This window comes from Tachysurus vachellii, chromosome 10, assembly GCF_030014155.1.
Source record: "Tachysurus vachellii isolate PV-2020 chromosome 10, HZAU_Pvac_v1, whole genome shotgun sequence".
Lineage (NCBI taxonomy): Eukaryota > Metazoa > Chordata > Actinopteri > Siluriformes > Bagridae > Tachysurus > Tachysurus vachellii.
Window position 1 is genome coordinate 14,988,259 of NC_083469.1, and position 72,089 is coordinate 15,060,347.

Consider the following 72,089-nt stretch of genomic DNA (forward strand, 5'->3'; position numbering starts at 1 on the left):
TTTGGCAAGCTTGCACATCTGTACAGTACGTTTCAGTCCATTATATGACAATCACACGAATAGCTCTTATTTTCATCTAGCTGATGTTTCTAATATCGACTATTGTGTTTATTTCAGGTTTGTAACACAGGTTTTATACAGTCACAGTGTTGCAAGCGCTGAATGTATTTCGAATTTTCTATGACACTTTGCAAATAACTTTATCCGACAAGGTTGTCTGGTATTTAGATATTTTTAAATTTAAAAATCTTTTTTTTTAACCGGCTTGTCCTAAGAGAATAATTCATATAAGGCAGTGCTCACGTATTATTTGTGACCCATTTTGGGCCAAAGCCTGCAGGTGCTTGTCGCAGCTCCTTAAGCGATACATACCCACTGTGAAGAAGGTTAAAGGTCCTCCCAAGAGCTCTAAGTATCTGACAGGCCTCTCCAAAACCGTATTCTTCAGTCCAAGTTTTCATTCACATGCAATTAATGGAGCTCGATAGACGAAATGATGCTAATAGGTAGCAAAAAACACAGTGATCTAGAGGAAGAAGCATCTAAAGCAGCGTATAGTTTTAATCTGTTTTTGTAAATCTTAAATGCATAAAAGCTTTACGTGTAATGCGAAGCAAACGAAATCCGAGAATTGATTTTGTGTTTGTTTTCTTATAGCGATGAGGAAAGCGTATTTACCATAATGGCGAATTTAAGAAGAATTTTTATGATCTTTTACTTGTTTGCTGTGCATGTATGTGAGTATTTACAACTTACTGATTTCCAATCTATAACAACAAAACAAACCAAAACAAACAAAAACATACAAACTGGCTAAAAACAAGGAGATAAAAGATACAGCAGTGATAACTATATGCCATGCTACAATCTGATAAGATATCTGATAATATTATCATCATAGCAAAGCTTTATGTTAGTGTGTATGGTTTATTTAACTTATGTCTCTGTTATTTGTGAGAGCAATACACTATTCAGTTGTATCTAAAACATGTATTACTTACTTTTTGGGGTAACTGACTATTTTCTAAAGTATAACATTTTCCTATTGCATTATAATAATAATAATAATAATAATAATAACAATAACAATAACAATAATAATAATAATAATAATAATAATAATAATAATAATAATAAAATGTCCACCATGTTTTTTAAAGGTAAGAAAATCAACCTAGAATTAGACAAAATAAAATCTTGTAGAAGTCTCCAAGGCATTAAGGAAACACTCAGAGAGGTCTCAAAATAAAGCAGCGTATTATTATTTAGTCTCATTCTCTGAACGGGAGACTGTGTTTAAGAATAGAGAAGATCGGGTGGAATTTTGAGAATGAGAATTTTCTTCTTTATCATTAAACAGTTACAAATTCCAGATATTGTTAAAGTTACCAATATTGATTCACAAAGTTATATAGTTTCTCTTACAGAATATTTGCTGTAGTTTTATATTTGACAATTATGTGCAAAAGTGCACAAAGCAATTTATGAAGTCAGACTGACATGATATTAGAATTCCAAGATATGCGCTTGAGGCTTGTGTGTTTGAACTGTTGAGTTATTTGGACAAAAATAGTTTTGGTGCTTAATGTCAAATGATTCACTCATTAGTATCAGGAAATTGAACATTTTCTGTAACTAAGTAAGAAAATCCTCAGCTGTTCTGACTAGCCTGCTGCCTCTGCTGGACATTTTGCCCAACAGGATAATTAGCTTTCCTCTTTGTTATAGTCCTAATCCCAATACTTCAGGAACCATAGAAAATGCCAGGGTCAGGATTCAATTTAAATTTGCATTAAGATTAGGGCCAAAAAGCAATCAGATGTAATGCTCAGTGCATACGATTTTGTGTTTATTTGTTTATAATAGATATAGGTATTTTAACCTTATAATAACCAAACATAAGTAAAGTTAAGTGATAAGTAAAATGTAAATATACTATATATGCCGTAAATTAAATGTGTATTCTGATATTATGCATCATGCAATACACAACGGATAACATCCTGAAGGCATGCGATACCTTACAAAATTTCCAAATGAATATTACAAATTTATTTAACAACAATTTCTTAATTATCTCAGTGTTAAAATGTATAAAACTGTACACACTATTTTCCAAACACTGACTCTACATAATTCTTTGATAAAGATTTTTGTATAACTATTGAAGTATTGAAGTATTGAAAATTTAGGAAGAATATGATTATGTGCACTTGCATTGTCCTGTTAAAGACAGTACATGGGAAGGAAGGAACAATATAACCAAAGCAATTTGACAAAATGGTAATATTCTAGTCATATTTTTTGCAAACACTTTCACTTCAATGCATTAATAGAGAAATTCATTCCCTTTGGCTCCTTTTACTTTTAACGTTGGTCATTCTTACAACTTGACAACCCTGTAATTTTTCCCCCATTTCTGCAAATTCTTATAGCTCTTTTGTTTTAGTTAAATATGAGTGTGATATAAACATATAAGCATGGAAAACAAAAGGAATGCTTATTGTTTCACAAGACACAATAACTTGTGAGTAACTGCTGCAGAATGAGCATATTCGCCCCAGCATTAGAGCTAAATGGTACAGCAACCTATTGGCTTAGTGAAATTTTAGCGCTGTTGTTTAAACTGCTGTTTGTTTTCTGAAAACTAATGCATAACTGAATGCATCTAAATATTGTAAATAATAGTTATAAGTAAACATGGTGGCACAGAAAGATAAATAGATAGAATAATAGAATAAACAAATAAATATGTGTTATTAAAGGAGGCTAGAGGTATTAGCCATATATATATATATATATATATATATATATATATATATATATATATATATATATATATATGTGTATGTGTATATATATATATATATATATGTGTGTGTGTGTGTGTGTGTGTGTGTGTGTGTGTGTGTGTGTGTGTGTGTGTTTGTGTGTGTGTGTGTGTCTGTTGTTGTGTGTATATTCCTATATATTTATATTCAGCAGTAAAATTAATAGTTGTGGTTTATGTAGCTAGTTGTGGTATTTATCATATTAATAACAACCAATATTAAATGCACCACAAATACTTAGTAATACAAGAAAGTCATGAATAATGCTGTCAACTCTTTAACCTCCCTCAGTGTCGGAACTACATCTTTAACATCTGTAACTGAATAAACTTCAATTTAAATTTAATAAAGGTTTATTCTATTTTGTCTCATGGATATTCTGTTATCACAAATACAAACACAGTACATCAAATGAGATGCAAAAGAACTAAAATGTTTAAAATGGCTGTTAGATTTATTTTTATTTTTTTGACTTTCATCAATTGAATGATGGAAAATATTTTCACATTATTTACTGAAAACTCAAAAGTCAAAAGTTATTGACATCATCAACTATCACAGTGCTGTTTAATTATTACCAAATCCTTTCTGTACACAGGCTGAAGGATTAAATTCCTCTGAAGAAGAGTGTGTAAGTTTTTTAAGCGTTTCTTTTGCCACTGTTACTGTAGTTATGTTTGATATTCTCCATTGTTTTAATGCAAAACCCAGAGTGCTGATTGCAGTGGGTTTGTAGTTGGGATTAATTATTGTCAGTTTCAGTGAAATTGCACAGGCTGAACTACTAACAAGCAAAAAATCTTTGACAAAAAACTATGATGAACAATTTAAAATCAAATCACTATCAAAACTTTCACCCTGTGATACTGTACAGTAATTGGTAGGTATTTAAAATCAAATTACTTCTCTGAAATAAAAGTTAAGTATCAAAATTAAGTATATATATATATATATATATATATATATATATATATATATATATATATATATATATATATATATATATATATATATATATATACACACACACATATATGTATATATGTGTGTATATATATATATATATATATATATATATATATATATATATATATATATATATATATATATATATATATATATATATATATATATATATGCAATTAATTTTATAACTGTGGCACATTACAAAGATAAGATTGACAGTGGGAAGTTATTTATTTGCTCTTATTGTGTTACTATGATTTGTGGTTTGTTTACTTCATCTCTACAGATATCAGTTACATGCAGTTTCACAACAGCATATCAAGACCAGCATATCAATGCTTTCTCTCTTCTTCCTGTAAACACAAGTTCTGTCTTCATTGTGTCTTGTAAGTACTAAGAAACTTTAAAATTCATGTATTTAACTGTTATAATAAATAATTGTATTAATAAGAAAATGTATTTTATGCTCCTTTTATTTTCTCAATAGATGTTATTTTGGTAGTTGTGTTACTCACCTGTGAAAGAGCAAAGGTTTTCTTTACTGTATACTTGGAAGAAATTCATTTTAATGTTTGTGTTTAATGTGTGTGTGTGTGTGTGTGTGTGTGTGAGAGAGAGAGAGAGAGAGAGAGAGAGAGAGAGAGAGAGAGAGAGAGAGAGAGAGAGAGAGAGAGAATGATTTTTGTATTTTGAAGTGTATTATATGTTAGAAATAATGACTCCTTTAAATCGATTTTGTCAGGGGGGGTGTAAGAGATAAACATTTCAGTGTTCAGTTAAGTGTTTAGTCTGTGTTATGTAAGATCACAGTTATGCACTTAAAAGACTGGAATTATGAAGAACAACAAAGTTAAAAAATTAGCAATCTGGTTACATAAAATAAACATTACATGTAATAATAAAAAAAGACTTCTTGTTCTTGTTAGTGCTTACACTTACGTTTAGCGAACCAGGGGATCATAGAGGATCTGAAGCCTATCACAGAACAAAACACTGCGAAAATTTTATAAATGCAAAGTTTCTATTTATAAATTTCTGTAAAGCTGCGTTGTGACAAAGTCCATTGTTGGTAGTGCTATACAAATAATGTTGAATTGAATTGGGCATGAGGCAATAACTCACCCTGGATCTCAGTGTGCCTTGCACACACATGTCTTAACCAATCCAAATACCAACATGATGTTCAAATGTGGGAGGAAACCAGAGAACCTGGAGGAATAAACACAGGCTTGGACCCCGAAGAAACACCACACGGACAGTAACCTATGCTCAGCTGTGAGGTGGCAATGTGGTACATGCAGAACAAATGTGCCGTACATGTACGCTGCTTTTAGTCTGTTTTTAACAAATAGTAGTGCTTTCTCTCAAAACTGCTCAAAACTGCATGTGACAAATTAGGCATGTCTCTAAAAATATTTTAAATAAATGCAAACAAATAGTCATTCTTGAAAAACATATACAAACATAGAATTTTCTCTCACTTACCAGGAATGTCATCATGTCTTTCTTCATAGAAATATAAATATAAGGGTACACACAAGCATATTTTTACCATTTTTGTCACACAAAAGAGAGTGATATAGCTTACATAGCCAAGTAAATGTATAAAAGAATTCACACAGAATCAATCATGTCTGAAACTGTTGGAAATTTGTCAAGTAATGGATCCTTAATCACACGATCTGGCCACACATCACATAAAGTGATGGACAGAAACAGTGAGTACAGATTTAAAATATCATTGTTTACCTTTTTGTTGTAGCATTTGAGTTAAAAATTCAACTATCAAAAGCATTTTCATGACAAAAAGCTGTGTGGAAGTCTAACATAAAAGACAGCCTTACTAAGAACATCTCAGAGAGCACCTATTCTTTACCAACTGGCATTGTTTGTGGAGGTCAGATGAGACCAGAATTTGTGATCATACATCAGCATCAGAGGGAGAGACCTCCAGGGTCGGGGTTCGATTCCCGCCTCCACCTTGTGTGTGTGTGTGGAGTTTGCATGTTCTCCCTGTGCCTCAGGGGTTTCCTCCGGGTACTCCGGTTTCCTCCCCCGGTCCAAAGACATGCATGGTAGGTTGATTGGCATCTCTGGAAAATTTTCCCTAGTGTGTGATTGCGTGAGTGAATGAGAGTGTGAGTGTGTGCCCTGCGATGGTTTGGCACTCCGTCCAGGGTGTATCCTGCCTTGATGCCCGATGACGCCTGAGATAGGCACAGGCTCCCCGTGACCCGAGGTATAAGCAGTAGAAGATGAATGAATGAATGAATGAATGAATGAATGAACATCAGCATCAGCATGTTGTCAACAAAAAAGGATTGTATACAATATATGCACCTGTTACTCAATATAATATATGGCTTTTGTGATTTAAAATTTTTCTTTTTTATATTTATAGCATCATAAATTACAGCCAAACCCTGGCTACTTCTGCCAGAAGGTTAAGATATGGACAAAGATTAAGCTTTTAACTACATTAAACAAATAATCTCTCAAATGAACCAACAAATGATTTACACACATATACAATGTGCATGTGTTACAGGAAGAGACTTGGTACTATTATCTCTCTAGAATGAACTGTACAGGTGCCTTTGCATGCTTAATGTGAAACTATATAGTGTCTCTGTATATGTGATCCCAAAGATCTCTCACTCATGTGTTATTCATTCTGCATATTAACTTTCTGTATGTTTGCTTATACGAATGCATTAATACATCAAACATATTCTGACAGCATCAACCCCATTGTCAGAAATCCTCTTACTGGTCACTTTATTAGAAACACCTGCTCAATTGTGCAATTATCCAATCAGCCAATCATGTTGCAGCTGCACAATACATAAAAAACATGCAGATACAGGTCAAGAGCCTCAGTTAATGTTCACATCAAACATCAGAATGGAGGGAAAAAAGTAATTTGCTGTCATACACGCTGGCTTGAGTATTTCAGAAACTACTCATCACAGTTTACTCAGTTCACCCCAGTGAGCAGCATCTCTGTGTGTGGAAATGCTTTGTTTATGAGAGAGGTCAAAGGAGAATGTCCAGACTTGACAGCTGACATTTCTATCATACACAATATATATCAAGATATATACAAGATTGCTTAAAAACATCCAACAATACAGCAGATTGAAGCATTTAAAACTGTTCTGCTAGCACTTTATTTAATCTCTACAAAAATATAAACATCTTAACTTTTATTTTTGTGTTAAATCATCCTGGGTATGAGACCCTGTGCTAAAAAGTCAACTTTGATTGGTTCTCACAGACACTTGTAATGTCCTGTGGAGCGATACATTTTATTTAAGCAGGAAAGGAAATGCTACTCAAACCCTTCATAGGATATTTTAACACAGCAAAGTTTGGTTAAGGTGTTCTGGATCATATATGTATATAAGTATATATACCTTAAATCAGTAATGAATGACAAATGTACTACTTGTTTTCAGTGCTATGATTTTTCCTTTTTTTTTTTTTTTACCAGTGCAGCTCATGCGTGTCTATTTCTGGCAGCATTGCTTACATTCTTCAGGACAGTGAGACAGCAGCTTGGCCTCCAGATTCCTCTAACTGATATTCCCTCACAAACAAGTTAATTGAATAACTTATATATAAAAGAAGCACTTTCTTAACTTTATTCTTATGATGAAGTATGTGTGTACAGTACAGTGTTAAGCCTTTCTCCTTTAGAATCATTTGTACTGACTGTAAAATACAGCTACTGGCTGAGTACTGAAACATATGAGCTATTATACCTTATAGATAAATTCTGGTGAATCCTCTCTGAAACAGATTCTTCCTGTTCTGTCAAAGATGCAGCAAAATACCCCATCCTATGTATAAGCCTAAATAGCAGCCTAACAGCAAATACCTCAATGTGCACCATATATTTAATTAAATACTGTAAGTCTTTAAACTAATCTGAATTTTTGAAAAATCTTAAAAATACTCATTTGACTTATTTATTAAAAGAAGAAAGTCCAGATTTTCCCATCAAATTACAATAGCTAGTGAGCTACTTGTAAACTGGTTAACACTGACTATCTAACCAAATAAATGACATGCAAAAATAATAATTGCCTGCATAATGTCTGTTCATAAATGAAATATGATTCTGAAAGCTTTATCAGAAATAAATGATAAATAATACATTGAGATAATTATGGACAGAAACTAATTTTTACTAATAATTTACTCATTTTTGCAACTAATTTTTTTTTACTTTTTTAACCAAATTATTATAAAATAGTTCCCAAAAACAAAGCAAAGGCAAACAAAATGTTAAAAGAAAGGAAAATCTCTTTGCTTGCTGGGTTTAATTAGGATTTACAAAACTATGTACATTTACTTTCAGCAGTAGCTCATTAACATACATTCAGGTGGGGCAGGATTAAATTAATAATAACGTAGCCTTTTATAAAATTAAGTATCTCAACCTGAATGGTTTAGACATACCTTTGCTTTAATACAGCATGTGTGATTCCTCTCAGTAGTAAGGCTAACACAACTGATGATATAAATTACAATACAATACATAACATATGCTCTTTCGACATGCTTGATGATCTTGGTCCTCGTCCCATGATAACAGACCAGTACCATACATCTTAAATAATGAAGACCTTTGAAAGATTGGTGAATGGATTTCTCAAATCCGGTCCTCAGAATCTTCTGAATGCACTGCAAGTTGAATAAAGAAGCAACAGATCTGCATTTAATATTGTGCTTCGGTTCACTTTGGTTCACTCGCACTTACACTTACATTTATAGATTTCTTCTTGGCCTTCAATACCATCATCCTTGAGCTCCTACAAGAGAAACTCTTTGCTTTGCAAGTATTTAGTATTACTTCATTTGTAACAGGTTCAACACTTTCTTTTATGACAGTATGTGAGAATTGGTCAGATTATTTCTGATCCTTGGGACTGAAGCACTAAAAGGTTACGTACTCTCACACCTCTTATATTCATTCATAACAAATGACTGAAGGGATGCATCTGTGAAGATGTTCAAAATTACAGATGACATTACTGTGATTGGTCTTAATCTCCACTGTAAGGGAAATTACAACTGAGTCTATTGTTTCTGAAAAAAGGTGTAATATTTTCATATTAATTGCAATATTTGTATATTAGGATGGCAATTATGCTGTAATGTCTAAGATATCTGATGATGTCTGTAGAATGTATAATGGTTTGACCAAACACTAAAAAATCCAAATACGTAAATATAGATATAGAACATACAATATGTACACTGGTTGGCACTGCTTTTGTGTATTGTCTTTTGTGTAATGTCTTGTATTGTTTGTTTGCGAGTTTGTCTTTTGTCTTCTTGTCTTTTTTGCACAGATGCACTTTATGTGGCTAGGACTACTTACTTATGTAGTCTTTGTTTATTACTTACTCTGTCTTTGTTTATGTAGCACCAGGGTCCTGGAGAAATGTTGTCTCATTTCACTGTGTACTGCAACAGCTATATATGGTTGAAATGACAATAAAAGCTTCTTGACTTCTTGATTTCTTGACTTGAAATGCATATGCAAATAAAATGGTTTTGATTTTTATTACAAAAAATACTATCCATGTAAACAGTAAACACTGAAAACTAAATGGCAATGCCCCTGTGCCCAAAGAGAACTAGATAAAGACAGTTTTTGGAAGATGTCAAGTGGCCTTAGCACTAACCTCAACCCCACTGTGCAGGTTTGGGATGAATTCGAAGGTCTTCTTGTCTCACCAGTGCCTCAGTAATGCTTTTATGTCTAAGTGGACAAAAAAGGGAAAGAGGGGACCAATTAATGTTAATTAATGAATAATGTTAATACCAATGATTAATTAATTAATTAATATAATTATATAAATCATAAATCATAATTAATTAATGTTAATACCAATGATTTTAGAATGTGCACAGTTTTTATGTGCCCACATACTTCTGGCCACATACTTTTATTTGCCTTGCTTGTAAATGTGAATAAATCATATCTAACTGAATTTGCTAAGACTATTATCTATTATTATATTATTATATAACTACTATGGGGAAAATATTATACTATCACAAATAGAAGTTTTAGTAATTCATCTGTACCAGCAATAATGCTGTCTGAATCTCGAATATGCAAAAGGGTTCTGTGCATGAGGGCTTTTGTTCAAAAATGAAAAGGATTTCAAAAGAGATACAACTTGGCAAAATTATATTGTCAAATTTTTATATGTATTAGTGGCCAGTTTTTAAAAAAGAAATATAACTGCATTCAGAACATTTCTATTAACTTAACCTTCAGAGCTTTAGTGATAAGCATCCTTACCATCCTATGCCATTTATGTGTGACATTCACAAAATTTGTAATCACAATGTCAGTGAAATATCAGACTTACATTTGTATTGCAGTTCAGATCTACAAATAAGCTTTTCATTCACATGGTTAGTGTGGTTTTTAGCTGTCACCCATGTGCTCATATACAGGTGGTTTATAGCTGTCACCCATGTGCTCATATACAAATTAAAGGAAAAATTGTTGGCTCTATTATGCCATCATCAGCATTTCACTGGCATAGTTTCTTTTCACATATCCTCTACAAAAGAAGGATCACCATCACCTTATGATGAAACATTCCTTTCCTGATGGGGAATTACTTTTCCAGGACCATGATCACTTAATGAGTTCCACTTAATGGTGTGATTAGAGTGAAAATCTTAGTCCCTAAGCCTAAGCCCAACACAAATAAACACCTATGGGATATTTTGGACTGACATGTAAGACTGATCTATATCACTATAGTGATATAGATGATATATGATATATCATCAAAGCTCCATTGATGGAATATCTTCTGGAAGAAGAGTCTTCATCCCTCCAGTACACATCCAGAGACTTCTCGTGAAACTAGATAGCATAGTACATCTATGCTCAGGTGCAAAATGCTGTTCTGGCAGCTGCATATTTTACTAAAACAATTTATGATGTCAATTTATGTTTTTCTGTCTACATCATTTGTCTGTATGATTGTTAATGCATTCATATGCAGTATAGCCTTTAATGTAAACTAACATAAAAATGAGGTTATGGATTTCTAAAGAGTATTTCCTGACATGTCAAATACATAAGTATAAGAAATTATAAGAAATTCCCAAAATAATGCTTCTAGAAACACACTATCCAAAATTGATGTAACTGATAAAATGATATGGCATAAACATAAACACTATAATACACTAATAAAATGATTTAACATGTCCTCAACACATGCTTATGTGAGTTATGTGATAAACACTGTATTGTAGATTCAATTTTCTGTAAGAAATGCTTTTCATTTTCTAAATATTTCAGCACTCGCAACACACACAAGTGAACAGCTGCTAGAATATTAGAAGCACACAACCTGCTATTTTAAGATAGAATTGCAGATTTTCATCCAGAGCACCTTTTCAGGGGATTACAGCTCAGCTCTAATGTTTACATCATAAGAACATCTGACATTAGCATATAATTCCTTTTCACCATTTTATGAATAAATACAAATATGATTTTTTTTTGGAAATGTATTTGTAAATATGTTATTAATTTCCACTGTTATGCTGATGACATACAGTATTAAGTTTCAGAAAAGAAAAATGATAAAAAAAAAAAAAAACAGCTTAATAAAAATTACCTTCCTCCTACTTAAATCTGATGTCAGAAGTGCTTGTCCTATGACCACATGCAGCCAGAAGAATGCTTTCTGATTACAAAGTAACTCTGGATTGCCTTTCTGTTTCATCATGTGCAGCAGTAAAAGAGATGATTATTGACTCTATTCTTTAACTTTAAGCTAAGGTAGATAACAATTCTGTGCAGATGTAAAAATGGAAAGTAAATGAAAAGAAGAGAAATCCAAATCAAATCAACATTTGGTCTGACCACCCTTTGCCTGCAAAACAGCATCAATACTTCTAGGTAAACTTGTATACAGTTTTTGAAGGAACTTGGCAGGTAGGTTGTTCCAAACATCTTGGAGAACTCACCACAGATTTTCTGTGGATGTAGGCTGTCTCAAATTTTCTGATTCTTTATGTAATTCAAGACAGACTTAATGATATTGAGATCAGGGCTCTGAGGTGGCTAAACCATCACTTCCAGGACTCCTTTTTCTTCTTATTCATTATTGTAGCACTCTCCAGCCCTTCAGCAAACAGCCTGACTCCTGCTACAGCCAAATATTTCAAATTTTGACACATCAGTCCAGAGGCACTTGCTGCCATTTTTCTACGGCATTTTTTCCCCACTTTTCCTGCATAGTTGAGTCGCATAGCCTTGTTTCCATGATGGAGGTATGGCTTTTTGACCACAATTCTTCCAAAATACCACTTTTGGCCAGGCATCTATGGACAGTAAATAGGTGTACAGTACCCGGGTCCCACTGGTTTCCACCAGTTCTTTGCTGATGGCACTGCTGGACATCTTCGATGTCAAAGGGAAGTAAGCATGATGTGTCTTTCACCTGCTGCATTAAGTTTCCTTGGCCGGCTCTGTTTCTAAAGTCCTTAACATTGCCCATTTCTTTGTGCTTCTTCAAAATAATTGAACAGCACATTTTGAAACCCAGTCTGCTTTGATATCTTTGCCTGGAAGAGACCTTGCTGACTTAGTATAACTACCTTGTGTCTTGTTGCTATGCATTGCCATGGTGTATGGCCTGTGAAACTGTCTTCCACAACCTCATCTTAATAGCAGAGTTAGGCTGTTCCTCACCGAAGTTTAAGCCTCCAAATATTTAGTTGATTTATTTAGAATTTTTTTCTCCTGCTCACTTACTTTGCAAATATATATAAATTTTTTTTTTACAGTATTGTAAAATCTCAGAAATAATCTATAGAAATATAATGTAACTCCATGATGCAATCCATAAAAAGTTAGATTATTGTTATGCCCTATTGTCTGGACCTTCCAACAGGTGCACAAGAACGCTCCAGTTAGAGTCCTAAATTAAACCAAAAGATATGAACACAACATTGGTATCTTTTACTCAACATTGGTATCTTATACTTAAGCATTGGCTCCCACTCAAATTTAAAGTTGATTATAAAATAAAATTTTGTTGACAGTGGAGTAGCTGGCCGCTTTTTGTCACAGGAAATCCTCATATCTGTGTCACATTCTGGCTCTCCTCTTTAGTTATGATGTCATAGCTAGTCTTGCTAGAGTCCCTACTTGCACTTTGCACAGAATATACATTGTCCTTAAACATAATATAATGTTGTCTACTTGTCTCTCTGTCGCTCAAGCTACACCTGCAACTCCTGAGGTCCCAGTTTTCCTAACTGCTTCTTCTCTCCAGACCTGTTTGATTCCTCTGTATACCCTACTTCTTGTTTTATTCTCACCTGGAGGTGCCCACTGCTGCTGTGGATGTGGATATGCTTGGGACTGCTGTGGATGGCACTATTTGGAGACCATGACAGTGGCTTTAAACTGCTGTTGCTGCAGTCAGTTTTGCATTAAGGTCTCCATCATTTGATGGCTTTAGCAGGGAGAAATGCTGTTGTGAGGTTTCTTCCTCATATCTTCTCAGGGTGTTTTCCTTGCCACCATTGACTGTGGCTTGCTCATTAGGGGTATAATAAATATAAATTGAAACTCTGTCATTTTTATTCAGATTTTTTATATGCCTGTAAAGTTGCTTTGATACAAGATTGTCAAAAGCTCAATACAAATAAAATTGTATTTAATTTAATTTAATGTTTTGAATAATATGGAAATCCATCATTCAGCTTTTGTTATACACTTAGATACATTTAGACTTTCGATTTAGTTTCAATAGTCTTCTTGTGTGCATAGGCCTGCATCTACACATGGACATGCATTTATTTGCCAGGTGTTTGTCCAAAGCAAGTTGCAGTTAAAATGAGCTCAAAGGCCTAAGTGTTGTTCTCTGCATGTCATGGGATTTGAACTCATAGGCTTCTTATCACTTAGATCCTTAAAATGTTAGTTTGCCTCTTAACCACTGACCCAGTAATGGCGCCTAAGAAACAAAATGTGTCATCAAAAACACCAAACAATTTTATGTTTTACTGACAATAGAGCAAATGTGTAACACTCCATTATACTCCAGTAGTTGAACTATAACTGAATATAGTTACTCATATGTTTTTGGACTGATATGACTGGATTAATATAGGATTTATAATATGAAAGACAAAAAAGGTATTTGCTAACTGCATGTAACCCTTGATATTAAGGTACTAGATTCAGAAGTGTTTTTGTATTAAAAAAACAATTCTATCACTGTATCATGATTCCAGTATCATATTGGAATTATTAATGACCAAAAGTTTTTCCTGATCCAGAGTTTTCCACTGATTTAATGATTTAACTGACTTAATGAAAGTACAAAATAAAAACCTATTAGTATTTTTGTACGATGCATGTAGCCAGTCACAAATCAATGAGGTTCAGTGTGTGTACTTTGCGTCTTTGCATGGACCACGGAAGAGATAAGGAGGCTTGAGAGATCACCGGAGCTTGAGACTGTTTTGACAGTGGAGACAAGAGCTCTCCACCAGTCTGACATCCATGACCCACCAAGTATACATACCAAATGCTTCATGAACTGTTTAAGCTCTGTTTAACTTCTGAAAAGACTATTTCCAGTTAAATGCATGGATTTTTGACTTATGCAATGTCTAAAAATCATTCATTTTGTCTGTTTCAATATTTTCCTATTAGTGTTCCTACAAACACTAATAAAATTCGTTTTAAATACTAATGAGTTCTTCAAAGCATTCAGAATTGCCCATTTTTAACTTTGATCTTGAAACCTGCCGTAATTCATTTGTTTATTAGGTTATTGGTCATTATGTTACAGGTGTATTGTTTGTACAGCTCATAAGACCAAACGGAGCAGGACTAAGTGCAACCAGAACCTGAAGAAACACATAAAAAACATATAAAATCCCAAAGAATTATGAAGTAAGGGCTTTAATTTGGCCTAATTTTCCAGAATTAAAAAAATATATACGTTATTGTAAATCATTAGTGTTACAAGAGCGCCACCTTGCTTAACACAAAACCAGAACAAGCATTAACTCTTCATATTTTAAGGACACACATTAGACAGGAATTCAGGACACGGCGTCTATATTTGGCACCATAACCAGGAGTGTGTATGTATTTAGTAGAGTTTTTGGTTTGTTTGTTGCTAAGCACGCTAAATTCTACTGGATATAACACATACTTCTACAGTCTCGCTCGAATTTCATACGGACTACAGTAGCTTATAGAAAGCGTAACTTGGAAAAAACACAGAAAATCTCAGAAAAAGAGAACTCAGACATGCATTTCCTTGTCACTGGGGTGTTACAGGAGTGTCATATTTCGAACCTTTAATAAGAATCTTTCACCCGGATATATGGATATAGTTTTATATATACATTTATTATAGTAGATAATTGGACCGCCAAGATTCCTTGGAGTAAAGCTTTAACAGTATCCTACACTATATCAAAGTGTCTACATATAAGTTAGTAAAACTACAGAAGGTTTAATGCTTGAGGGTTTAAATCCAGCCACAATGAACTATACAGTTTAATACCCTTGTTCCTAAAAGAGTATAAACCCGTATGAATCCATTGCCATTACTGATTTTTGTCTAACAAATTGCACTTGTGAGAGCACTTGTAAGAGCAAGTTAAAACCAACTGTAACTCCAAGAGAAGTGTTTGGACAAAGTGTATGCATCTGGTTTTGCGAGTCAATTGCGCCTCTCTGTGGTTCATTACCGCTTCTGCTTTACGCATTTTGCTTGCTGTTTCCTCCCACATTTAAGGTCACTGGTCAGTGGGGACACAATCACTGTGGGCTCGATTGCTTTTAACCTGTAAAGAATTATTTACTGTCCAACTGTAATAGTGCCATTTTAAAACACACTGAAAACGATTTATAGCGTTTAATCTATGTAATGCAGCGTACTGGACTGGATGATAGACTGTAATGAGGCGCTTGAATGAGAAGTTTCCTTGTTAAGGACTCTGTCGCCATCTAGTGGTTTTCTACATAGCCATCTTTATCATCCAGTGTATAAAACGGTTCAGTATCTGGATTCTGGCGGCGGGGTCAATGTAATCTGGATCTTGGGAGAGGCAATAAAATAGTAGATTACTTCCTTTAAATAAAAGTCCCTCTTATTATGGCACTGAGAACGCTCGTTATTTGGAGATGTGTGCGATAAAAATGATTTATGTTGCCGTTCAAACGCTCACGATTACCAAGATTCAATGAACTCATTTCCTGAAGAAATCCATTTCTGAGGCATGAAATGGAATTATCCATGGGTTATATAGAGCGCAGTCATATTGTCGTTTGTTTGCTTCTCTTTTTTTAGTTTATAAAGTTTCCCTGAGACTGTAACTGAAACCAATTTCAGATAAATACAGTGTTTCTAAAGCGATGACACGGAGCTGGATTATTTTTCTATCACAGAGGATGTGCGCTGCATGATGGATCCTTAGGGTTAATGCTGGTTTGACACAAATCGCACTTCCATCTTATAAGCACCGAAAATATTTTCTAGAATATTTTCAATAAATACAAAACTTTTAAAGATCATTTTTGTTCATTAAAAATAAATAAAGGTATCACAATTTTTAATATACATTTTCTTTGTAGTGACCTTTCATTGTGACAACATTTAAAAAAATACATAAAATATTATAAATATAAATAAATATTAGCGCAATCTAAACGCATAACTACCACTTGCTAAGTTATTAGCTTTTGGCAAATGAGCTTTTTTGTAGCTACATTTAATTTTTGTTCGCAAGTTTTGAGTTTGTTTCTGTGTTATCGAAAATTGTGTTTCTCCGCCATGTTCTTGGTTCTTAAGATGTAAAAATTTGGCATGATTATTAAATACATCTCGTCCACATGAACAAAAAAAAATCTTTCCATACTGGCAAAAAGTTCAGAATACATCAATGACATTACGGGTATAAAGGCGGGACATAAAAACGGATTAAGTTTGGTGTGTTAAATAGTTTTGCATGAGTATCACCCAATACTCTGCAGGACAGACAATAATCGTCCTCTTTCACCAGGCAGAAGAGATGATTCCGGAGAGGCTAAAGGGAATGAGAGAACTGTTGTTAGCAGTGCTATATCAAGGAAGAAGGACTCCCTGTTATCTGTGAAAGGCTTTGCCTCTTTCCCGAATAGATATAGCACGAATTTTTAATTCGTTTTTCTTTGAGAGACAACAATGCTGTGTTTGAAAGCCGGACACAATTTGGGTTTTGTGAAGGATCCCTTTCTCTTCTCGTGGGCCCAGCTGTCCATATGGAAGAGAACATGTACAACAAGGACCACAATGGCACCAACAGACAGGCTCACAAAAAAAGAAACAAGGATGTATCTCCCTGATTCGGGATGCACTGCCCGACATAAAGGGACTGAATAGTACCAAGAAACTCCGACACACACACACACACACACACACACACACACACTGTCATATATACTAACAAAGAATTCACTCCCCCTGTTAAAATGCACGCCTCTAACAACCACAACAACCGACCCCATGCCTTTGTGCTCTTTTTCATGTCGTGTACAGTATATTGTGCAACGATAGACTACTCTGTCACTTTGGCACTCTCTGACAACTATTAGATCAGAACGTCTAAGTCTTGCCATATCCTACGCACTAATGAGACAATTTGGGCAAGCATGCAAATGTAATAGACAATACTTACTATTTAAAAAGTTCCAAAATTGTAGCAAAGCTAGTAAAGGACATAGAGTAGTAATAAAGTATATATCAGTTAATTACATAAAGCAGAAGGCTATGAATTAGCGCATACATTTTATCCACGGATTTCTCTTTGTAAAATGAGCAAACCTAATAAATACTGTCCTAATATATTTGTCTGAAATAGTTTAAGTCGGAATAATTTATAAACCGTATTTTGTAATTAAGGCAAAAAGCAGGACATTTTCTTTAAAAAATGAGACATCATGAAAACATATCACTCACATATTAGTAACGCATGCTATATCAACAAGTCTGGCGATTTAGCGCGCAATAAAACAGGGTGCACTCAGAATCCCTTCGTTAGGGGAAAATGCACTGGTCCCATGACACGGACTTCTGTAAATAATTAGCACCGTGTGTCAATCCACTAGTTTGTTTAATGATAGTGAGGTCGCTTTAACATCTGTTGTTATTTGCGGGGAAAACAAGCCAAGTAAGATTTTTCTATTGGATATTCTATCTACGTCAGGCAGTTAACTAGACAATAATCTTCTGTAGGGAGAAAGGCTATTTTTTCTTTTTCTTTCTTTCTTTCTTTCTTTCTTTCTTTCTTTCTTTCTTTCTTTCTTTCTTAGGCAATATTTATTTACGCGCTCTGAGGTTATCGAAAAACTACTCTAAAAAATATTTTATTCTTTCTGTGTTGAAAACAGTCACAAAGATATATCTTATGTACTCATATGAATTTAATATTGGGCATACCAGTACATATCAAACATGTAGTAGTACTTAGTACGGAATTAGCACAATGCACACTGAAGTACTCACCCAAAGTGAATGAATCGCCTAAATATACAGCTTTAAAAAACGAAAGCAGAGTAACAGAAGAAAGAAACTCGAGCATGATATATTTTTCTTGTAAAAGTGCCATTTTTAGCACTGGAGTGTTGGAGTGCCGCACTGAACCGCAGAGAGCCAGCGGATGAAAGGCTGCTTAACGGCTGAAGCCCTCTTATATTAAGTAAGTGGATTTTTACCCCGTTTCACAAGTGACTTTAGCCTTCTTTTTGCTGAAGTGACCATACATATAAATTCAGAAAATGGAGGCAATTAATGACCTTTCTGAAAGCAGAGCGGAACAAATGTATACATACCCATGCGACTTTGCTCGAAAGTAGACTTTCTATAAAAGGATCAAGAATCCATTCCATAAAAAGCGAAGTACTATATTTTTTCTTTTGTTTCATGAAGGAGTCACGCTACAAATATCACGATCAAACTAAAATAAGATGCAATGAATCCCGTCCGTCCTTCCGTCAAAAACCAAACGCAATTCAAAGCGAAATTTCTGAAACACAGGATTTTATTAAAAGTCTTATAAAAAAAAACGGGGTAGCCTATTTTTCATCAACGCTCTTTGCAACGGCTGTCAACATTTTATAGAGATATTTATCGATAAATGTTGATCCATTTTCCCCACCATCCAGGGAATATAATCTATGTCTTCATAACTAAGTGAGCGCCCAAATATATCTGCATTGCATACACTTACCACAGATATTTACAAAGAAAAGTAACCAAATAAAAATAAGCTAAAAGTTGCCACTGTTTTATTCATGGCCATAAATATATTCGGTCCATCGTAAAAGCTAGAAATAAAATTTTCTATAATTATAAAGTGGTCTTGTACGTGCTTATAACACGAAGGACAAAAGAAAAACATTTCTACAACACACAATAATATTTTACAAAATTTCACAAGAGCTTCAACATTCTCGGATCTGGGAGAAAGGGCTGGACCCGGTTTTCTGAACGAAAACAAATGTAAACACGGCGCACACATCAGCCCCCAAAATGAAACGGCGAGAATGGGTTGAGCTGCGAAAACCAGTCTTTTCTTTATTTTCGTTGGAAAATAAAAAACTCTCAAACGAGGTCTTTGAAACGCAGCCCTATCAAAAAAAAGTCACTACGGCTTCACCAGGTCCATTGTTGCGTTTGCACCAAGTGCGCCGTGGGGAAGTGCGGCGTGGCGGCGGCGCTGTAATGCGCATTATACTGCATGTGCTGCAGAGACTGAGCGCTGTAGGCAGAGAACGGGATGCCCGCCTGAAACGTGGACGCCAAGTCCTGAGTTTTAAGCGCGTGGCATGGTTTGCCGTCCCTTACTAACACGGGCACTGCCACACGCCGCGGGGAAGGAAGGTGGCTGACTTCCATACCTTTCTCCGCGCGGGCTCGCTTCATTTTGTATCGATGGTTCTGAAACCAGATCTTCACTTGAGTGGGGGTGAGACGGATCAGGCTGGCCAGGTGCTCCCTCTCGGGGGCTGAGAGGTAGCGCTGCTGTCGGAATCGACGTTCCAGCTCGTACGTCTGCGCTTTGGAGAACAGCACTCGCCGCTTGCGCTTCTTACCGGAGTCACTGCCGCTGCTCGAAGTTTCCTTGTCGTTGTCGGGTGACTCGTCTGCAGACGGCTCGGGAGATTTAGCGGACGAGTCCTGAGAGGTTGCAGACAGACCATGCACTGCGTAGAAAAATTCAATATAAGAGTCAATATAATAATTTTTCTATGTGCATATGAGTTAAGTAAGTTAATTACACAATGACAATTCTATTGCTCACCATTTCAGAAAATGAAAAAACTAAATAAATATATTCAGTGACGATTAAATTCAACCCCCACCTCTTAGAAAAATGATTCACCATCACTATATGGTCTGATTCTTTATGCACATAGATATAGACTTTTATCCGTAACACTTGTTATTGAACAAAATGCAAACAGATACATGGTAATTGTGTCAAAACAATCTGCATTTTATTTACCATGCCACTTTATAAGAAAATTCGCAGCATATTTAACAATACCGTGATGCCGTAAGACAAGTGCAACATTAAATATGTGCAGACAAAATAACACACATGCTGTAAGAGTTTGACAAAAAATCTGATATATATATATATATATATATATATATATATATATATATATATATATATATATATATATATATATATATATAATATATTATATATATATAAAATACAAATGAAAACGTTCATTAAATACGGCCTGGGTCAAAAAAAGGACTTTTAAAACTGGTACAGGAAATAAAGTTGGAATTCTTCAGCGTTACTTACACGAGTATTGAATGGTGTCGGTAGTTGCAAGCCACCTGGTGTATGGATTGTCAGTATTATCGTAAAAAGGGTTCTTTAAAGGTAGGTTTTGGACATTCTCTATAGGGGTTTGCACTAGCACTCCAGGTGTTTTAGTCGACTCCGAGCCCTCCGTATCTTCCTCAGTGCCAGTGATAGATCCTTCCTCATCGTTTGTGTCAGGGAGGTCCAAAATGTCCTTCACCGAAAAACCCGTCTTTGTGTTGGTCAACGACATGTTCTGGGACGGCGGATGCAGTTAATGCCGGAAAGTTGCTGCACCACTTTGGCAATCCGCTGTTTAAAGGGAAAGAATCACAAATGCACAAGCGAGGTTTGGTGAATCAATGCAGAGAATCAGCACGAAGCACAGTGAAGGCGATTCATGGGGCTCGGTCGATAAGCATTGCCTGAAAAAGTAGCGGAGGAATCAGTTCTGTAAGTCCAGGAAGAGCGCCACAAAGAGTGAAGAGCTACCTCTGCTTCATGGAACTCGCACCACGGCTGGGTGTTAGGGGGAAATAAGCCATTACCGGACTGATCAGTCCATATAAGGTTGGTCTCAACACATGAACCTGCAGTGAAAAAGCATTAAAAACGCAAAAGGTTGGCCACGTGTGGGCGGGTCTTGGGAGTCAAGTGGATGAAGACAGTGTTTGCCGATGTGAAATTGTGGGTTTTGGGGAGATCCGAGCCTATACCATTGGTGCTTCACAACATGATGAGTGGTATAACGTGTCAATTAATTACAAAGATGGGGAGGGCCTTTTTACACCCTATTTACATACAAAGGACCTCCAAGTAGCTTTATACACGGCGCAGAGCAACTTGAAAGCGCGCTTTAGCAAAGCGTCCGTGTAAAAAAAAGTTTGAGCAAAAATACACATATTTATATATATGAATATAATATACATATTTTACAAATCGGAATTTAATGTTCATTTTACTATACATTTTTCACGTATATTGGGGTTTATTTAAACACTCAACTATTTGAGATCGCTTCAGCTGGCAAAAAGGATAATATATGTAAAACTTCTAGGTCAATATTTTAGTTGAGGATTAAGATGAAGAGCTTTCACTGGACATGATTAAGTCATCAAATACCTCTGCAACAGAAACACCTAGAAATGCATTATTATTATTATTATTATTATTATTATTATTATTATTATTATTATTATTATTATCATTAGTATTAGTATTAGTATTATTGCTGTTGATTTATTACCGTGTCAGAGATGATAACGCAATCATTAGTCAGTTATTCTCTCAATAAAATGACTCCGAATTCTTATCAAATACTCTTTACAATTTAAAGTCTCTCAACAGCGATCAAAAGCCATATCTCATGTTGAAACATCACGTTTTTTCTTTTTCTTTTTCTCTTTGCATTCTGCTCAACCCAAATACAGAACAGGCAAATTATTCCTCTTTTTTCTCCCTTTTAATAGGCTTCACACTTACTGGTCCTTTTCGTTGCCCTAGCTTACAGAAAAGCAAAGCATTATTGTTGATCAGTGTCTTTTCCTCTCGTTCTTTACCCCTCCCGTCTCTCTTTTCTTTTTGCTTGTGTGCCTTCTATCTCGTATGTGATGTGGGTGACAATGTTGCACGTTTTGAGCCAGTTCTCTACTCATCCTGGGTGGTCGAACCCGGGCAAACACAAATACAAACCGATTGCTAAGCTGCAGACAATGGAGGAAATGTAGACAAATGTCCGGCTCCTGTTGGAAGCCTTTGTCCGGCCGCAGTTTTTGCATTTATTTAAGGGCCAAAATAATAGATGATTGACGCCCGTGTACAATACATTCTAACTGTTTGGAATAAATCTGAGGTTGTTCCTAGTTGTCATGGCATTCAACTGCATTCAGTGAACTATCTCTTCATTCATTTCTGAGCCGCTTCGCGATATTAAAGAAAGTCCTTAATTTTTCCCCCTCACTCACTCTCCTCTCTCTCTCTCTCTCTCTCTCTCTCTCTCTCTCTCTCTCTCTCTCTCTCTCTCTCTCTTTCTCTCCACACACATACACACAATTCTATTAACACACGATTGATGAAATAAATAAATAAATAATTAAATTAATTAATACTACTACTACTACTACTACTACTACTACTACTACTACTACTAATAATAATAATAATAATTATTATTATTATTATTATTATTATTATTATTATTATTATTATTATTATTATTATTATTGTAATAGTAATTTAATTCAGCTGATATAGTCCTATAAATAAATAACTTTTTTACAACCTTTGAAATCTACCAGTACATGGTCCAATATGCATACATTTTCTAGCATATTCTGTTTGTTCTATAATCAGTTACCTGAAATGTAAATGCTTCACCAGAGTTTTTGGTGAAATTAATCATGCAGCGACATATGCAGGACAATAGCAGCATTGAACTGGCTGGGCCTGGAGCAAAGTCGAACACTAAGCGCTTTCGCAAGGTCACTCTGAGCACCGCCGCTGAAATAAAGCCACACAGGAACCGTGCTTAGTATGAAAAGAAGCTCATGTAGAAAAAATAACCTAGTTCACAATAAACTTTAAAGAATCAAAAAGCGCTGGTTTCAGTTCAGTAAATTATCCTTTTATGATTTCGTGAGATTTGTTTGGTAGAATTGTATGCAAAAGGAAAAATGCATTTATGACTTTAACAGGAGATTATTTCGGTAGCCTAAAATCAGTCTTGCGTCACGTTCACTGTGCGCTCTAACGGATGACGGAAGCAGCGCTCGTGCGCGGGGTGCGGCCACTCACTTATTTGAACAACTCAAGCGAGGAGGAGTTCGGCAAGTAGAAGTAAATGTGCACAGGCTAAGTGGCCATACTTCACTTCAAGAGCCATGCCTCGTGTTTACCTGTTTACATTTACAGGTATAGCTCTGGGAACACACTCCCGAGAAGCATGCCGCAATTTAGCTGATTTGTTCGACTCGTGTAAATCCTGATGAGTGCTTTCAACAATGTTTACATCGCTACCACTCTCTATACACTGCTCTGCTGTTCTCCAACCAAACATAGAAGAACAATAGACAAGAAACAGAAAAAAATCTGTGTGTATATAAACGCCTTTTTTCTATTCCTTGTCTATTGTTCTCTTACACTTTCTCTCTCTCTCTCTCTTACACACACACACACACACACACAAACACACACACACAAACACACACACAGTTAGTTGTAGCAATAATAGTAGTAGCAGTACTAGTAATAATAATAATGTATTAATAACCAATAACGTTAATAAAAATCGTAAAAATATATATATATATAAAAAAAAAAATAATAACAATAATAATAATAGTTGTTATTATCATTGTTATTGTTATTGTTATTATTATTATTATTATTATTATTATTATTATTATTATTGTTGCTGTTGTTGTTATTATTATTATTATTATTATTATTATTATTATTATGCAATAAAATGTTCTTAATCTTTTGACGCCAAATCGCCAGAAACTTCAGCAGAACATGATCTGTTTAATAATAAATACAATTTAAATACAAATCGCGTTTTAACCATAAAATAAAATCAATTTTGTACCAGTGCTAATGAGGGTTCTAATATTAGTCAAGCAACAACTGGACTTTATATTGAACTCACGTCGTCTAAATCAGGTGGATTTGCTAAATGCAATGGCCATCTTGTTGATGCAATAAATAAAATGCCTGCTAATGTTCATGTTGCACAGAAATACCTATAGGCATATTAGTGTAAATGATTCGGCACAATGAAAATAAACAGCATAAAAGGGGAGGTTGCTCACTAATTAATTTCTCGCAACAACAAAAATGTCACAGGAATTAGTAGATAATTCAAATCGACTCTGCCCAAATTTTGAGAAGACCATTGTGAGGCGGGAAAAGAGCTTCGTATAGCCTTTCTGATTAAAAAGTAAATCTCAGACAGCATGCAGTCAGGACGCCGGAGGGAAGTGTGAAGCCTATAATGAGGTTGATCATTTTTCTTGCTTTAATCGCTGAATTTCAGTGTGTTTCCATGCCTCAGGCGAGTATTTAGGCTTTGATAATATAACCTCGTTTCCCTTTAGGTGCTCATGACAAATGTGTAAACTGACAAGGGCGATTGCTTGTGCCTTCCCACTGATTAAAAGGCCATGAAGTGCCGAATGCTGCTCTAAGCCCGGTGGAGTGTGGATTTAAGCAATCGCCCCAAGAAAACGCCCCGTAGCGTAAAGCATTTTACTGGTGTTTGATTCAGGAAATCCAGGCACCTTTTGGCTACAGACATTGTGCTTTTATTCGTCTGAGACTGCCTCCTGATTAAACGTGTCGCAAAGAGATTAGCTCAGTGCCCGTAGCCCGGGGAGATGCCTATTATTTGTTAAACTACTAGTTTATTTGTAACGGTGAATTTTCTGGCGATAAATTTCCTCTTCGGCACCTTTATCGTCGAACCCGAAACAAATTGGTTTAAGGATTATCATTTTAATCACTCATGTTTTCAATATCCTAATGCCTGAAGGGAATGCCTTCCAGTCTGTATGAAATTAATTACTGAATTTCTTTTAAAAAAGCGATGCTTGCTTCGTGCACATAGGGATTTCTAACATACTTGGATTCATCCTGAGTTTCTTAGTTAGAATCCAGCCAAGTAGAAAAAGCTGATATCCTTTTACACGGGAAGCATCGGGCATTTCTTTCTCCCTGAGATAGTGAGACGGATAGCAGTGTTTTCTCTCTGGCCCGGTTCTCTCATCTCTGATACTCCAGCGAACTCTACTGACAGAACTGCGCATTGTCCTGCGTAACGTAATCCTTCTTTAACTATCACTACAAGAAATCCAAAATTCTACTACTACTACTACTAATACAAATAATAATAATAATCATAATAATAATAATAACAATAACAATAATAATAATAATAATAATAATAATAATAATAATAATAATAATAATAATAATTATTATTATTATTATTATTATTATTATTATTATTATTATTAATCATGTTTTATTTTGGACCTGCATGGTCAGTTTACTTTTTAACTAACACACTAGAAAATGTCTGTTTAAGGGATCACGGAATAATCCGATTCTAAATCGATCTAATTGGAACCCTGTGTGAACAATTTGTCATTTTGGTTTAGGGGTCGCCCTAGAATCATAGAACTTGAAAAACCGAGAAACTTTGTACCGTTTTAACAGACATACATCTGCAACATGCAACATGCGACACTACACAACACAACATATCAATCATATTTCATTGCAGTCACACACACACACACACACACACACACACGGAGAGAGAGAGAGAGAGAGAGAGAGAGAGAGAGAGAGAGAGAGAGAATTAGCTCGTGAACAGCCTCGTGATAAAGGTAAAAGTGCTCACCTGGCGGCTCGCGGAATGGTGGGTGGAGTTAAGACACTATGCTGTTAATGAAATATCTCCAAATGGAAGTCAGGAGTGCATACGCCTCGATAAGCCTGATGTGCTTTTTATACCCGACCAGCAAGTGCTGCTCTCCTCTTATTGTCCAAGTGCGTTTGCATAGCTGGCCAAGTGGCTCTGCTGTAGCTGCCACGCTAATACTGCACCATGTTTGTTTTCCCCCGCAATGACGCGAGGCAAAATATTGGCCATATGTTCATCGACAATAAATTGGTCACGAGAGCAAACACGGCCGCCTCCTGTCCGGGCTTTTAGCGTGTGCGGCACAAAATCATCGTTTTTTAAAACTGTCGTTTATAAACAAGTGTCTGGATTCATCTAATCTATAGCAGATTATTAAAAAAAACATTCCATACTCTATGGATTAATCCTGTTATTACTGATTATTTTACATAAGTATATTTACATTTGCTTATATGGCTGATATGTTGTTTGAAAATCGTTTGGTTACCAAGGGTTTGTACAGTAAAAAGGGCAGATGTGGCATGTTATTTAGAGGAAAAAAACAGGTTACTTAAGATACCATGAGGCAAGTGCTGACATCCGAGGTCAAAGTAGTTGTAGTTTTAACTGTAAAAGCTCTAAAAAGTCAAGCTTTACACCGTTTAAACCTTCAGATAAAAGTAGTGTTTACAAATGAACTGATATTGTATTGTAAGTTTAATACAAATTAAACAGAGTAACCTTAAATAACCTGTACAACATTTTTATGAAAATTGATCGACATGCAATGTCCTTAATTTAACCTTGCTGTCCCTTATTTTCATGTAATATAACTGCTGTACTCATAATAATGTAAACTAAGTAAGTACTGATATGACTTTTGAATATTAGGCCTATGGTAGTTATGATAGCAAAATGCCATTTGCTCGCTCCGGCCTTCTTCCATCCTACTGGGCGTTTTCAGCAAGTCAGAAAGAACAAAAACAAGTTCTTTGGGTGTTTTTATGTTTGAATAAAAATAATTGTGTGTGTTGAAGGATTGTGTGTGTCGTTAAGATATTACTGCCTTACAAATAGGTTACATATAATTGTATATAAATACGTCACCTTTAAGGGAAATAATCTGAACTCATAACACAGATGAACTCACACTTAACAAAAGTGATAATTTTTCATTATTATTCTAAAATAAGTTTTCCCCTGTTGAAAAGAAATTATGGGATAAGGTTCCTTTTCTTAACACCGACATCCCCTATATTTATTAATTTGTGTGTGCATGTGCGTGTGTGCGCGTGTGTGTGTTTGAGAGAGAGAGAGAGAGAGAGAGAGAGAGAGAGAAAAAGATAGAGACAGAGAGATATTAGAGCCATGGAGAGCTAATCTCTCTTCTTCGCTAACTGAGGAGGTCAGTTTGAATGGGCAATTTTACTGTGCAGTCTGGAATCCTCCTATTATAATGATGGTGTTGCCAAGTAATGCAGAAGCAAGAAGCAGTCAATGAAGAATACATTACTGATAGGTTTTGTAGGTCTCCACTTTAGTAATGAAAGATTAGTCCAGCACTATCTCTCCTCTTAAGAGTACTGCTAAGACTAGAGGATACAAATAAATAAAACAGCCTCATTACAGCATTCTAAGTCCACATTAACCTAAAGTAGTGGGTAAGACCTGCAATGTATTCATGCAGGTCCTAGTCAGTACAAAAATGCTTTCCACTCACTCTAGCATGTGAATCCTCTTGTGCCGTGGGAGTTCCATTAAATCTACTCAGAGGGCCAACTAAAAGACCTTCAGAAAGACGATGGGGAAGATAGACCCTTGTGGTCAATCTATTAGAACTCATCCCTGCCCAAAGCCTGATGACTGAGACACTTCAGATGAGCTGGACAAGCACACCATGCACATAAAGACACCAATGGCATGCCATTCTTTAATCTATCAGTTCAAGTTTCAATATATCAGCCACTCAAAGGAAGACACTCATGAGGAAGGAATGCTTCACCACAAACGTAACTGAGAGCTTTGTGCATTCTCATCCAAGGGTGCACTCTGAGCAAAAATGTTCAATTAACACCCGGGTGGCCTTGTGCATTTTAGTGTGAGAAAGATTCCTGATCTTGGGACTTGTTCACACCTTAGTTTTTGGTTAGCATGATGACCACTGATATCGACATAAAAGGAACCGTTTTACACTTCTGACTGAAATACAAGGACGTCTCTGATTAAATGGTGCTTCAAGATGCCAGGTCATATGAATAAGAAAATTTCAGAACACTGGACAATGATTGAAAAAGAAAGGCTTGATTCTCTGTGAACAAGACAAAACTGTGAATTTAAAATTCAACTTAATGCTGGAAGAGCCATAATGTCGGTAAGGCCAAAGCCAGAGAAGGCTCTATGCCTTTCTAATGCCAGTGAGTCAATCAGGTGACGGCTGCTAGCATAAAGTGTTTGTTAAAGTACACGTACATAAAGCAGAAAGAAGTCTGCTATTCACAATGATCAAAACTGAAACTTATGAAATAATTTATAATTCCATAAAGCCCAAAACATCCATAATTATAGGGCATAACATCACCAATAACAATTTATCAACCTAAAGCCAATATAATGATAGATTTAAGACAAAAACTCAATGTTCTTTACCAGGGCAATATTATAACGCACTGCAATGTGGAAGACTTTATTTTTAAGCAAGATATTAAATTGATGTTGAATTGAAGAAGAGTAGATTATAAACTGAATCTACAGCATGGCAATTGCACCAAAACTTCACAGTAATGAACAATGGTTCATTTAAAAACAATTGAGACAAACACTTGAAATGTTCCATGATTGCACATTTGTGCAGATTATTTGTGATTTAAACCAGAGGAGGGTGGGGGGATGGGAGGAATCAATATGAACGTGTGGAAGTCTTAGCCACTGATTAGGTGTCCTGCAATTATTCCTAAGAAGCTCAATTTTGATGCACAGTCGGGTAGAAATCAAAACTAAACAGCACTTAGCTCATGCTCACCACACAAACTACAGACAGAACAAGTGAAGTCAAGAAGGTTCAAATCAGCCAAATACCAAATAAACAACTGACTGACAGGTTTATACGTGTAATTTTGTTTATGACGTTGTGCTACAACTCCAAATTCCACAATTAACATTGATGAATACTGATTACAACAGGTTCTCTTCCAGTGGCTTCTTTTAGACATTTTTCATTTCTGTTGTGGTGACCAGGATAGGCTGTACATACCATTTCTGAAGATAGCATTCTCTCTTGCCTGAATGCTGGACTCTCTCAGTTAATCATGTGGAACCAATCATATGACAAACCTAAAAGATGATGGAGGGAAAAAAAGTTTTTGCAAACTTACAAGTAATAATTGTGTCAGTGTATTCAAGTTGTTCCACTGACTTTTATTGTGGTTTACTATGCGGTAAACGTGGCAAAGGCTGCTATACCTTTCAGTCAGACTTCTTGGTGTCAATACCATGTCAAATCGCATTGCCATGTCACATTGTAAATCAGATCCACCCTGGCCTTTTTTGGTAGTCAACATCTTCTCTGCTCCCCTTAAACAACGAAGAGATTGGCTTCCATAGACCAGCCAATCTGTCCTTCACACACCATCTGCAATCCTCCAGGATGTGAGCAGCTACTCTGGTAATATGATATCAGTGTCTCCATTGTCCAAATAAACAGGCTGTCCAAAGATATGAAAGCTCTGTTTCTATATGATTCATCCTATAAAAAATGAAAACACAATAATTTTATGTCAGATAAAAAAAAATATATTTTTTGGCATCACTGCAAAAGTGGCACAATAAGAAGATATTAAGTAGCCATCCTTCACACCATCAAAGCATAACAAGGGCTTACTTCACATTTCAAAAGGAGCTTTCATTGCATTTCACTCACTTCCATGTCTGATGTACTTGAATATATCAGTCTTGTTTCAAAGTCAATTCTAACAAAGAATAAATGCCTGGAGAGTATTTAGACTAAGATAAAGATAATCCAAACTTCCTTTTAAAATTTCATTTTTAGAGATCACTATCTAAGATGAGCAAAGAATCACACCACTTTAAAGAGATCATAGCTGCTTTCGCTGATTGTGATGCTGGTAATTTTCTCAATAATCCATGCCTGACAATGAACATTAGCTCTGCATGATTTTGCTGAATAAGGAATGACTAGACAACTAGTTTATATTAGAATAACTTTCCATTAGAAAAATATTATGATTCATAAGGATGTGAAAATAATATTTGTCCTGTGTGCGTGTACTGTATGCCTCAGTCGGGTCTGCTTGTTAGACAGCCAGAGTGTACTAGCTTTTAAATTGAGGTTGAGCTAGTGTTCTACTCCAGGTAGGCCGGCCATACAAAGAGACAAGACCACAATTTTGAAATGGTTGTAACACTCACCTTGAACTAGACATCACCCCAGAAAGACGCACATTACCCATCTGCTTTTTCTGAAGCCTCTTAATTAACACATCGAAAATAAAAGCTGAGAAGAAGAGCAAGAAATTCAATGTGTCTTCTACAGATGGGCAGACAAATTTCAGGATAATTGTGCAGTAGATATATGCTTTATATTGGACTATGATGGCAATTAGCACGTTTTGTGGAGAGGGGAAAACTTTCATCTAAAGCGGTCAAGATGACAATTTGTGATGATAGATTGAAGTCCATCTGTGAAGGGAATCAAATTTGCTGTCCATTCTTCAATACTGAAAGGGTGCTTTTATAAGGTGATATCAATTGAAGAATAAAATGTAAAGGACCTATGAAGAACTCATCTTCAAGCAACCTTAATTGGCCATCTCTTTTTTTACAATTCATATAAACATGTCTCCACAATGAAGGCAAAAAATCCTATCCAATTATGTCATTTGACATGGAGCAAAGCACAATTTATATTTAATTAATAAAATGAAACAAAAACAAAAGCTTTGGGGCGTTTACATGCCAATCAGCCTAATGACACTACACAGCAGCACAATGTAATATTTACAAAATACACATATTATTTACACTATGAAGTGCATCAAGTAGTTATAGCATAGACATGTGATTATATTATTCTTATATTTCTTTAAAGCATGTGCAAAATCAGATTGGTCTGATAATAATATAGAAAGTAAGAACAGGCCAGGGAACATTTAAATGTCATTCTAGTATTAATGCCATTGTATTTTAGTCATCATGTCTATTATTTAAACAGTCTGAATAATATTGAAAGTTGAAGAAGAACACTGTCCTATGTTGAAAACTTGCCCCAACACAAATAAGTAAGAATTATTTGTATTATTAGACAAGCTAGCTCTGATTTATTTATTAATCTTGCATTTTTAGGTTGTAGCCTGAACATATAACATAATCTCAGGTCATAATTTTAAGGCTTCATACTCACAAAAAATGCATGAGAAGCAAAGTGATTCTAGCAGGACGTAACACCAGAAAGACAATTGCTTGGCCTCCTGTTTGGCTCTTGCCTTTGCTGCCATCTAGTGGTTGAAGACTCACTGGGTGCAGGGAACACTGCTCAACCCAAGTACAGTAAAAGTACTGTATGCAGTGCCACGTCTCACAGTTAATTATTGTCTTTATTTCTCACAGACCACAAATAGACACATTTTCAATGGGTGACATGTAATGGGCCATTATTGGAATAAATGGGGGTAATGGCATGGGTTTGTGACCCCCTTGGTGCGATGGGCCTCTCCATGTGGTCACACCTGCCGAAAAAAGGTAATATTTATCACTGACACCTTCCAGGGCATGGAGAAAAAAGCAAACCAAAATGGCTGTGAAGGTCAGGGCTGGTGGGCTACGTCAGGTCAGTCACATCCCAAATTCAGCCATTTGCTAAAGCCACACTCTTGTGGTTGCCAGGCTACCATCTAATAAAGGTGGCGAAGCATGGCATCAGGGAAAACAGAAGTAAGATGTTGACTTTGAGATAAGTACCTCTTGAAATAAAACAGCACCATCACATCACATTCTAAACAACATTTTCAGAGGTGAACCTTAAATTGCCAGCAAGCAGGAGGGGAAAAAAGTCTTTTGTTGCGCATCTCTCTGAGTCACCCACATTTGCATAGCATTTGGGTTAGTTAAGGGCAATTAATTACTAATGTTTTAATTACAGCTCATGAATGGGATAATATAATTCTTGCTGGTTTTAGGTTTATTTCTAGTGCATGAGTGTGTGCATATGCGTAATGTGCAGGCACTTCTAGGTCTTCTTATTAAAGTAAACAAAAGATAATTATATGTTCTCTTACTAAACAGTGGTTTGGCAGGTACTTAGAAAGTCATTGTTGAAATGATAAAAAGAGAGGATATGGTCCTTCACACATAATGTAGCATTTACTTTAAACACTACTGTATACACAGTGACTGGTTCCCCCTCCCCACATGTCCCACTTGCTTGTATAGTGTCAATAGTCAAGAAAACTGTTTTGCTGCACTTATAGCTGGAAATCATACTTGACATTAAAGCTCTTATACAACTGCTTTGTTTGAAAAACAGCTCACACTATACGAAGCTTCTGAAAGTGAGGATCATCAGATGCAAAAACATATACTGGGGCTGTGGTGCTGCTTCTAGCTTTTTATCCATTTCTCATATTCATATACTGTTGCATGCATCTTCCTATTAATATAGGCAGCTTCAAATGGATTCCTTGTCTGTATGTTCTGTTTGACCAACTTCAAAATAATTAGTAACGCTAAACATACTGATAAATAACCATAATCTTACTAATTATTTAGGAAAACACAGGTCACACACAGAAAATTTGCTACTGAGTAAAGTTAGGGAGTTTCCCATTATGGAGGAGATTGAGCTTCCTATAAATGTATTATTATTATTATTATTATTATTATTATTATTATTATTATTATTATTATTATTATTATTATTTTTAATGTAGGTGTAGGTTTTTAGCTACTAACATTTTACTTTCATGAAACTAATTTACAACTATACAGAGAGTCATTTCTTTTGGAATAACTTCTATTGACTGCTAGCTTACTTGCTAATACTAGTAAGTTGTCTAGCCATTATCCACATCAGTATCCCTAAACAGCAAATATAAGGATATTTATTCCATACTTCTACAGTATCTTCTCTGATTTGTGTTACCATGGCTAGGCATTTATTAGTGCAAGCTAACAGCAGCTACCTCTACTGATAGCATTAGATAAGTAGATGAAGTGATAATTCACCATCAGCAGTTAATACTTTAGTGCTGCATCAAATTTTTTACAGCTTTGCAGCATGTCTCAGTGTGCACAGGTATACTGATGAGATCTTAAAAGCTCATTTTATTTTAATATTACTTATTAGTTTGTTCAGAGACAACAAAGACTATATACAAAAAAACAGACATTTCTACTGCATTTTCCTTCCCTTTAATGCGTAGATGATAATGTGTTTGTTAGTTAGACATTATAGCTGATAGAGTCTATCACCTATAATATAATAAGATTGGTTATAAACATCTAGATTGATTTATTAACCTAGACTGATACGCTGAATTTCTTTGATAAAGCAAATAGTTCACTGATTTTTTTCCTTGTTAGTTTCCATTCAACAATGCAATGTAGTCAAAAAACACATTTGAAGTAACAGATAAAGGTAACTAAAATTAATATTAATTTCATGTTACCAGTGACACGTGACAACAAATTGAAAGCCTTTTCAGATGCCTACCTGTTTAATTTTTGTGCTTTTGAATGATTTGTGAGGAAATGCTTGCAATACACACCTTTATATTTAATAAAATTATAGAAGATGTTTTAATTCTAGGGCAATATTTCTTACAGTAACATGCTCCTGTTTGGGAAGTCTGTATGATTCATGAGCTGTCTCTGTTCTGCAGACAGTGTGGTAGATTAAACTGGGGGGAAAAGAGAGAGAGTGCTGAGAGTGTGGGAAGTGGCAGCAAACCCTATTGTGCTTGGACTAATGCAGGCGATAAGACACATTGCATGGTCTTTTTCCAATTTTCTAGTTTTGGTGAGCCTCCGTTAACTCTAGCCTCAGATTCCAGTTCAGGCTAGAATGAGTAGAACCCAATTGTAGCCTATCAAGTTTCTCTACCTCAAGGATTAGCATGCATATTTTGAGATGCTTTTCTGCCTACCATATTTTTAAAGAGTGCTTGTTTAACTGACAGCAGCCTTCTTGTCAGTTCAGACCAGTCTGTCCGTTCTCCTCTGACCTCTCTCATCAATGTTTCTTTTTCATCTGCTGCTCACTATGTGTAAACCAGTCATTTTGGCCCAAACAACAAAACTATTGTCACTGAGACACTATCACTGCATTTCTATGCATGGTGCAGATTGTATGCATTGAATTGGTGCCACATGCTTTCCCAACTATATTCCAGATCTGTGTGAAACACCACTTATATTTATTTACCCATAGTATTGGTTATTTACAGTACTGATATGTGATATAGCAACAGTGATGGCAAGACAAGACGTTCCTGTTGAAACCTGACATATAATTCCATCCAGAATACAAGTTAAGTTTGTTTTTAATCCTTAATGGTGAAACATACATAATTTAAATATGTAGAATAAATTAAAATAAAGTATGCCATAACTTGCATTCTGTTTTCAAATGCTTTTCCTACTTAAAGCAGAATAAAAGTCATATACCCTAAACCTTTAGAAAAACATGTTTTGAAAGACTTAAATAATGTCTTATAATAACTTAAATACACAGAACATGGACTCTTCATCTTTTACTTAAAATGGACAAATATTATAAAAGTAAGGTGAGTCTCATGACAGGCAGTGTTCACTGGGTTAGGTTTGGAGAGCTGCAAACTACACCCCTAATTTAGGGTTTCTTTTTCATGATTTTCCATGTGGACAGGAGAACAGAAGGGTTTCTTTCAGGAAGGGTGATATGTGCTGCATCAATTGAGTACTAACTTAACACCTAAATTTCATCTGTGTCATGTGATATAAAATGTATTCTGATTGCCTTAACTTGATTTATTAATCGAGTTTCTCAGCCAGATGATCATTTGACATGATTTTATATGACTGATTGAGACTGTAGAGTTATAAGGTTCTATTTGATCAGTGACTTCATATAATAAATGAAAACAGTGTGCATATACCATGTAAAATCTGCTTTGACCTTAATGAGGGTCAAAACTTTAAGGTTCAATATCTTTAAATCACAGAATTGTCAGACAGCAACATATAGAATCACTGCAGCTGCTTCTCAACAGTCATCTACACTGCAGTATTGTCCACATTGAGGACCCTAGTGTTCTGTACAATTCCTTTCAGCCCTGGCCATCAAAGCAAACCCATTTTAAAAGGGTGCTTAAAAAGTTCTTTTTTAAGTTATTTTCAAGAAAGTGATTATGTTGTTGGTGTAGTTGCCATACATATTGCATAAAAAACTGCACTAAGCAATGGAAGAGCTTGAGGGATTCTATCATACTTTCACAAGCAATGTTCTCACACAGACTAAAGTTCCAATCTTAGCTTTTGGTGCATCCTTTCTTATATCATTTAGGATAAAAATGTCAGTTCAACCAAATGAATGTCAGTTCTATCGCTCTCTCTAATAAATAGAAGTCTCTAGTCTCTAATGATAGAGGGTCTAGAACACCTCAGTTAAAGGTAAATTCATCTTCTGAGGTTTATCAGAACTATAAGTTGACTTATAGATTAATCCAGACTTATTACTTTAATGCAGACTGTCCACATATGAATCTTGTGGGACAAAGAAAAACCTTGTTGATCACCATGTCACCATGGGAGTGCACTGGATGTGGCATAATTACCATTTTTGTTCAAACATGCAGTGAATGCTTAATACTGATCTGGGTTTCCATGGATTCACTTAATAAATTACTTATAATTTGGGAAATAAAAGCATTTAAGTTTGTTAGAATATATCACAGGCAGGTGAAAACAGTGGCCAGGATTGGTCAAATGTTCTGCAGTATCGGGTGAGATTGGGAATTAAAAACAGTCCCACATGTACCTCAATAAGGACTGACGAAGGAGCTGCAATTAAGGTGAAGAAAACACACAAAGTAAAAGCTGTGTACATAAAAAGGTGCCGATGGACAATAGGCAGGGCAAGGCCTATTCAGGACCTTGATCCTCAAGCACTGACCAGAGGTCTTCTACAAGCACTGAGTGGGATTGTTTCTAGGGAGCTTTGGGTGGGGTGAGTAAGGCTTGTGTTGGGTGAGGACTATAAGTATCCAGAGAAGAGCCCACTGCGTGTTGCTAGGATGTAGCGGAGTGGCCATGAAGGGCCCAACTCTTGTTCTAGGCAACAATTGAGGTGTCAAGCAATTATCATGTATGACATCTCAAGGATTGCTGGTGGGGGTGGTGAAGCTGCCTCTTCACGTAGAATAGGGCACACACCAAAGAAATCTACTAATACACATTAGTTTCTTTTTAATTAATTATGCAACCATACGAAAATATTCCATTCTGTAGATGTTCATAGAAAAAATGTCTCAAGTAAACAGTAGAGTACCCTATGTATTTTCAAAAGTAGCTGTGGGTAATCTTTACGAACCTATTTAATCTGCTAAATCTCAACTCAAGACCATGGAGATGATTTATCATAAACATTCAGGCTTATAATCGATCCTGACTAAAAAGAAACAGATTTTTAATACTGTACCTCCCACAATTCTTATTTTTAAATGCTTTTTAACCACAGTGCCACCACCTGACATCCCCAGCAATCAGAAACAGAACATTGTAACCTCTGGTTCTTTACTTTTAATTGCCTCTTATTCAGGGTTATGCAGGGTCTCATTCATGTCAGGTAGGGACACTTGCCCTCCATGTCTCTTCTGTCCCTGCAGACCCAGCTGCTTGCTTCTCTTCACAATACTGCCATCCATATCTGGCACCCAGGTATCAAAGAAAAAGTGGTCCTCCTCTCTTGTTTCTTCATCAAACAGTCCCACATTAGCATTTTCTCATTAAACCACTTTTATCATTCAAATTTGTAGATTATCACTTGTCCTAGAGATGAACGTAGGTTGCCCTTGACAACAAAATGGCAGACATGGCTCTCCAGCAGTGAAGCCACCTGATGTTATCCAGCGCCAACAGTTCCATTGTTGTATATGGCCCCCAAAAAGAAAAAGAAAAAAAGGTGAAAGCCTAGAAAGCTCTGTGGAATTTACTGCAATACACTTTAGGTACGGACAATTTCATTTAAATTTTTGCTTTAGTTCTTCTACAACTTAAGAAAAGTTCACAAACAAAAGCCTTAAAACTATTTTATGATATATTTCTTTTGCTGTGCTGCATTCAATGTTTTTAAATGTTGACACAGACCCAAGAAAAATATGTTGGTTATGAAAATACATTTCTGGTAAAGAACTATATATAAAGAACTAATGTAGTCTATTTATAACCATATGTAATAAACTCAATTATTTCAGCAATACTTAAGCCCCACATGGAGGCCACAGATTTGGCACAGTTAACATTGTGACAAGCACCGAGGAAAACATCAGCAATTGATTGATGATGCACTGGCAATTGCTTTCTCATTAAATCACGTGAATGCATCTGTCTTCACTCACAGTCATACATCAATGGTGGATGTACACAGGGTAGTGTCCAACAACTGTTGCTATCACTCAAAGAACTGGTCCATTATACTGCAACAAATATATATTTTATATTTTTATTTGCACACTTTTATTAACTGGGAATATTCACTTCAAAATAAACAATACATTATTAAGTCTTCTAGTGGCTCTTAGGTTTTTTCCTTATCAGAGATTTGTATCAGCGTGCAATTCATCTCTAGCCATTCTTCACTCTGAATATGTTTTATATGAGGTCCCATTTATCATCTCCTGTCAGCCCTTAAAGGAGGTATTATTTGCTCTAGAGTTATAAAGTGGAATCATTAAACAGTTTTTCATTTAATCTGATGCAATAACGGTCTCCCGTTTATTGGATTGTGGAAAAGAAAATAGTAAATACAATTGTCTGTCAAGATGAGGCCAGATAGCAGACCTTGTCTTGCTTCTAGCCGTGCACAACTGAAATGAAATTAGGTGTGTAGAGGCTCGACGTGATCAGATTGGTTTAACTCTCAAAGTGAAGAGGACGAGGTAGAGCAAGTGGTGATGAGCAAGGCAAAACCTCTATGAACTTTATTACAAACACACAACCTCTATGCTTTTTCCCACAATGACTTTAGTGGAGACAACCTGCTACAACACAAATTCCTAAAATATTTGGTGTTTGGTGAACTACATTTACTTTGCATCTCAAAAACACTGCCTAACATAATGTAAATGATTGCAAGCAATGAACATAAATAACTTAAATGGCTTGATAGAAAAAATATATAAAGAATGGTTAATACAGAATGGCAAAGGAAATAGCAATGCAAAAATGGACTGCTTAAAAAGCAAAAGAGTTGAGAAGTTCATTTCAGTCAAACAGCAATGTTTAAAATCAGAGATAAGACAATGCATGTCTGAATTAGATTTTATAAACTTCTAAACAGTTCATGATTCACCATGCACCTTGCAGTCTTTGGAAAAGAACGGGAAAAGACTGCCACACCATGGTTAATCACAGACATGGCAAATCTACAAAGTCGTCAGATTGAGGTCTACATTCACAAGTGTAACAGATTTCTGCTGTGGTTTGATCATCTATTAACCACATTCTATGTCCTAACCCACAAATGTAGGCCTACAGTGAATGTTATGTTGCTGACTGACAATGGCAATGTAAGGAGCTAAGTTAATAAACACAATTTGTCGACAAAATAAAAGATCTAAAATAATTCAGATTCTTTGAGCTGCTAGCATTAGCTTAAAAGGAAACAAATGTTTGGTGGATGTTCAGTACATGTAATTCCTCTCCACATCGACCACTGTCCATGTCAGGCACTGTTGGGCATTTCTTCCTTTCCACCTTTTGCAAGCATGGCCTTGTGAATGTTTTGATAGAGATAGATGCATTTATTAAGGGTGTACACAACTATACAGTGAAGAACCAATTCCATATACAGAACACAGCATGAAGGTCAGTTCCATTTTCTAACTCTTCTCACAAAACAATGTTGATTTGATGCAACCCAACTACCTAGCCTGCACTGCCAGCTGCTGGTGGCGGAAAGAAATCTTAGACATTACAGAGTATGAGCAGAGGAAAAGTTTGAACTTTGTTATTAACCCCTGTATACTTTAACATTCTTTTCTAACAACTGAGAAAAATTATATATAAATGAGCTTTTTTTTTCCACTTTCATCTGAAGACTGATACTTGCTAGCAAAATGACAACTAGCCCTTTTTGTGCATTTTGATTCAGCCATAATGCATATTAATGTAACAAGTAACATGGGAGTGTCAGTCTCCCACACTGCTTGAACATTTAGCAGAAAAGGTTTTGGCTAATAACTGACAATGTTGTTTCATGAAAAGTTACGTTCACCCAAGGGTGCAAACTATTAACATTGTTTTGAATTTCTGTTGGTAGATAAGACAAATTATTTGTCGAGGGAGATAACAATCACACATAAATTTATGCACAGTATTTTCAAAACACAAAAGCTGTTTCCAGTGTCCACAATGATAAACTCATAACATGGGTTGACTCTGACAAATCCATGACAGTTCTACTTTCTGATAGTGATCTACACATAAACCTGCAAAAGCCAGTGCAGAATAAACATGAGAGAGGCTGAAATCTTATAGGACATTTACGTCTGTCTGTCTATTATCCTAAACACAACACCATAGTTTGGCTGGGATTTCACTTTCTTTTTGCTTCTTCTGTGCCATAACCAAGAACAAGTAGCCCAGTGTCCTTTGTTTTTGTATAAACCTACATTCGGGCATTACTCGTGCCGTGCATGTTAAAAGATTATTGTTTTAGAGTTGTGAAGGATTCAGCTTCAGTCAGGGTGAAATTACAAAAACAAAATGATTAATAATTGAAAAAGCATTACACAGTGTTGTAATTATTCACAATGAAGATCATTTATTTTTGGGAGAAGATACATTAACAAATCCTGTCTCGCTATAACTTATAGTAGGATACATATAAGGATAGTAGGATAAGTAGGATAAACAACTGTATTCTTTTCTAAAATTAGTAAATTACTTTTTATAATGGTAAAATAAAGACAAAAAACTTTTTTTTCGTGTGAAATGTGACACAGCCTTTACAATTAGCATGTTGTAAACTACAATGTTAAACAGCAAGCTTTAAGTCACGAGTGTTGAAGGCTCATACTGTAACTGTGTGAAATGTAGAGTTGTTATAAGTCAACAAATTGGAACCATTTCTAAAACCATTTCTTTATGGATTTTTAATATTCCGCACATTGTATTTAATATATATTATATATCCATGTCAAATAACTTTTGAGCAGCAATTGCTCTAAAATGTGAAATGTAACTACCTTAGACATGATACAAACGCTTTATCTATTTCCTATTATTACATTTTATTGACTTATTTTACTATGGAATAAACAGGATTAACCAATAGGAATTAAGCAATTTTTTCCAAATAGCTCTGGTTTGAAAGTAATGTCTCATTTCTGCCAAATTATTTGCAGATTATGTTAAATTTAAATAAAACATTTATTAAGGTATTTTATTTCTATTTATTTATTGCATTGTTTATTATTTATTTACAATAATTTATGTTTGAATCTAAGTGTTTTTGTGTCAACACATGGCAGAGGTCACATTATGAGAACTTTATTTGCCTATAATAATAGACGTATGAAATTAGCGACATGCAAGAGCAACCATTTTATTTCTGACTCCATCTTAACATCATAGCGAAGGAGCACATTCTATTGATACAAGAAAAGTTTGTAAGTGTTTTTAACAAATATAGTTGTTTCATTATTTAAGATACTGGCCCATAACTTTTGAATAGTCCTCTTTTTTATTTAAATGGTGGAGGGTTTCCTAGAGCATCTCCTCTCAGAACTGGATCAGACAGCACTCAGAAATAAAACGTCCTAAAGGTTTTCATTGGAATCAGGTTTTGAGCATAAGGGCAGTCAAAAGCATCAAAGACTTTGTCATCCAGAAACTGCCTACACACTCTTGCCACATAATGCCTGCATTGCCATGCACCAGAAGGAACGCACCCACTGCACCATCATAAGTTCTAATATTGGCTGAGCTGGGGGACACATCAAACCTCCTTGCAAAGGCATGTATAGATATGCCATTCTACAGGAGCTGGACTACCTGTGCAGCCATTTAGGGTTGCAGGTGCTTCCTCCTGCAGCCCAACTGCAAAACAATTCCATTTTTTGGGCTTGTCTTGCTGTTGCCTCTACAGTGTATCTGTTGCCACTCTCATTTGCACCAAAGCAGGTGAAACTGATTCACAGTCAGTTATGCTTCCAAACTGAACAGATTGATATCCTTGAAGTTAGGATTCGAGTTTTACTGTGATGATTAAGTGTTCCCTTAATTTTTTGAGAAGTGTTACAGATTGTAGCAAGGTTCAGGTTTTTTCTTGTGCTCAAGCTTCTGTATTCAGAATTCTTCATTTCATAGTGAACGTGTTGCTTCCAGTCATGTCCAGAAGATGGTGTATTTGTTCAAGAAGAAGTTGTATTGTATGTTCCTCTGTTTACACACTGGACTCAGAGGTAATGCTTTGGTAATGCTTCTTAACCTTAAGAAAGTTAACCTTGCAAAAGTTACAACCTTGCAAAAGCTAAGGTATTTCTTCCTAAACATCATAATATAGCTCCTTATAAACATTGATAAATTACATTAGTTTAATATTTTAAGTGAATTACTTCAGATCATTTACATTAAAGTTAATAAATGTTTCTAAAATAATTCATGAGGAATAACAAAAATATGGACCCTTTGCTTATCATCAACTAACCTTTTAATATTACTAAACTGACACAATTTAATTACAGTGCCAAAAGTTTATTTAATATGTCTGACTGACCAACCCTGTGCTCTCTACCTGTATATAGTTGAGTGGAAAAGTTTGCATGCTGTAGCTTTAATAGATGAAGTAATTTAGGGAGTTTGATTGAAATTCCTTCATTTTCAAGTACAAGCTACAACATTATATTTTATTTTATGGATTTGTGTCTTGTTGCAGCATACATTCACATTTTATTTATAAAATATAAGTTGTAAAATAGAAGAGGATGATTTTTTTGTGTCCCGTTTGGCTTAACTGTAAAACCCCAAGCATCAAAATATCTATTCAAAAGCAGAGATGAGCAAATAAAAAACCTAACATTCATTTTAATGGAATGGAAAATACAAATGTCTACAACCTCAGTAGAAAAAAATTTTAAGATAAGGAAATTTTGGTTTGTCGTATGATGATAAGATACAAACATTTTATCCTGTTCTGTGGATTCTTTAAGATCTGACATCACAATAAGATTATTTTCACTATTGCTTCACCAATGTCATCCCACTTCTATTGCTTTCACCTGAAATTAATGTGACAGGGGAAGAAAGGCCAAGAAATGTGGGGCTCATTTAGAGGAAATTTAACTTCAATCGCCAGTCAATTCTTAGCTGTATTGCATTTTACCTTTACTTGTAATTAAGCAGTCCATTTTTTTTATTATTTGTTTTAGTCCAAAGATTTTTTTGGCTAGTATAAATGAGACTTGTAAGAGCTATTAAAGCACTAATGGGATGTTTCAGAGAAAGGAAAGCTTGTTTTGGCTCTCATTCAAATGGTAAAATAAAAAGAAAGACACAATTCAGGTGCGGTGAATCATCCTCAAAGTAAAAGTGGACAGTGGTGAATTTTTTTCTAAATTTAACTCAAACATGTTCCTTCAAGTATGCTAATAATGTCATGCTTGATTTAGTGTGACTCTCTAGAGACAGCTTGTATCATTTACAACCTGTTTAGTGAGTTCTAGATGTGACATTAAGTTACACAGAATTCCTGTAAAGATGTAGGCCTTATGAACTATTAAAAAACATTCAATAGCTGAGTTTGTTATAGTGTTAAAACCTTGTATTTAAACATGTACTGTAAAAAAATATGTTTGCTGCAAATTCCACAAGAGTGTAAGAACAGACTGCCATTAACATGACCTTGAAGCTAGCTGACTGATGTCTGTATAACATACTGTAGGCAAACATTAACTTGCAACTGTAGTAAATCTCTTTAAATTGTGGTGACTGCTCCACTTTTTATTCTTATTTTAAGCCTGCTGACATTGCTCATAAAAAATGATACCCGTGATTACAAAGATGAATTGTAAATTAAAGATGTTCACCTCACACAACCTGCACTAAAAGGAACTGCAGTGCCAATTACATGCACATGGGGGCGCCAAAGGTCTTATGTGATTGCTTACTAACTATCTGCAGAAACTACTACAAACTAACTAGCCTTTGTAAAGTTTGTAAAATGCTCTGGCTGTGTATTCAGAATTATTTTTACAGATCACTCATTCCACATATTTGAGAGTCCTGAAAATTGTATGTTTGATCACCATAAACTTAAAACCACTAATAGGTTAAAAGAACAACACTGATTATCTCGTTTTGTCTCATTTGAGAAATCACACTTTCTTTTACATCATGTGTACAGCTGGATGTGTGTGTAATGTTTTCCTGGAGAAGACATGGTACCAGGATGTGCAATGGAAAAAGAAAAAAGCTGTCAGAGACAGTGTGATGCTCTAGGCAATGTTCTGCATGGGAAAACTTGGGTCCTAGCTTTTAAGTGGATGTTATTTGTACAACCTTCCTAAACATTGTAGTAGAACCATTACAACACTTTATGACAACAGTATTCCCTAATGGCAGTGGAATCCTTCAGCAGGATAATGCCACCTGCAACACTACAAACACTGTTCAAGAATGGTTTGAAAAACATGAAATGGTTTATGGATAAGGTGTTCACCAAATCTCAATCCAGTTGAGCATCTGTGGGACGTGCTGGACAAGTCACCTCTTTGGAGGGCTCTATGTGGCCTCTTTCAGCAGGATAATGCACCCTGCCACAAAGCAAAAATGGTTCAGAAATGGTTTGTGGAGCACAAACAACTGATTTGCTCACCCTGCATTGTATGAACAAAGTGTGCTGGCAGTTAGCTATCTACAATTAGATCAGTGAAAACCTGTTACAACCAGGTTTCATTTCAAAAAGAAAGAAAAGCTAATTGCCTCAGTATTGAACTTAAAGTCCAGAATATTTGTTCTAACTTGAAGAAAGCAGGTTGAATTCTGATACCTGCATGAAATTTTCACATTCATTCCTCTGGGATATAATAACATATTGTTTATAACTCAAACCATTTTTTGGATCAATCCTGACCATTTAACAATCTAACCTGTCACACGGAATAAACAAATTCACACATATAAATCTGATTTATAATGTACATACTGTGGTGTGTTTTACAGAGCATCAGCTTCTGTCCTGAATTTCCTTTTCATATTGTTTACAAAAGAAGATAGAGACTCAAAGATGAGTTGTTAATCATTTGAATAAAAACATGAAAATATGTCTAGACTTTTTCTGATATTTTATTCTACACATAATGTAAGTAGCATAAATAGGTTCATAATTCTTACTTGGATGAGATAATCAAATATTATCAGACATGCTTCATGCCTTTTTTTAAATCTGAAGAGTGAATTTACCTTACAAACAGCTGCTCACATATGCATTTTTGTTGGCAATGTAATGTATTTTTTCCATAAACTGAAATTGTATTTACTTAGCATTGCCTGCCACAAGGTTGAAGGTTGATGAATCCTTGTGTAACTGCACAAACAAACTGGCATTATGCAGACACCAGGCTTAATTTATGTAGCTTTCAACAAAGTCATGGAAATGACAGACGACTAGTGGCACAGGTTTGTGGGTATTTCAGGAAGTCAGTAGACTTATGTGAAATATTGAGTTAAGGGTTTTGCTGATCACCCAAAACAAACCCACAGCCTGTACCATCTGGCACTCACACAAGAGCAGAAATAAGGGATCGTATTTACAGATACCTGGCTGCTGGGTGTAAATGTGGAGAGATTTAAAATAATATTTGAAAAACCACAGCTGCAATGTCAGTAAATCCATTTGCTAAATATCAAAGTTATAATCATGTTTTTTGTTAACGTTTCTTTCCTGTTCATGTCTGTCCGTGTGACCAAAGAGATCTGTCAAAATTGTGAGTGTTTAATAATTATTAATGCTTCTAATCAACATAAAAAATCCTGGTGTCATGAAAGCAACACATAAAAAATCAGTTTAAACCAATGTGGAAACAAGACCACAGAGCCAATCCCACAAAAAATTTGTTACTTATATTAGAACCACAATGCTGAAATTTATTTATTTATTTATTTTTTTTTACAAAAAAATTACTTTTTACAATTGAGAACTTGAAGCTGTCATCACCAAAAAACTTTTCAATGTACTAACACTGTGATGTCTGAATAATTTTTTCCCTTCAGTTTTCCTTTTTAAACAAATCTTTGTTTATGCTTCTGAATACCTAAAAATTTATATTCACATAAAATTGTCTGAAAAGTTTTTGTCATTTGCTGTATTATTATAGGCAGAAGGATATATTATGATTTTATATATTATGTTATATTATGACATTATGACAGTTAGTTAACATGTTATAAAGTGAGTGTGGTTACTTCAGGATCTATTCCCATTCACAGAGCAAAAATAAGCCAAACATATTGTGTCCAAAATGTCGGTCAAAACCATAACAACATTCAGTACACCCTCATACCTGCTCATGCAATACTGCTTAAATAGAGCTTGTATAAGCTGGTGAGAGCAGGTTTTGTGTTTGGAAAAGGTTGTATGCTTGTGGTGTTATGAATAAATCTGCTGGCACTGATTGCTGTGATCGGAAAAGTCAAGTCAGTCATCTAAAACCGGTTTTTAAGGTTGAGTTTCAGATTATGGATCTTCATCCAGGATATGTTAAAAAGGCAGAGTAATAGCTTGTGAACACCATAAAAGGTGGGTGGAGGAAAAGATTCATAAAGCTGCGTCTTATTGGTGTGGGGTGATATGTGAATCTATTAGGTCTTATCACTCAGCCCAGTGATTATTTAAAATGGAGAACCCAATTGGTCCTAGAGCACACCCCAAAGAAACAGCAACAGTAAGCCTTAAGTCAAGCCTTCTCTACTGAGAAACATGTCATGGTGCAGCTCACTCTAGCATTCTGAGATGCTTTTTCTGTTCACCAATTGTACAGAGTGGTTATCTGATTTACTGTAGTGTTTCTGTTAGCTCCACCTATCTAGCTCTGCCAAAATTTTAGTCACTGTATGTTTTTTATTGTACTATTTTAAGTAAACTATAGAAACTGATGTGCATGAAAATCCTACATCAAGAGTTATAGAAATTCACAAACCAGCCTGTCTTGCACCAATAATCCTGCCACAGTCAAATCATTTATCCACATTTGGGTGGTTGATGTGAACATTATCTGCATGATTTTATCCATTGCACTGCTAGCACAAGTTCGAATGTTTTAGATAATTGAATGAATGAGCAGGTGTTCCTAATAAAGTGTTTAGTCAGTGTATATGGACACCTGACATTCACACCTGTATGTGGGCCTCCCCCAAGTCTTGCCAAAAAATTTGGAAGCAAAGAATTGTCTGTATGCTGCAGCACAAACTTGACAATACTCTTGTTTACAAAGTAGCTCATGAAGATATGTTTCACCAAGTCTGGTATTGAAGAACTGATCTCAACACAAATGATCGATGAACTGGACCACTGTGTGTCAGGCTTTTTCACTCAATATGAATGCCTGACCTCACTAATACTCTTGTTGCTGAATGAGCACAAATGTCTACAGCCAAATTCTGAAATCTGTTGGAAAGGGGCTTATTTTAACAGTAGTGAGGACATGGCATTCTTGGTCAACCTAGTTTACACATTGCACCAAATATGGTTAGCACTTTACCAAACATATGAAATAAGAGAGAGCACAAGTTGCAAAATCACAAAACCAGCATGGCCTATTGAACCAGGCCGAAGTCACTTTTATGTAACTGCAACCAAGTTCTGTGTTCCAACAAAAACAAAGGTTCTGTCTACCTTTTGTGAGCCCTAGGCAAAGACAGTCTTTTAGGCCCCTCAGACCCACTTGGGTAATAAAGCAATCAGAAGTGGTGTCTTAGATCTGGTAAAGGTTTGCCCAGTTGTAAGTTTGCCACTTCATTTTAAGGCTTTTGTTTCTTTCTAATAAACTTGTACAACACAGTAGGACAGGACACAGTTGATGGGTGCCACTGCTACTTTTGGTATTAGGCAGAAAACCTTGGTGGCTTACTCAATGAGCAGAACTGTAATCCCAAATAAATAGAGAGATTTGGAAAGTACAAATGTGTCTATGGGTTTGGTCTCTTGGAATGAATTGTGGATTGATGATGAAATGCAAGTCCCCTTAAAACCATTGTTTGTGCTTAGAAGCTGTTCCATGAATAGTGTGCATCTCTTTAACTGGAGCTTTTCTTCACAAACTGCTATAGACACGCTACTTGAGGGACTCTCTGCTTCTACTAGGGCACAGCCCTCAGAATTTCCTTTGCTTGATGAACATTTTACTCAGCCAAATGTTACTTTAATTTATTATGTACATTTAGCAAAATAGATAACTGAGACAGGATGTTCAAAAAGAATAGGAACCTCAACTTTAGTTTAAACATAAATGGAGGTATATCCACTAAAATGGATATACTGTATATGCAAAGAAACTGCTTTATTATGTCGTCCACTGAAGGATGAAGTGTCTTAATTGATTAGATCATGTCAGGTAGACATTATTCTCCTGAAAATGTATAGTCATTATTCTAATAGTCACAGTAATTGTACTCTTATGGTGCTGCCACCTCTAGGCTCGAGTGATCACTTCATAATACTTGCTGTAATTCCTTAGATCTTTGACTGATCTATGAATTGGATGAAGAAATAAAGTCAGCTAGGCAAGGAAAAAACAAATATATAAATAAAATTTAAAAGCTCAGAAAATAACTTGAATTAGTGGTTTCACCACTAAACAACTTGGTTAAAAACCATGGTTAAATGCATTGTTTACAGGGTCAAATTCAACAATTATTGGTGAGAACCTATAAAATTAATGTTACATCTGCTAATGCTACATATAAATCCTTTTCAGTGTCTTTATATTTCACTTTAGAAGCAATATGGATATATTATATATAATCAAAATGAATGTAAAACTGAAAAAGGCTTGATGTTAAATCTTAAAGCTGGTGGTCCAGACTGCATTTCTCCTTGGATTTTAAGGCAATGAACAAATTAACTAGCAGCAGTTATCACCTATTTACTAAAACTTTGCTATCAGGAAGGGATTGGTTCCAACTCAGATATCTAGATGTTAGATTAGATATCTTCTTTTGCATGAGTTTTAGAGGTGTGCAAGCACTCATGTGCAACATTTTTCACATGCTTTTTCTAAGTTAAAGTTGTTTTTTTTTTTTTGACAAAATATGGTTAAAATGTAATGGAAGTATATAAATTAAAACCTATTATTATGCTTTGTAAAGCACTAAAATTAATGACTCTGGTAGAAGTAGCATGAACTAATGGCACCCCTTATGAGATACACAGAGCTAATTAGTTTTATTTTATTTTAAATACTTTTTTATTAACTCAAAATTTGTTTAATACAAATTTTGTGTACAAATACAAATATGCCATAATGTCATAGAATTGTACAGGTAGACACAGATTTAAAAATGGCCGCCATGTATATTGTTCTAACAAGTTCTCCCAGTGGCACTTCATCTTAACACTCACGGCTGTCTGCTAAGGCGGCTTATCCAGTTTAGTGCACTGGATGTTTTGCCAGTAATTCTGAGTGGCAAAGAATTAATGGTATATGGCATTGTTCTTTGCAGAACCTAACAACCATCATCATTAATGCAATCATTATTAATTAAATCACTGAATCAATTTAATCATTGGATCACTGAACATTAAGATTGTTAAGAAGTTTTCATATTCATCAAGAATCAAGTAAAAATGTTATATTTATATTAAAAATATTTGTTGGAATAGTAATTTTTATTTAGGACACTAAATAGAAGTCTTCTGACAGAGGTGCAAAGAATTCAAGGGTTTTTATGTGATTCAAGTGTTCTATATTCCAAAAGTGGTTCTATATGAAACATTTTGTTAATACATGTTAATACAAGAGTATTCTCACTAATAACTTTTCTATCATTAATGAATTAACATGTGATTAATATCATTTAGAATGACAATGTCCCAATCCACAGTAGACGACGATTCAGTGAATGGTTTGATGATTGTGACATTGTTATAATTTATATGCTATGGCCACTGCAGTCACCAGAACTCTAACACAACTCTGGTATAGAACTATGGGAAATGTTGGACAAGTGCTTCACTACCATCATCAAGACACTACTTAAAGCAATATTGTGAATGAATAGTGTCATTTCCCTATAGTACAGTTCCAGATACATGTAGAATGTTTTGAGGCATTTAACATCTCAGTTAACATCTTATTGAGACAATTTTATCATTAATCTGTCACATCCTATATTGTTGTGTATATTGTAACAGTTTGGGTTTTAGAGTGAATGAGTTTGCTATCTAAACTATTTTTTTGCAACATCATGCAATGTGCATCATGTGAAAAAAAAAGCTAAATGGACATATTACATGTCATTACACTTAGTAAGGAAAATTATGGATGTTTTTAATGTCTTCCATAGTAGATATGTAAGCAAATTTCTACATACATGCAAATTAGTAAAAAGACAAATATATATGTAATTATTATGCAAAAAGCAGCTAAGTAGATTTTTGAGTAGATGTTGTTACAAAGATATGCATTTGCAAAGCAGTGAACTTGTTTCCCATGCAAAGGTTGAGAAAAGAAGAATGCCTTCCTGTTACAATACCTGAGGTCATTTGGTTTGGAATCTTGCTGATACTTGGCAGCCTGAATAATGATATTAGCGGTGCACCTCACACACTATGAAACACACAGTGCAATGACTGCAAGCTGTCCACTATTAAATGCCTTTCAAGAGGCTATTTTTAAAGTCACTGAATTACACATACCTTTAACATATCTCATAATTTTATCCTTTCCCACCAAAATGTATAGTACACCAAAATGTATCTGATACACTTTTGCAACACTTGCTTCTCTCTCTCTCTCTCTCTCTCTCTCTCTCTCTCTCTCTCTCTCTCTCTCTCTCTCTCTCCTCTTTCTTTCGTTCTTTCTTTTAATATTTACTAAAACAAAAAATTGGAAATGGACACATGGAAATAAGCTACTATATACCTCAGGCGTTCTATTAAAGAACATTTACCATTAACCCTTTTCCAAAAGCACATGTTGTCATGTATTGTTGGAGCCGAAAACGTGCCCCGGGTCGTGTGTTTTGGTCCAGTGTGTGACATCGTTCCACACCTTCCAATTAGATGCTATTTTTTTGTAGAGGGGAATTTTTGTAATTGTCATAAGTAATTAGTAATTAACCCATTTTTCCTTAAAACCCCACAGTCTTCATTTCACATAAATGTTATAATTGTCTACCGCGTAATCTAAAGGACTAATATATAATATTGTGTGTGTGTGTGTGTGTGTGTGTGTGTGTGTGTGTGTGTGTGTGTGTGTGTGTGTGTGTGTGTGTGTGTGATAGAAACAGGCAGAAGAATATATATAGAGAAAGAATAAAGAGAGCGTTTAGAATTTACAGGTTAGAATTTATGCAGTCGTTTTTTTCTGTTCCTCTCCTCACGGTTCTCTTCGCCAGAACACAACCCATAGCTTGTTCTAATAATTTCCATACTTCGCAGTGAGATCACAAAACTCACAAACATTAAATTAAAACCGGGGACACTGCGCGTCTTCAATAAAACACGATGAACCATCGAGAGGGGAGAGGGACAGAAAAAATAAAACCACATCAGTTAGGAAATGCAATATGTTATTAGTACTTCTGATTGTCACAGTGTTATTTGTGAGCAGGACAAACTTACTGCAGCTTTTTATTGAGGTTTTGTTCTCTATGTCCCCAAATATCTAGACAACCGAATAATGAACATAAATCATTAATACTCTATAATCTTGGCAGACGATTAATTTTATACTTGCTGAAAATTATGGGGAGTTTTGCACTAGCCACTGTCTAGATCCTTCCTAAGATATCTTCACCACACACAGAGAAAATATTACAGTAATAGCCATTGACAAAGACATAAGAATCTCTCTCTCTCTCTCTCTCTCTCTCTCTCTCTCACTCTCTCTCTCTCACACACACACACACACACAATCTCTCTCTCTCTCTCTCTCTCTCTCTCTCTTTCTATCGAAGGCGACATTTCCTTTTCCTCAATTTCAAAATCTTGAGCTTACAAAGTTTATAACGAAATAGGACCATTGAATAGAATGACGTATTTTATTGTCAAAGAGTCCAGTTATATGGCTGTCGATAGTGTAATGTTTTCCAGTCATAACTTTCTAAAAATACAACTGGACCAGCCATATTCAATACAAAGCAAAGCCAGTGACTAACATAAACATCTAGGGTCCTGGCACGTAACACGTCTAAATATATAGACGAGTAAACTGATCAATTGCCTCAAATAACAATAGCTTATCATTATTATTAATTATTTGCAAAAATCAGACGGAATTCAACGCGATGTTCAGTGACATAAGAGACTCCAATATAACTATCAGTTGAAAAGTGACGCTAATTAAACAGAATAATTCTGGTAAAACGGAGTATAAAAACTGTCCAAGTTCAGAGGTGCACATGTACTTCATCCACACCATCTACAGGTCTGTGTTTGTTTTTCTTGTATACTCCAGTCCTTGTGGGAGCCTCATGCTTACTTAAGTCACATAGGATGCACCTAGAATCCCCAGAGACAAGCAGTAAAAACAGGTCCAGCTAAGATAATGCTGATGATAGAGTAAAAGATTAGGCTGTTCAATAGATCTGTAAATATTATGGAAATTGCAGGCTTTTGTGTGCTAGTATAATACCGAATATTTCAGGTTTTAAGACTTTAAGGGTATCTATAGTTATTATTTATGCGCTCCCGATAAAAAAAATGCGAAGTGTTATTAAATAACCTACACACACACACAAACACACACACACACACACACACACACACACACACACACACACACACACACACACACACAATTTTTGGTGCTGTAATGCCTCGGCGTGAAAAATTATTATTATTATTATTATTATTATTATTATTATTGTTGTTGTTGTTGTTGTTGTTGTTATTATTATTATTATTATTATTATTATTATTATTATTATTATTCCTCTGCAAATTTAAAGCTATTTATACTAAGACCTCTTTACAACGTGCAACGTTCAACGCAATGTCCTAAATGGTTACAAAAATGTAAATTGTTCTAGATGTTGTGATTTAATAAAATAATGAGCATTACTAAATAAGGCATAATTGAATTATTTCTTACAATTGGAAGTAAGGAAAACATGCAATTTCTTAACTGCAATATTTTACTCATTTTAAAAAAAATAAAAAAAACCTCAAAACGTTTTTATATGTCTCACCTAGCTAAAATTGATGTGCTTGATAGTCTATTTCATCGACAGTAACTTTAAGGAACACCCCAAATAGCTGAATATGAAGGAGCAATAAGATGCTTGGCATTGAAGTGCGTTATCATTTAGCCCGTAAGCTTAATAAAAGTTACAATTTGTGAAATATGTATATTGATACCTGAGTTTGCTGCAATCCACCTTCAAACCCATTTTGCGATCGGCTTTCTTTTCTGTTCCTTAGCGTGTTCGTGCTCGGATCAAATCCTTATGCATTCATGTGGTGCATCCAGAATTTTGAGCAGGATTGTCATTCCTTTTTTATCCAGATGGGGGAGACTGTCGCTGAGACTGCAAATATGGATCCACATTGTCGTTTTCGGGTAACCGTTTACATGTTCAGAATATTTAGCGTGTTGTGATCAGCGTGTATCGAGTAAATATCCTGATTTGTAGGAACGGCATCTTTAAAGACTTGAAGAAGGGATGTAACACGCCGACTAAGTGTCGTTCATGACGTTCCGGTCCAATGTCATGGATCCCCTTTGCTGAATTGATTGTTAAGCCAGTTATGCTTCCCATGCATTTCCAGTGCCTTACCAGACAGTGCATTTAATATATTTTTTTTAAATAGGTGGATGAATACCTAATTTAGAGTCTGTGCTACAATTCGCCCTGATGCTTTCCATGTGTAAATGACCTCTTGTGAGCACTGGTCACGTAAGATAGTGACACGGCCTCTTATTATTACTAATGGGTCGACTGTTAACTTTTACAAGTGACATTTTGCAAGGTAATAAACTGTGCCTTCTTTACATCCTCAGGAAACACGCTGTGATAACGCAACATCTTGGAATTTCTTCAAGCCCTAAAAGCACGGATTACATTACTTTTAAATTCAGAGCACACATACATTGCAAGAGGCCTACCAAATGTATGCTTTAGTGAAAGTTGCACAGTGTAATGAACTACGCCAGTTTGATCATCAAACGCTTAGTTGTAAACTAAGTTGTATGGGTAAGGTTAAAATGCGAAAGTGAGTGGGAAAATAAAACCTATCCAAAATCCACAAGAATTTTGCAGTCTATTTTGAATGGGCAAACATTGCAATCGAATCGAATATTTGATATTGTCTGGGTTTCAGAATCCTATCACTGATATGTGCATGCCAGTTAATCACAAGTCAGTGCTCTTATTTGTTTTTTTCTTATAAAAAACGTAAATAATCACAATTAAAGTGCTTACCCTTTTCGTGCCAGGGTACCCTATTGCTCACTATATTGGCATTTTTATTTACTTCTTCTTCCTTAGTTCTCCACCGTGAATAGTCATTGTCGTTACAGAAAACACAACCCTCTACTACAGACTTACTGCCACATTTAAGTGTGATTTTCTCCATATTAAACAGTCTTGGCGTTATTTTGGGCAAGAGGACGCACGGAGCTCTGTGCGCAAGTTCCCCTTTTAATCGGAATTAGTCTGTTCACGAGGTTAAATTACTTATACAGGAAAGCTTGCACGCGGAGCAGCCTATCCCAAGTCGCGCCGACCAATGAGACCAGCCCATGGCTTACAGCGTAACCGGAGCCATTGACGTGGAGGATGCGTCAAATTAATTCGAGTAAACTTCTCCTTGCTGGACCAGACAATTTTCGTCTTTAACGAATGAAGAACCGCTTTATAACTTCGTTCAAAGCAATTCTAATTTTTGCTTCTTGAACAAAAGAGAAGCGATCTCCGGATATTTCCAGACTGATTTGGAGCTCTCTAACACTGCATGCAGCAGAAACGGTGCGTTCGGCCATTGAGGGGAAACTTTGTGAAGGAAAGCATCCCAACACCACAGGGAAATGGGTAAGCCTTCGTTCACATCAGCATGCTTCAGTGGGAGAGGGATGATAGAAGCAGGACATGTTTTGCATGCCTGAATAACACCAGAATTGACCGTAAATACGGTGACGTAAGTACAAATACGGTACTTCAGTACGTGTTTTCCCCATTTTATCTAGATATCGCCTATGCAAGCTAGCACGTCGACTGTAAATGCTATCGCAACACAAAAGATTAATCACTTATGCAGTAGTTTAAATCAAGACTTTTTTTCGTGGTGTTACACAAAGAGACAATTTTCTATATATTTTTCTTGACAGATTATTTTTGTCCTATAGTTCTTAAAAAGTAAACTGTTTGCAGTGGATGGGCATCGCATTTTAGCGTGCTATTATTAAACAAAACCAAGTTTTCATAAATCATAAATGCTATATTAATGTTGGTCGTGATTCCTCCTCTAGAACAAACCTATGGGGAGGTGAACCAGTTAGGAGGAGTTTTTGTTAACGGGCGACCTCTTCCCAACGCCATCCGTCTAAGAATAGTGGAGTTAGCACAGCTCGGGATCCGTCCGTGCGACATCAGCCGTCAACTCCGCGTTTCACATGGCTGCGTGAGCAAAATCCTGGCGAGGTACAACGAAACCGGTTCCATATTGCCCGGTGCGATCGGAGGCAGCAAGCCGCGGGTTACAACACCAAACGTGGTGAAGAGCATACGGGAGTACAAGCAAGGAGATCCGGGGATTTTTGCCTGGGAGATTCGGGACCGACTTCTAGCAGATGGAGTATGTGACAAATACAACGTGCCTTCCGTCAGTTCCATCAGCCGGATTTTGCGGAACAAGATTGGCAACCTCTCCCAGCCCAACCAGTACGAAAGTGGCAAACAAGTTGCATCGCAACCGAGTCTCTCTTACAATCATTTATATCCGTACACATACTCCAATGCCATGTCCCCTTCCGGGACCAAAATGACTAATTCTGCCGGTGTCCCTGTCACCGGGGGACATGTTAGCATACCTCGAGGCTGGCCTTCAGCTCACACCGTAAGCAACATATTGGGCATACGTGCTTTCATGGACCCCACAGGTGAGACTAAGCCCATCTTACTGAATACGAAATTATTATGTAACTATACTCTTCATGAGAATATATTCTCAACAAGTTTTAAAATGTTGAAAAACGTTCAGATATTTCTGTTTATAAAGGCATTTGTCAAATAGCTGACAGACTGAAAATAAAGTCAACTCGCGTTGTTTCACATTTTTCAAGTAGGCCTCGTGAAAACGAATGTGCAGGCCTCGATCAGTAACTTCTCTTCTCTCTACAACGATTGTGCAGGATCTTGCATGCATGTTGGAGTGACACTGAAGTATTTTTCACACTTTTTAAAAAATAACCAGGCGTCTGTGGTAATATTCTTTTCGTGCAATTATAAAACGCACAGCTTTAGACAAGTCAACCCTACTTTTCATCTCAAATAGGCTATCGAAAATTTAACCGGATAATTCATTTACGCAAATGAGTATCTCATTTATTTGTTTTCTAGAATGATTTTAAGCGAGTTTTTTAAGCGAGTTTCACAGCTACATTCATAAATCTAAAAAGAAAATAGAGAAATAAAAATGTATTATAATATAAATAAATATAAAATAATATAGTATGAGATATAAATATATGAAATAATTATAAGAAACATAAATCAGATTCAGGAAATTCGAAGGTTAATTCTTGTACAGAATACTAACAGATTGAATGAATATTTATCTGTTTATATTCTAATTATACATTAATAATTATTTTTATATGATTTCATATTATAGTCCAGTGTTATTATTTATCACAATTATTCATTTCATCTAACGCGACAGGTCACACATATTACAGTGTGGTTATTTGAAATCTGTGTTATTTATCTAGCTATTGCTGGTACTGAAGGCTACACGCCGAAAATGGAGGATTGGGGTAGTGTGAACCGAGCAGCTTTTCCTTCTACTCATGGAGTCAACGGAATAGATAAATCTTCCATTGAGACGGACATAAAGTACCCTCAGGTAACAACTTTTTTTTACGCAGTCAATACATTTGGCCAAACTGCAACTCATTATGGATAATTTGTATAGTGGGCCTACATGATCTGTTTTTCATTATTTTGGGCTGATTGCATAATCAATCATAATGATGCTCATTAGGCTCTAACTCTAACCGTTGCGTGTATGCGTGTGTGTGTGTGTGTGTGTGTGTGCGTGTGCGCGCGCGCGCTGTTTTCCCGTTCCTTTAGCCTTCATCGACTCTGCCTAGTTACGTTGCGCCGTGTGCTTATTCTCCCTCGAATCAGTATAGTGTCTATAGTGGTGCAGCAGGCAGCTATGTGAGCCCCGGGCACCACTGGCAGGCTCAGGGATCGAGCGCTATGACCATCCATTCAGGGGAAATCCACTCTGCTATGCCCTTCAAACACACAGCACGAGACGGTAGGCATGCACTTTATGTTTAACATATTGTACATATTTAACATATTGTATATTTAACATATTTAACAAAACTTTATGTTTTATGTTTAAAATCCACTTTATGTTTAACATATTGTGGAGTTGAATTTAATAAATGTATTGTATTTTTTGTGATCAGTATTATAGGATTGCGCCTAGCAATGTATTAGCGTTATCTGTATGATATATATCAGTAGGAAGGCTGAGTCCGTGTATGTATATATATTTGGTTTGTGTATATTTTAGGTATATATAATAATAATATAATATATATATAATATAAAAATATACACAATACATTATACACAAGATTATATACACAAGATTACCCTCGATTGTTAGAGACTTTGTCACTTTATCATTCTTAATGTCATTTAAATTAGCTGAGACAGTTACAGGCCAGATATTGTGAATTGAAAATTACTAGTAGACTTCCGCTGCTTGAGAATAATTTGTAAGTGGATGTGTGTGTAATAGAAAACAGTTCATATCAGGTCAGTTAGCAGTGTTATGCTCTCAGCTGGAGTTTGCGTTGCAGCTTACGTCATAAACTAACGGAAAGTGACATCATGAATAGGTTATGGACATTATTATCTCATTTAATCTTTTTCAGTCATTCAGTTGACCAATTGAACTGCTTTGCATAACTTATTTTAGTTTTTATTTTAATTTAATTTTCAATTATATTTTATAGAAATAACCAAACTTTGCTTTTAACTCAGCTAATTGATCCACGATAGAATACGCCTCTTTGGAAATGCTTAAAATTGTTATTGTGGTCGTTATAAGCGTTCAAGCTATCGTAGTAATTATTGTGTATAGGCATGCAGTACTAGAACAAAAATTACAGCTTGTTTACTCTCTAAATATGCCTCCTGTTTGTACTTCACAGGAGACAGAAAACCTTCGAGTCCCCTAAGTAAGCAACATCACGAGGTGCTGAGCAGCATACACGGACTCAGCCTTCCTACGTCATCATCATAGCCCTGGATATTTTTGTGTGGCGCGTGCAGCGTAAAATATTAGCAATACTTTTGCCATTTCACGAACAGTAAGTCCAAACGCTACTTTTCCCCCGATGCGATGAGCAATCTACCATACATTCTTATTTTCTGAAACAAAATGAATGTAATGTTTTACTTTTTTGCGACTGTGCTTTGTGCTGCGTTGAATGTTAGTTGGTTGTTTTGGTCTTTTATCCCTCAAAATTCGTGTATGTTTGCGCTATTTATATATTAAAAAAGACTGCATTGCGAAATGCAGAACGAATTATTGCGATTGGCCAGAATATCTTGACAATTGTGTAACGTTATTTGTTACATATCGTCTTCACATGGGAAATAAATTGCAGTACCTTAGTTACAGTCAATATGTGAACTGCGTAAATGTTAATGTAAATATTATATATTCTTTAGTTCTATATTTTTATAAATTCTTGTGTAAGTAAACTAAATAAAGGCATTGTACAAATACAATTTCCATACACTGTCCTTATTGTGTCTGAATACACTTTGAGTCATACACTAATTGGTTTTAGCCTCATTTTTTGCAAATTCCAGCTTTGGTGCTCGTTGGGATTATGAAGTGTCGTGTGTATTATCGAGTCCATCAGCCCCTGGGATGGTGGTATCCCAGAATATTGTACAGTGACCACAATTAGGTGCAAAATGCTGTTAAAACTCATGGTTGTTTTCCCTTAAAACAGTTCAATGCAGTACGCATGAGTGATAAAGTCTACTTTGCTTTCCTCTAACTGTTACCATGCTTAATGGCGCCTAGCAGCGTTTGGAGCCTTATGTGATGTTATCTGGTTATCTTGCTATCTTTATTCTGAAATAATGTGACTAAGTCAGTAAAAATATTGAATATCGTATTGATTGAACCATCGGTTACAATTATTTGTGGGGACAGTTTTGACTTAATGGGAGGATAGATCCATGTTCATAAACTGTCAAAATGAAATTGGGTTATCATCAGATGATGATATTTCAGCTAATTATTTCTACATGAGCCAATATATTTAGAAAGATGTCACGAACAGAAATAATAGAACAGCTAGGCTAGACTAAATGAGTCATTCTTCATTTTAAAATTTTTTGTATTTTTTATTTTTCTTTCTTTAATAAAGATCATTTTGATCTTTTTTAATGCATTCATTTATGATTTAACATGAATTGTCCAGGCCGATTTAAAATATATTCACTATTGAATACAGTTCAACGCAGATTTTCTATTTTAATTCTCATTTGATTTTACTCCGAATTTCTCATTATTCTGTATTATTATTATTATTATTATTATTATTATTATTATTATTATTATTATTATTATTATTATTGTTGTTGTTGTAAATGGATATACAAATCTATTGTTTCTTTATATTTGAATATTTTTTAGAGTTAATTAAGTGGACGCCCGAACTACTTTAATTTATCTCCGAAACTCCTCGTAAATTGCTGGCGCTAGCTATAAAATATGTTCTTCTTTTGTTCTATGTCAGAGACTATATTTTATAACTGGACTTCTATATGTGAAATCTTAATTTACCGTTAAATTTGATGGGATTAGTAATGCGGTTAGCTGTCGAATAGTGGTAGGCTGAAACCATTTCATTTCTGGAAATGAAACCATTATACTTCTGGAAACGTATTTACATTTCCTGCATATCGTTTGGCGACTTTTCAAAGTTTGATTATTGTAATAGATTATCAAACATCATTAAGTGTTATTAAAAGTCATTTTACGTGTGTCCTTTACAGACAGAGTAGGTCTTTCTGTCTGTCATTTGTGCATCTGCCTCTTTCAGAAATAACTGTACGTTGTATTCATATTTTAATCTTTTTTAGCTGTGTTATGTTAATACCGAATCAGAAATTAAAAATATAAGAAGTTTTCTCATTTTTGCATATTTATATACATACACATATGTACACACATTTACACACTAAACATATTTAACCAAGCCTTAAACCATTGTTGTCAGACTAACTTGAATCATTTCCGCTTTCATCGGCTTACACCGATAATATTTAATAATTATTATGGTTGATATAATATTAAATATAACTCAGATTTAAATATTTATAATCGGGCAATATATCACGGTACATCGTCCAATTGCAAAATAACGAAATGAAATAAATTAGTCAGCTTTTTCTAGGACGTTAGAGGCATAGACCTACTGTCGACCTCTAAACAAACACACGCAGAGAGAGAGAGAGAGAGAGAGAGAGAGAGAGAGAGAGAGAGAGAGAGATTATGGAAAGGCAAAATAATAACAGCAATGTTGAAAGCATAACAAAGTTTAGTTGACATTCGTGCGTCTGTTAACTTACACGGCAGGTGGTTGGCAAAGTTCAGCAGAGGGAATAGAATTCATCAGTCAGTGCTTGATTGCGTGTGGAAAGACGTTGCTCGGTTTCCGTTGTTTGCAATCCCACCCGTAGTCTCAGGTAAACCATCTGAAATTATTCCCACCTCTCTAAATACATTTACCCTGCACACTAACCAAAAACAGTTATGAAAAGTGACTGCTCTGCTTTAGACCTTTTTTTTTTTTATTATTATTATTATTATTATTATTATTATTATTATTATTATTATTAGTAGTAGTAGTAGTAGTAGTAGTAGTAGTAGTAGTAGCAGTAGTAGTTGTAGTTGTAGTTCTCTATTGCCTTTATAATCGCCATGGGAATAGAGATTCAGCTCTAGAATTAACTCGACGCTTTAAATATCGTTTTGTTTTTATGAGAGCACGTTTTTCAGTTGCCAGAGAATTATTTTAGTTTTTTTATGAATCGGTCTATTCAGTAATTAAGGTATCAATCAAATAATTTAATCTGTAAAATAATCTCTAAATGTTAACTTATCATGGCTTTTGGAATCTATCTATCTATCTATCTATCTATCTATCTATCTATCTATCTATCTATCTATCTATCTATCTATCTATCTATCTATCGAGCTATCGAGCTATCGATCTATCAAATGAACGAATTAATAAAGTGTTTATATATAATTAATAAAGTGGTTATATATATCATTTGCAGGTCAAAAGGTTATTCATTATATGGAGGCTGATGGTGATTCTGCTGAAAGCCTCAGTGTCTGGCTTGTTTTTGACAGGTTTTAGGTGATGTGTGCATTATCCTTACCCTGACTTTCACAGAGGCACTTAAAGTTTCAAATATCTTACTTAACATGAACTACCTCACAGGTCAGGGTGGTGTCCTTAACCGTCACACTACAGCTATACATGCAAATACCATTTGACCTATGCAATGCTAGCAAAAGACATCTTCATATAATATCACTGTAGAGTATCTCATCGCTAAATGAATGATCCTTGTCTTGGAAGCTGCCATAAGGCTCTATTATATATTGCATGTTGTTAATGTACAACCTTATAAACTGGCTTATTAGGCAGAGTGTATACCCAGGATGTTTTGTTTAGTTAATTAGTGCAACTTAAGACTGTAACTGAAATGACTGAAATAAAGCAGTTATCTTGTGAGGGATATTCCTCTTAGTGCTAAGCTTGCTATGTAGAATATGTTAGACATAATATTGGATACTTACTCTTATGGCAAATTATATTCCAGTGTGTAATACCCTATGAATGCTAGTGTCATGTCTATTATTGATTTCAGAGATTTATGGGCTTTGAGTATTTATTACATTACTCCTGTACAATTTTGTAAGAAATCCTCAGAACAGATGCTTCATAACAACTATTGGAATTTATTGTATACAATTTTGTCAGATTCTTCACATACTTTTTAATTAGTATCACTCATGAAAGAGGCATACTATTCAGACTGTAGTGTTGTTTTATGTTTTGGGTGCATTTGTCATTCTCCATTCAAACTCAGGTGTCAAGGATGTATATGTACATCCAGTATATACAGGATGCATATTACAGCAGAATGGAAAGTGTTTCAACTAAAATACAACACAAAGACAAATAGTTGAACATTGGAAAACTAAACAAACAGGACACATGTTTCACAAAGTTGGTATGTTTGCAAATATTTATAGAAATTACCTTTGTGTATCTGAAACATGTTCACTGCAAAGTAGCTAGGAAGCTAACCAACTAGCATGTAGCAGTGAGTACATGGTTAACATTTTATTGAGTTAAAAACATTATTTTACATTTGTTGTCTGAGGACACATGACTAATATGGAAATAATCTATTTACCCTAAAAGATACTTGATTGTTGATTCATAACATTTCAGTCAGGGCCTGTTTTCCTCAAGGCATAATGGCACAAATAACATTATACATTAGAAAAAGTCTTAATTTTGAAGCTTGAATATGTGTGCCAGAAGTACATCCAAGAAAATGACAACAGTTGAAGAAAACCTGTATAGGGTTTTTTTAAGAGAGCGAGAGAGAGAGAGAGAGAGAGAGAGAGAGAGAGAGAGAGAGAGAGAGAGAGAGAGAGAGAGAGAGAGAGAGAGAGAGAGAGAATAAGTCTTTTAAGCTCTAAGACTAGTGAAAGGGAAATCCTCTTACTTTATCCAAATATCTTTCATTCTACTTCCTGGTGCTTTTATGCATCAAGAGATTTATGTGAAGCAATCAGTAAATGTAATGTACAATCACTAAGTGAGAGAGTATGTTTTGGTGTTAAAGGCCATTTGGGAGCCGCAAGCTTAAACAGATACTAATGGTGATGAAACAAATCTCAACTCTTAAGCCAAACAATGAGAAGAGCTATGCCTTTACATCTGAAGTGGACTTCAGCATTTAGTGGCTGCTTTCGTTTTTGAATCATTTGTCATTGTCTTCTGTGTGTAAGGAAAATATTAAACTGATTCTTTAGAGACAAGAGCTCATCTTATGCTTATGACAAGCCATTTCCGCTTTAAATGGTTTTGGGAATTATACACTTGTCTGAATTCCAGGCTTAATCCACTCTCTGTTTCACAGGACTATACGTTGTAAGCTAGAACTGAATAAAATTAATCAAATAAGTCCAAAATACAGACTCAATTAAAGGTGTGAAAAGGAAAACAATTTATAACTTGAATGCTTGCAAGTTCTTTTTCTTCCCAAATTGCTTTACATCTCAGATTAACATAAAAAGAAATTGTCATTGAGATTTTATACAAATTACTTCTTAAAATTTCAAATTCTTGTAATCTTAGAGTGAATTTATATGCAAATGACCAAAATATGCCATTGTGAAATCCAAGTAGCCCTTCCTATTTATATTTTCCCATATATTCATGCATTTTTAGATATTTTAGCATAATATAAAAACCACAATTTTCCATATACAGAATCGGAATCACTACAGCATGAAAGGAATTTGAGCTCTTGGGTTTTTTTTACAGAACATATGGAGGACGTAGACAACACTGGTAATTTAACACACACATGAACCTAAACGGATATTACATACAACTATTGTGATGTATGTAATAATAAAAAAATAATTATTTTTTTGCAGAGATAAATATTGCACAGAAACCTACTGCATCTTAAACACAAAACAGTCTCAGTGTTCAGTCAGTTACATACTTACCACCTTTGTTAGTCAATGAAAGGTTCATATGTATACACAATATACTTTTTCAATTATTTAGAAAATGAAACTATACTAGTATTTACAGCAACACAGTTTATTCCACTATCCAGGCTGTATTCCTGCTTTCTCAGAATAGTCTCTGGATTTGTCATGACCCTGACCAGGATAAAGTAATTACTGCCAATGTATGAATGGGATGTTGTGTAAGCCAAATTTGTAAGAAAACCAAATTTCAATGGATTTCATACAAATGAAGTGGTAAGAAACTCTACTCATGCAAACCCAAATCCAGCTCTAACCCAAACCATTCACAGCTCTGTTTGGGTATAAATGTTTATAGAATTAAAAGCAGGACGCTGAGTTGCCAACAGAATATTGTATATTTTACCCCTCACCAAATTTATCAATAATGCAATTTCATTTAGAATGAATATTATCTATCACTGGGAGTATGATACTGTCTTGTCCATTGAGTTTACTGCACTGCTTGTATGCATAAAAGGAAGAGATTCACTGATGGAGATAATAAATAGCTTGCTTCCATGTTCCAACTTGCCATGGAAACTCACCACATTAACCATGCACTTTGAAAGCTGAGTCGGACAGAGAAGACGATGACATTCATCTTTTCCAATTAAAACGTAATATTTCATGACGTCTCCGCCTTCTCCTGCTCTGCGGCCTCACACACACTGATCCATGGATGGATTTGTTTTGCAGACGTATTGAGACCATATACATGCAATAATCACCAGTTCCTCTCTCTCAAGCTAGATGACTAAATCAGCTTAAAATGTTGGAGTCGTTTGCATGCATGTTAGAAATTGTACTTTTTAGGACACAATCATCAAAATGTTTGGTAAACTAGTAATACAACCCGATGTTTCTGTGTTGTATTAGCATCAAGTATGTAAATATCAACAAATTGACATGTTGCTTATGTCTGGTTGACAGAAAGTATGCATCCCAGAGAGAGAGAGAGAGAGAGAGAGAGAGAGAGAGAGAGAGAGAGATTGTGTGTGTGTGTGTGTGTGTGTGTGAGAGAGAGAGAGAGAGAGAGAGAGAGAGAGAGAGAGAGAGATTCTTATGTCTTTGTCAATGGCTATTACTGTAATATTTTCTCTGTGTGTGGTGAAGATATCTTAGGAAGGATCTAGACAGTGGCTAGTGCAAAACTCCCCATAATTTTCAGCAAGTATAAAATTAATCTTCTGCCAAGATGACCATCTGTGATTTATTTGAATGTGCTGTGCTCCATGCTGTGTCACACATGGCTGCCAATACTATTGAGCTGTATGGCATAGGATTTAACCGTCTCTCTCAAGTCAGATTTCTGGCTCCGTTTCTTATGAGGTGATAATAAGACAATGACTTCTCTCAGAAACATATCCCTGTACTTCACCACTCTCCTGTCCACTGGCTTTAGATTAGGGATTTTTTGTATTCTGATATTTACAGCATTGAACTAGATCCTTTTCTTAGGCTGTTAAAGAAATAAGATACTTGTGTTACTTAACATTTACATAACATGCAGCATGGAATAAAGAAAATGAAGAGTGAATAAATAATACAATGAGGAACTTTCTAATCTTTTCCTAATGTTAGAGTTAATTGTGTCCATTTAGCGAATTGATCTTATTCAACATACTAATTAAAAATGGCTTTTGGGTGTGAATATATTTTATTTTGAAGAGATTGTTTATGGATTTGGACTCAGCATTTGCTTGCAATTTAAATGTGTTGAGCATTTGAGAGCAGAAATGTGTCCGGTGGTTAAATTGAGATTTAGAAAGTTGGAGAGCTATACTTCTTTCAGCCACTGCCAAGAATGTGGGAACAGTACTGTTCATTTATGTGTTATTCTATGGAGGTCTCATCACTGATATGGTGGAAATGTGATTAAAGCAAGTTTTTGATGAATCTGTTTCTGTTTTAAATGATTAATTTAACTATATAAAACATATACACATTATACATTATACAACATATACAGCAAAAGTCTCTATTAAGATATGAATGACTTTTCAGTGTCAGTTAATCTTTGATATCTGTTTATTTCTGGCTGAACTGTCACATTTGTATTGACTCAAATGATTAGCAAATTTAACCTTTGCTATTATCTTGTTGTTATTATTATCCAGAAACATCATAACAGGAAAAACATCAATAATGTAGCCTAGTCAAAGGTGTAGGCATCATTAACATATTGTATGCAGATGGTTGAGGCTACTATAAGCAGAATGAATGAATCCAAGGAATGCATTTTGTGTTCAGGTAATGAGAAACCTAATTTCGGGTTTATTACACATGCTGCAATTTTTTAAAGAATTTTGATTAAAAAAAATTAATGTGGGAAGAAAAAGGTTAAAAAACAAAGCAGTATTATTTAGTATATATGAATATTTAGTATAGTTAGTAATTTGTTCATTTAAACAATTTGGTTACAATGGGTCACATGTCTGCAAATATTTTTAACAATATAGAAATTACAATTACAATTTTACAAACAATTTAATTAATTTGTTCATACAAGGGGGGCACGGTGGCTTAGTGGTTAGCACGTTTGCCTCACACCTCCAGGGTTGGGGGTTCGATTCCCGAACTCCACCTTGTGTGTGTGGAGTTTGCATGTTCTCCCCGTGCCTCGGGGGTTTCCTCCGGGTACTCCGGTTTCCTACCCCGGTCCAAAGACATGCATGGTAGGTTGATTGGCATCTCTGGAAAATTGTCCGTAGTGTGTAATTGTGTGAGTGAATGAGAGTGTGTGTGTGCCCTGCGATGGGTTGGCACTCCGTCCAGGGTGTATCCTGCCTTGATGCCCGGTGACGCCTGAGATAAGCACAGGCTCCCCGTGACCCGAGGTAGTTCGGATAAGCGGTAGAAAATGAGTGAGAGTGAGTGAGTGAGTGTTCATACAAGTTTTTTACTTATATATAAAGAATCTATTCCTTCTTTAATCCAGTCTTGACTACTGTAATTGTTGGCATTTAGAGGGTTAGTAAGTCATCCTTTCTGCAACAATGCTCCTTGCATCTTGACTGGTTTTAGAAAGAGAGACATAGACATATTACAACTCTATCTGTATTTCCTAACTGGCTACTTGTTACGTTTGAATTGATTTTCATGTGTTTTTAAGACATTACATGGATTGGCACAGCGTTACATTTCAAAATTAATCTGCCTTTAAACTACATCAATTTCTCTTAGCGCAGCTATACAAGTTTTTCTGAATGTTCCATAATCCCTGTGAAGGTCAAAGGCTGTGTTTTTAGTTATAGCCCTGAAAATGTGAAATATTTTACCATTCTTAGTCACATTAAAAACATTTTTTTGGACTTTGCCTAGCTGTAAGACGTGTGGTGTTTTTCGTGTTTTTAATTTATTTAATATTTTTTACCTCATGCAATTTTGTAATCTATGGTTAAAATTCTATTTTATCTTTACATCAGCTTATATACATAAAATTATGAACATTTTTTTGAACTTGGCGATTTTATTTTTGCTTTTTTACAGCACTGTGGTGAACAGCTTTACAAATGAACATGACAACATATTTATCAGGAGATATCAAGAATGCATCATTTATTGCCACTTTGCTCTTGGAACGATTTATTAAAGTCAGTGGTAAAAAATTCCTTCACAATATATTAATCAAATAGAATGTTGACAACTCTTACGCAAGGCACAAAATTGCATTTAAAACAACTTACTACACAGTGATTTGTCACATGCATGCCCTGGTCTGACAGAGGTGAGGTGTACAGAGGTGTCTGTTTCCACTGACACACACCATGACACAAAATACAGTGAGCTGAAAGAAGAACATTCTCACCAGGAAGTGAGAGACAGACAAAAACAGGTTATCATTAATCATTCTGTGACAGTCCATCATTCATTTATGCTTCCAGTTTAGTAAAAGTCAGTTGGTTTAAGCTTCAGGCAATTTTAAATCTATGTACAATAGGTAAATATATCACAACATATGGCTTTTACAAATATGTTTCATTGTATCATATTGTATGTGAATTGTATTGTATTATATTGTATTGTATTGTACCATGCCATATCATATCATCAGTCTGACGCTCTGTATACATTTAAAAATCAGTCTACCAACTATCTATCCCTTAGGCTTGTACAAAGATGATTTTGGGGTCTTGAAATGGGATAAGTGTGGTCAGCTGCTCTGAAGCTCAGTTCACGACTCAGTTCAATCTTCCTGTCCATCCCACCATTTCCCTCCTTTTTCAACCTAATCATGTCATTTATCATGATACAAACAGAATGATAAGTTTAAGCAAGGGGGCGGAAACCAACTTTTATTATGTATTTAAGTTTAAGATTTAGTGGTGTTCTTGAATTTCTACTGTGCAGAAAAAGGGTGACCGAAAATGTGAGGCTGCAGTTCCAGATGATGTAGGAGTTTTACTTAATTTTAAGTGCACTTATTTCATTTCCTAAATGTCAAAGACCTGTACAAGATCCTCAATTTTAAGACAAAGCATCAATGCTTCTTTAAGGTTTCATTGAATAAATAATGGTTATTAGCATTCAAAACAAAGTAATATTAGGAATCCAGTATGAGGGGGAAACATCCTGTAACAGCATAGGGGTTCTGCACAGAATTTTCAAATGTTCCCCAAAATGGTAAAAAATAAATTCTCTAAAAGTGTGAAATTATCTGTTCACATTATAGATTTGTTATATTCGTTGATATTGTTATAGTTGTTGATCTGTTGTTTTACTGGTCCAAAGCAGTCTGTATTGTGTTTTAAGCCTTTGTGTGCAGATTTCTCAATTGTTTTGAGAAATATGAAAAATAAACTTACTAATGTTCAAATTAATTGAAAAAACAAAACAAAAGACACTTTGTTAATGAATTTATCTTCAAAGAAGAGTGGCTTATTTGAGAAACTCCTTTGCTTCTTGATGGTAATGAGGACGTAATATGATCCAAAAGCAAATACTTTTATTTAAATGGATGCACACCATTGCTGGGGCCAAACTTTGCCTTTGTCTGAACAATCACCTGATCAGTCTAAGCAAACAAGACCTGAAACATCCTCTTTAACTGGCCTTTCTCTGCTGATCAAGATATGCACTGTTGGTTTTTCTGTACTGCTGCTGCTGATTCCTACCTTCATTATTTTTATGTCTGGTTTTAACCAGAAATGTAAATAGTGGCACTTCACTATTTCCTCATGTAATCCCTCAAAGGATAATTTTATTAGATTATATTATATTATATTAGATTGTATTGTATTAGATTAGATTAGATTAAATTAGCAAGTGCAATATGTGTAGTCTGCCTAGTAGCATTCACCATCTCATACACAACCAGAAATAAAGTCTAGATCAAGTCTTTAATAATGATTGAGTTTTTTCTAATCTGAAACTAAGTTGAGTTTTATTCCTGTATATATGTGTGCATACATGACAATATGAATTCAATGGTCTGGCAAAATGCTTAGGCAAAACCAACTAACCATTGGTTTCATTGAAAATACAATGATCTGCCATATTCTGAGCAACTCCTTAACACTGGCTTGCAAATTCTCTTTTTCAGGTGAACAAAAGCTAAATGTCAGACAGAATGAAGAAGTGCTTTTAAGCTCCTTATATGTTGTGACTCAAATGTCTGTTTTTGGTCTCACAGGGTACTATCAGTTTCCGGCCAACAAAGTTTCTTGGACCTCTGAGTAAATTCTAAGACACTGGACTTCAGACAGCTCTCCACCTCTTCTTACTGCCCCCAAGAAGCAAAGCAAACAAACAATACGGAATTGATGCTGTTTGTTGGTCCAGAATGTCAACAGGTGACTTCTCCAATTTTACACCCCCCTGGTGCCATTATGGTCCACCTACAAAAGATGCTTTCAAAATAACTTTAGTATTTAAGCATGATTTCTAAATCTAATATGAAACAAAATCACTCTGGACACTGAATGTGTCCATTGAAGTCCAGGACAAGGTTTAGTCCATGTCTCAGAATATATAAGATATCTTGTCATCATTCCAATCCCTGGATATGAAATCAGTGTTGTTTTTGAGAATTATTAAAATTGTCTCATAAAGAAAGCTAATGATGATACTATCTCCAACTAAGGCTTTCACCTCTATCCACACCTTCCTCCCCCACCACTAAAAGTGTCCTCTCTACTTTCATCATATGGAAATAATAGAGAGGTCAAGTAAATACCCCTTCTTGTGGGTGTTGATGGGAGGGGATAAAAGAAGATGGATGTCTCTGGTGTCCACATTGCAGGTGCTTGCTTTTAGGTCTGAATGTTGTCTGCAAGCAGTTTCTCATTAGGAGCTGGAGAGCAGGACAGCCTTCAAGTCTCCTGCATACATACATTGTGCTTTGGACTGTGTAATTTAGGAGCCTAATTTTAGGAGGAGGCAAATCAGATTTTATTCAAAACAGATCTGAGTCAAATGGAGATTCACCGCACTGTGGCCAGACATCAAAACCAGCTCATTACTCGCTCTTTTTCATGTCCAGAGTGCTGCAAATCTTTTTTCTTCAGAAAAGAGGCAAAAAGATTAGTCATTTGAAGTCTTCCTGTTGAGTTATCCTTGCCACACACTGACTGATACAGGAATACTGAAGGGTTTGAATTTACAAAGTGGTCACTTTATAGCACATGGCAAGGTTTTGAAAGAAAGTTTTAGAAGCTGTGATTTAAACAGAGATATATACTGTAGACGCAACAACTTTTACTGAGGATGGTAAGTTGCCAAAACATACGTGTATAGTTTATTCATCATGGGATGCTTGAATGAACATGGCAAAAATAAATGGAATTACAGGATTAGTATGGCAGTTTAAATTTCTATTTATCATATGATTGGTAGCTGCTTGAAGTCTTCAGTGATTTTGTTAATAAATAAACACACAGAAATTTAGCATATATATGTTATGGTTTGCTTTTAAGCTTGGTCACAGAAACCCTGATAAAACATAACACTTCTATTGTAATTTAGTATATATTATATAAAAATAAAGTCAATAGCGAGGGTTCAAGAAAAAGTAGATGCTATATAATGCATGGACAATGTCAGTCAGGGTAAACTGTCAAGGCTTAGGAAGAAGTCGTAGCGTGACTATGCAGCAAGTTAAAATTCCTCAAAACTTTAAAGGGAACGTCAGAAGTGAACATGAACAGAACTCGTCATGACATCTTTCCTATACTGAGTTGTTTACTGCTTGTGAAAATGAGTAGACTAGGATGCAATGCAGCTACAAAGAGCAATGCTCTGGGTCTAGATTGATACACAATTCCCCATAAAACATCTGTAATGAATTAAGGCCTTACTGTTAAAATTCAAGTGGAAAACCTTGGCTCTGGGGTCAAGAAAAAACAAGTACTAAGTCACAGGGATCTTCCTTAAAGTGGTATTTCATCCTAAAACATCAGCATACAAAATGTATATGGTGATGTGAATTGACTGGACCCACTCAGTAAAATTATTATCAGTGTTTGCACGTTAAAAAATACAAGGAAATACACAAAGACAACACATTTATTTAAAGGGAAGGAAGTTCTAAGAAGCTTACTATTGTACCATTGTAATGTAAAAGTTTAGTCTCTGCAATTTACATATTATTAAGAATGGTATATAGTGCATATGCAGAAAATCTAAATACCAACTGGCTAAACAGTTACTCTGAACTTACTTTCAATTCAGACTGATATAGACCAGAGAAATAATGAATTATATTAATTAAATGTCCCGTAATCATACAAGTCTACAAAATTTGATCCACAAAATCAGTTGATTGCTGCAACATGGTAGCTGCATATATACAAAATACATCAGACCAAAGTGAATTGAGGTGCAGTCACCATGAGGAATACATTTGCATTGTCTGATCTTAAAATTCTGTGTGTGTGGCAGGCAGAAAAGTCAGATAACAAGGCCTTTCCACTTGACATCCTAACAAATAAACGAAGAACATGTATTTCCTTATTGGCCACATTCTGATCTTTTGTTGTGTTGAGATGAGAAGAGCACAGTTTTTTGGATTTGTTGCTTTTTCATTTAAATGAGTTGCGACATATACCTTGTTATGTAATCCTTAATGGCATAAGGTTGAGAGGAATATTTACCAAATTACAGCCCCTGAAAAACCCTTTGTGCCCCTCCCCCATTTGTCCAAGATAATGATCTTTAATGAATGGGTTTGAGCAGTGGGGATTTTTGACTGATAGTGATCATATCAAAGAAACTAGGGTTCAGTTCTTGAAAACCAATCAGGGCATTCCATCTTAACCATCTGGACTTCTTCCATAATGCCACACAGTCACTGATTATTCATGTAATGGAACTACACCAAAATCAGCCTCTGTACCACCCAAGCATTCTTGCACTCGCTTATTATGTCAGTGAGTTGGCCTGTTGCTGGGTTGTTCTTTTGCATTCTGATCTCAGGTAGAGATAGACATTGTTGTAAGTGAATTTGCGATTGTGTGTGAATGTATAAATGCTTGTAGAATGTGTGTGTGTGTGTGTATGTGTGTGTGTG

General features: G+C 35.3%; 2 protein-coding genes across 10 annotated transcripts; one reads left to right on the forward strand and one right to left on the reverse strand.

The window, feature by feature from the left end:
- Window positions 1–18,884: 18,884 nt before the first annotated feature.
- nkx2.2a (NK2 homeobox 2a) lies at window positions 18,885–54,180 on the reverse strand. 9 transcript variants are annotated; one of them, XM_060879800.1, is made up of 7 exons: window positions 53,944–54,180; window positions 52,880–53,566; window positions 31,508–31,832; window positions 29,551–29,833; window positions 29,342–29,421; window positions 20,685–21,277; window positions 18,885–20,067 (listed from the first exon to the last, which is right to left on the reverse strand). In XM_060879800.1, the coding sequence occupies exons 6-7, from the start codon at window positions 20,938–20,940 to the stop codon at window positions 19,517–19,519; spliced, it is 807 nt and encodes a 268-aa protein (XP_060735783.1). In that variant the 5' UTR covers window positions 20,941–21,277; window positions 29,342–29,421; window positions 29,551–29,833; window positions 31,508–31,832; window positions 52,880–53,566; window positions 53,944–54,180; the 3' UTR covers window positions 18,885–19,516. The 9 variants fall into 9 exon arrangements, with proteins under 9 accessions (XP_060735783.1, XP_060735781.1, XP_060735777.1 ...); XM_060879798.1 differs by having other exon boundaries at window positions 20,685–20,999; window positions 52,880–53,049; window positions 53,944–54,179; XM_060879794.1 differs by having other exon boundaries at window positions 20,685–20,999; window positions 53,944–54,179.
- A 134-nt stretch (window positions 54,181–54,314) lies between these two features.
- Window positions 54,315–58,497, forward strand: pax1a (paired box 1a). Its single transcript, XM_060879793.1, has 5 exons — window positions 54,315–54,552; window positions 54,990–55,619; window positions 56,451–56,584; window positions 56,812–57,004; window positions 57,915–58,497. The coding sequence occupies exons 1-5, from the start codon at window positions 54,549–54,551 to the stop codon at window positions 58,004–58,006; spliced, it is 1,053 nt and encodes a 350-aa protein (XP_060735776.1). The 5' UTR covers window positions 54,315–54,548; the 3' UTR covers window positions 58,007–58,497.
- The last annotated feature ends 13,592 nt before the right edge of the window (window positions 58,498–72,089 follow it).

Excerpts from the sequence above, each read along its gene's own strand:
- nkx2.2a (XM_060879803.1), bottom strand. The coding sequence starts at position 20,940 with ATGTCGTTGACCAACACAAAGACGGGTTTTTCGGTGAAGGACATTTTG. Across the intron at positions 20,068-20,684 it reads CGACACCATTCAATACTCGT|TGCATGGTCTGTCTGCAACC; the intron begins GTAAGTAACGCT and ends TTTTCTACGCAG.
- pax1a (XM_060879793.1), top strand. Across the intron at positions 55,620-56,450 it reads TGCTTTCATGGACCCCACAG|CTATTGCTGGTACTGAAGGC; the intron begins GTGAGACTAAGC and ends TTATTTATCTAG. Across the intron at positions 57,005-57,914 it reads CAAACACACAGCACGAGACG|GAGACAGAAAACCTTCGAGT; the intron begins GTAGGCATGCAC and ends TGTACTTCACAG.